Consider the following 60,161-nt stretch of genomic DNA (forward strand, 5'->3'; position numbering starts at 1 on the left):
AGACAGAGAAGAAATAAAGGAGAGGTTGCCAATGTGATCTGGTGATAAAGCTTTCACTTATTGGTACTAAAAGATCCATCAGGGGTGCCTGGATGGCTCAGTTGGTTAAGTGACAGACTCTTGATTTCGGCTCAGGTCATGATGTCACAGTTCGTGGGTTCGAGCCCTTCCTCGGGCTGTGAGCTGATAGTGCGGAGCCTGCTTGGGTTTCTCTCTCCCTGTCTCTCTGCCCCTCCTCTGCTCACTGTCTCTCTCAAAATAAACTTAAGAAAAATAAAATTAAAAAATCAATCATTTGTCTTGCCTTGCCTTGAGACCATTTAAGTTTTCATATGGAGTTGGTTAGGAACCCTTGGCTTATTTCTGTGGCACCTTTAGAGTATAAGATATCAATAAGTGACAGAAAGAGTATAATCCTGAAGAGGTGACCTGATGTTAAGCAATCTTTTGTAGGCGGCCACAATCCATCAGTCTACATAAAAGGTTGGAGGAAAGATCCCAGGGATTAGCTTATTTCTAAGAGTCAATTCATTCTTTTTTTTTTTTTTTTAAGTTTTTCGATTTATCTTGAGAGAGAGCATGAGTGCACAAGTCGGGGAGGAACAGAGAGAGAAGGGTGAGAAAGAGAATCCAAAGCAGACTCCACACTGTCAGTGCAGAGCCTGATGTGGGGCTTGAACCCACGAAGATCAGATATGTGCGAGATCATGACCTGAGCTAAAATCAAGAGTCGGACACTTAACCAACTGAGCCACCCAGGTGCCCCATGAGTTATTTCGTTTTTAATTCATCTAACTCAGATCCCACAGGGCTGTATTCATGTCAATTCAATAGGACAAACAGTTATTAAACTGCCCACTACACAAAATACTGTTTTAAGTATCGGAGACAGAAGATAATTCTTGCTTTTAAGGAGATGTAATTCTGTAAGGCATATATTTAAATAATCTCCTTAGGATAGGGTAATATCTCATCAAAAGGCTGTATTTTATCAGATCATAAGTAAAATGATTTCTGGATACAGGCTATTAATCTCCAAACTAAACAGGATAGTAGCGAGTTCTGCTTTGGAAATAAATAACCAAACTTCCCAAGGATAGATGACCCACTAATGAAGGCTATCTGTAAAATATGCTGTGAGGGTTTATATGTTCACATTCTCTGATGCACACACCCCATACCACTGTGGTGCAGAAATTTGGAGTGCTGGATCAATAATATAATGTAGGATAAACTTCTGGTTCTTCCCATATAATAGTTTTGGAAGGTGAAGTTACTTAACCTTTTGGAGGTAATTTACTCATCTTTAAAATGAAGGGATTGGAGGGATGCCTGGCTGGCTCAGTCAGAAGAGCATGGGACTCTTGACGTCAGGGTCGTGAGTCTGAGCTCCACATTTGGTATAGAGATCACTTAAAATAAATAGAATTAAAAAATAAAATAAAATGAGGGGATTGGAGAAGATGATTTTTCTAAGTTCCCTGGGGGCTCTGACATCCAAATTATGCTGTTCCATATCTGAAGGATGATATACACACACACACACACACACACACACACACACACACACACACACACAAACAGAGGGACTTTTATTTTGACAGTAAAAGAGAATAAAATAAAATCTTAATTCAAGGGAAAATACATGCTTGAAATGTACTAGGCCTTACATTTTGTAAGTTTCTTAATCAGATACCTTCCTTCGTGATTATAGATCACAGTCATTTCTGGTTTTGGTTTTTATTTTAGAGAGAGAGCAAGCGCGAGCAGGGGAGAGGAGGAGAGGGAGGGGGAGGGAAAGGGACAGAGAGAGAGAAAGAGAGAAAGAATCTTAAGCAGGCTCCACAATTAGCACAGAGCCGGACAAGAGGCTTGATCCCATGACTCTGGGATCATAACCTGAGCAGAAATCAAGAGTCAGACACTTAAGCAACCAAGCCAGCCAGGTGCCCTGTCATTTGTTTTCGTTAAAAGAAGATGTGAGAGTGCCTGGCTGGCTCAGTGGGTACATCATGCAACTCTTGATCTAGTGGTGGTGAGTTCAAGCCCCATGTCGGGTGTAGAGCTTACTTGAAAAAAAAAAAAATAATAAGAGAGGATCTGCTTCTAGATCATCGACTGTATCATCAGATTCTGTTTGATAATCTACCAGTGAAGGGGAAAATGTTAAGTACTCATATAAGACACAGAACTATATGGGCGTCAAAGAACATGTGATCACAACAGTAATCCTGTTGCAGGATGGAACCTGAGTTTGCTTACCTTGCTCTAGGTGCTGTGCTGGACCCTCCTCCTGTCCCAGAGGACAAAGGTGAAAGCCAGCTCTGGCTTCAGACACCAGACCAGGACCCCTTCCTTACTCCCTTCATTCCCTACCCCCTCCTCTGACCATTTAAAAAAAATTTTTTTTTTGTTTTTGTTTTTACATTTATTTATTTTTGAGAGACAGAGCATGAGCAGGGGAGGGGCAGAGAGAGACACACACACAAAATCAGAATCAGCCTCCAGGCTCCGAACTGTCAGCACAGAGACCAACGCGGGGCTCGAACCCACAAACCATGGGATCGTGACCTGAGCCAAAGTCAGACACTTAACCGACTGAGCCACCCAGGCGCCCCACGACCCTTTTAAACTCCAGTCAGGCAGGGCTGAATAGAAAATGCAGAGTTTTACGGGGCACCTGGGTGGCTCAGTCGGTTGAGCATCCGACTTTGGCTCAGGTCATGATCTCGTGTCTGTGAGTTCGAGCCCTGTGTTGGGCTCTGTGCTGACAGCTCAGAGCCTGGAACCTGCTTCACATTCTGCGTCTCCCTCTCTCTCTGCCCCTCCCTCTCTCTCTCTCTCTCAAAAATAAATAAACATTAAAAAAAATAAAGAAAATGCAGAGCTTTATGTGGTAGTGTATTTAAGGTGTTTTAAAATCTCACATCAATACCTGACTATAAAACAAAAACAAAACCCAAAACCTGACTAAAATATGCTGCAGAAACTGACCCAAACCAAAGAAATATAAAGTCCATTGACCTTTTTAGTTTTCTAGGAAAAGGAGAAACTCAGTCATTTAATCATTCTTTTCTGTTTGTTCTGAAGGATTTTAATTCTACAAGCAAATTAAGGTTCATTGAAAATAAAAGCTATTTTTGTTACTTTTTTTTAAAGCTAAACATTCTCCACCTTTCTCTAGAAAACTTTTCTGAACTTAAATGCCTACGAAGCATAAAATTGGAATTACAGAAATGTTCATGGTTTTTAATCTCTCACCTTCAAATCGCTTTCATTTTCTCTGTTTTTTCTCAAATGACCATGTTAAATAATGCCTTAAGAGCTTTGTTTTTTTCTCCATAGTTGAGGGAGGCCCCACACTACTAACAGAAAAAAAGTATCTGTAATGAAGCATTAGCTTGAGAAAACTTACCTCTACCTTGGCTCCAGACCAACTTGGATTTCCGATTCTTTGAGCAGGTCAGTGATTTGGGGAACCAGTAAAAGAGCCGGGCTATTCTTCTGAAGGTCTTGTTGAAGTCACTTCTTATGGCCATAGCTAGAACTATGCATGTTCCAGAATGACTCCCTACAGAGAGCATGGATGAGGAAAACACAGTAACACCCACATATGACACTTTGGCTGTGAACTCTATTCCAGCCAATATGTCTGGGGACCACCTGTTAGCCCTAAATCCCCTTCCCCTGTCATTCCTTTGGTTTGTCCTTTAGACCTTAGCCCTCATAACTAGAAACTGTATTAATAGATGTTCTTTCTAAAGAAAGAGTTTTAAGCTTCAGAAACTCTAACCTATTGTAACACTTGGTAATTTTTAAGCACAGACTCCCCACACCCTCCTGCCCCTCCCCCTTCACAAGAAGTTACATTCACAGAGGAACAAAGTAACCGGTATCCACTAAACTCAGCATCCGGGGAATCTCAGTGGCAATCTGTGGGACTTGGTGGTGATTAACAAGCTGCTTCCCAAAGCAATGGCCTAGGTCACGTTTGCTTGTACGAATTAAAAAATGTTTTATTTTGTACAAACTGAAATTTTTTCCAGTGAAAAATGGTGTGTTTTAAACTGGGGCAGGAATGGATCCCAGAAAAAAAAGTTTGACAGATCCTTACAAGCCAAGAAATGTGTAAAAGAACAAGATTTTTTTCCAGGGTCCTATTTTAGAACTTAGCCCTTTGTTGAATCTCTCTCTAGACCTTTGCCCTTATTGCATATTAGCTCAGCAGACACCAGTGTCTACCAAACAACTGGCACTGACGTTCCCGTCACCACACCTGAAGACACCAGGTCATGATCTCGTGTCTGTGAGTTCGAGCCCTGTGACGGTAACAGCATTTGGGTTACTTACAGTATAAGTCAGCACCAGAAATGTAGTGTGATGTATAATTCATTTTTGAGAGAGAGAGAGGGACAGAGAGAGCGTGAGCAGGGGACGGGCAGGGAGGGAGGGGGAGGCACAGAACTTGAAGCAGGCTCCCGGCTCTGCACTGTCAGCACAGAGCCCGATGCAGGGCTGAACTCCCAAACCATGAGATCATGACCTGAGCCAAAGTCAGACGCTCAACCGACTGAGCCACACCAAGGCGCCCCTGGGGTATGCTTTTATACATCACACTACATTTCTGGTGCTGACTTACACTCTAGGTAACCCAAATGCTATTACCAACTTTTATTTCCAGGTCGGTGTCTTTGTTTTCTATCCCATTTTCAGTATTCCTTAGGAATTTGGATTTTGAGTGCTTCTCTAGGTGACAAGTGGGGAGGAAGTCCAACTAAAAACAACAGTGTAAGACTTTTGCAGGTTCTTCAGTTTTTTTGTTTTTGAAGTCATCTCTACTCCCAACATAGGGCTTGAACTCACGACCCCAAGGTCAAGATTTGCACGCTCTTCCAACTGAGCCAGCCAGGCGCCCCAACTTTGGTCTTCTTAAAAGTGGGATGTAGGGTGGTGGATCCAGCTAAAACAAGAGTTTTACAACTTCTTTATATTTTCAACACTTCTCAGTTTTAAACATTTGAGTAAATTTCCCTCAGCACCTCCTGAAAGACAAAGCATAATGCGTAATAGGCACTTCTGAGTGGAGTGAAATCAGAAATAAAAGGTTAGTCCTGATTGTGACTGTGATTCTGAAAGGAGAACAGACCTTTTTTTTTTTTTTTAACATTTATTAATTTTTGTGAGACAGAAAGAGAGAGAGAAAGAGAGAGAGACAAAGTGCCAGCAGGGGAGGGGCAGAGAAAGAGGGAGATACAGAATCCAAGTCTGAAGCAGGCTCCAGGCACTGAGCTGTCAGCACAGAGCCTGATAAGGGGCTCGAATTCATGAACTGTGAGATCATGATCTGAGCCCAAGTCGGACACTTAACCCACTGAGCCACCCAGGCGCCCCAGGAGAATAGATTTTTGATATTTCAATGGAGATTGTTTATTCCTAATGATAGTGCCTTTAATTCCAAACAACTTACTTATTTTTAGCATAGAACACGAAAGTGAACCTATTCACTCAGAAACCTCTCTCTCAAAAACAAATAAACAAAAACAGGAAAACAAGAAAAATCCAAGACTATTATAATTTCTTTCTGGTTAATTTACTGACAAATATATTTTAAAGAAGAATTTTGAGGAAAAGATCTTTTGTATCTAAGAAGAGGCACCCTGCTTGACAAAGTGTAAGGAGGTCTATAAGCCACTAATACAGTACTTGGTAGTTTCCAAAATAATTGAACCTGGAACTCCAGAAGATGTTATGGGATTATTTTTCACATCTCTTCCCTAACCTCTAATTCCTTTTTGATTTACTCAAAAATATCTTTTTTCCCATATGCTTTACGTTCACTTACTTCATTTTTATTTCTTGTGGTGTTAGAACTGTAACCTGAGGTGCCTGGGTGGCTCAGTCAGTTAAACGTCCAACTCTTGATTTAGGCTCAAGTCACAGGTCACGATTTGTGAGATCAAGCCCCACCTTGGGATCTGCACTAACAGCACAGAGCTGCTTGGGATTCTCTCTCTCCCTCTCTCTCTCTGTTCCTTCCCAGCCTTTTTTCTCTCTCAAAATAAATAAATAGACATTAAAATAATAATAAAAAAAAAAGAACTATAACTTATGTGAAAAACTAAATCCACTAGCTATATACTGTTTTTATATCATTAATCCCTACCGTTAAAAAATATATCCTAATATGGAAAAAAGGCTACTAGACTGGAGATGCAACTTATTAGGTTATTATTAGGTTAGCAGAGTAGCATCACCATGTATTTATTAACTTAAATGTTCTGAAAGAGGGTTATATTTTTGAAGGTAAAATATTAAAAAGCAAGAATGCTTGGTTTTCATGTTGCTGTAATGGGGAATAAAACCTTAACTCTTAACCAATATTAAAACGGAATGGATTTGCTCTTAACAATACAGCTCCTAAAACTTCAGTCCCCGCAGCAAGAGTTTGTTTATTGGAGACCTTTTCCAGAGGTGCTGAAAACTAAATCTGCAAACGTATTAAGTAATCACATAACCTGGTGTTCAGTGATACGCAGATTTAAAAATGATACAATTAAATACACGTGTGTCAGATAGTCGAATGGAAAATTAAAATCAAGAGGGATTCAACAGATAGCCCCTCCCCCCCCACAAACTCTAAGCCCGAACAGGTGTTTGACAGAGACCATTTACCTACTCGTGCATGTATGTCTAGAATGCGTACAGATGATGCTTAAAATTCTCCACTATGATAATGCATTGCGATTTCAAATTAAGTCCTAATCCATTTTCAGTTTTCCAATGCTCATGGGAGTCGAATTTATTTAGTCTTTGGGACGTGGTATCTTTGTGATACGCAGGTTGTATACACGCACACTTCAATAATCTGGTAAATCAGAAACCACAACCAAAACCATACCCTTGTTGGAGAAATAATTCCTTGCTGAACATACCCTTTAGCAAAGGACTCTGGGTAGATTTTTCAAAGAGAATGTTCCGTTTAGATTTGTATACATTTATGGGAGAACTTATACTAAACTTGGAATCAGACTTAGAAGAGAAACAAAACCGTCCATATATCCAACAGTCTGAGAATAACTTACCATCACCATCGATATTCTTTCTTTCAAAAGACACCTTTTGTTTCTCAAACTGTTGTACACAGAAAAATACAAATTCTTTACATTAAAATTGAGAAATTTATTGATATTTTTTCATGATGGAGTAAGCAGAATTAAATTAAACAAGAAATATACAGCTTGAAACAGTGGAAATAACCCTAAAATTTTTTATGACAATCATACACTTATGGCCAAAATAAAATGAATAGTTTTTAATAATTAAATCACTTTAAAAATTTTGCTCAATAATTTATCTGAAATTAAAGAGACGTGAGGATAACTGGGATCTGGGCACCTTGTAAAATGAAATAATGTCACTTTATCCTTCCCCCAAAATTGTGATCCTAGTAAAACAGTGGTTTGGTTCTGCTCTTCACCCAAAGAAGCCACTTCTCCATCCTATCACTTACAAACCTGTCAACTATCAGTCTTTTCTGATTTGTAAGGATGACAATTTTGGTTCCATTTAAAAAATGTTTCCAGTAGGCAGGCGGAGAAACAACCCAGTTAGCCTTACTCCAGTATTTCAACATATCGGTCATGGCTTTCTTCTAGTGCTCACTGAGGTCAAATGTCCTCATATAATTATAAATGTTAAAAGGTAAAATTACATCTTAACAGCAGCCAAAAATTTATATATTTTCTTGTGTATTTACAATATTGTACATATTTACATGACCACATCAAATACTGAATTGTAGAAATAAGAGACCACTTATAGAGGCACTCATTTAATGAATGTCTCAGCATTATTTTCTTGTGCAAACTAAAACTGTTCTCGAACTTCCCAGAAAGCTAAAGACAGTCAACATTGCGAAGGCCGCCATCCATGGTTAAAGAGCCAAACCTAAAACACAAAAGAAAACAGGAAATCTCAGAAGATTCATTTATTTGGCCTGTAACATTTTAAAGAGTATATAGGGTACTTTTCAGATGAATAAACTGTTATTTAAGAGTTTAAGCAACTGGGGCGCCTGGGTGGCTCAGTCGGTTAAGCAGCCGACTTCAGGTCAGGTCATGATCTCGCGGTCCGGGAGTTCGAGCCCCGCGTCGGGCTCTGTGCTGATAGCTCAGAGCCTGGATGGAGCCTGTTTCAGATTCTGTGTCTCCCTCTCTCTGACCCTCCCCTGTTCATGCTCTGTCTCTCCCTGTCTCAAAAATAAGTAAAACGTTAAAAAAAAAAAATTAAAAAAAAAAAAAGTTTAAGCAACTATGATGTCCCCAATTTTTACTGAGACATGGTGGTATTATTATAAATATGTGAAAAAATACCAATCAGTGGCTTGGGAGACTTCTTAGGAGAAAAGGCTGAGTGATGTGATCTAGAAAGTATTAGAAACAATTGGACAACTTCCTTTTGGTGGGGTGGGATTTAGAAAAGCGAAGATAAGGAGTTGGGAGTAGGTGTGACATACTTAACGGAGAGTAAATTATGTAAAGTTAAGTAAAGCGACCTTGCTACAATGGAATGTTATTTTGGGGACTAGTGGGAAATGAAGGTGAGTGAATAGGCTGGCCAGAGGATTATATCCTGTGATTTCAAGTATGAATTTAGATTTGACCTTTTAGGTAAGAGGAGTTTAGAAATTGTTGAGCCAAAGGAGTGGCATGGCATGACTAGACCTTTGGCTGTACTAGCCCATGACAGATGGGAAAGGCCTGGGCTTAGGAAGATAGATAATAGGTTATCACCACAGCTCACATGTGAGCAGGAAAGGGGGTCTGATGAGGCTGAGAGGGGGAAAATGGAAACATTTTGAAGGAAGATCACCAAACTAATGAAAGGCAATAAAAAACAGTGTCTAAAATGACGTATGTTCACGGAAGCAGAAGGAAAGGTGGTTCCTTTGAATAGAATGAGGAAATAGGAGGGGAAACTGAGCTGGGAAGGGTGATATTATGTGATTTTTAGATATGAAAGAAATAAAGTGATAATGAGATACCCATGTGGAGACAGTGCTCAAGACCCGGATTCCATTATGTCCTTTAACATTTAAGTTACGATTACACCATGTCATATCACCCATTTATTGTTACATAAACTTGCAAGTAAAATGGGAAAGTGACTTATGGGACGTGCTTTGGGCAGTGGGGATTCTATGTCATACGACATAAGAAAGTGAGTATAAAAGCTTGTTAAAAGCATTACTTAATAGTCTCTTCTCCTTGCTGATATTTAGCTAAGGTTGTAAAGAAACTAAATTGGGCACTAAAAAAAGAAAAATTACTATGTAATTGCTATAAACTAATACAAAAAAGATTTTATAACCAACAGGCAATTCACACACACATATAAATTTGAATAAACAGGGGCGCCTGGGTGGCTCAGTTGGTTAAGCGTCCAACTCTTGTTTGGGCTCAGGTCATGATCTCACAGTTCATGAGTTTGAGCCCTGAGTCAGGCTCAGTGCTGCTGGCGTGGAGCCTGCTTGGGATTCTATCTGCCCCTGCCCCACATGCTCTCTCTCTCTCTCTAATATATAACCTTAAAAAAAAAAAAAAAAAGAAAAGAAAAAATTGGGGTGCCTGGGTGGCTCGGTTGGTTGAACGTCTAACTCTTGATTTCAGTTCAAGTCATGATCTCAGTTTCCCGAGTTCGAGCCCCATGTCAGGCTCAGCGCTGACAGTGCGGAGCATGCCTGGGTTCCTCTCTCTCCCTCTCTCCCACATGCATTCTATCTCTCTCAAAATAATAAAAAAATAAAGAAAAAAGAAAAAATTAATACTTATCAAAATTTAAATGTGATGCCCTCTGACCCAGCAATTCCACATCTAGAAACATCTAGAAATTGATCCCTCAAATATTCTTTTTTTTTTTTACTTAAACTAAAAATAAAATTTTTTAAATTTTTTTATTTATTTGAGAGAGAGACAGACAGAGTGCAAGCTGGAGAGGGGCAGAGAAAGAGGGAGACACAGAATCTGAAGCAGGCTCCAGGCTCTGAGCTGTCAGCAGAGCCCGATGTGGGACTCAAACTTGTGAACTGCGAGATCATGGCCTGAGCCGAAGTCTGATGCTCAACTGACTGAGCCACCTAGGCACCCCTATTTAAGCAATTTTTATTTATTTATTTTTTAAACCTTATTTATTTATTTTGGGAGAGACAGAGTATGAATGGGGAAGGGGCAGAGAGAGAGAGACAGAGAATCCCAAGCAGGTTCCGCACCATCAGTGCAGAACCCACGAACCGTGAGATCGTGATCTGAGCTGAAACCAAGAGTTGGAAACTTCACTAATTGGGCCACCCAGGTACCCCAATTTTTTTTTTAATATTTGTTTTTGAGAGAGAGAATGTGAGCAGAGGAGAGGCAGAGAGAGAGGGAGACAGCTGTGAAGCAGGCTCCACACTGTCAGCACAGAGCCTCAGGAGGGGCTTGAATCCACAAACTGCGAGATCATGAGTTGAGCCAATGTCAGATGCTCAACAGACTGAGCCACCCAGGTGCCCCTAAACAATTTTTTACCAAAACTTATCTATTTTGAGAGAGTGAGCAAGCAGGGGAGGGTCAGAGAGAGGGAGAAAGAGAATCCCAAGCAGGCTCCTCACTGTCAGCACAGAGTCTGATGTGGGGCTTGAACCCACAAACTGCAAGATCATGACCCAAGCTGAAACCAAGAGTCAGACGTTCAAGTGACTGAGGCACTCCAATCTCTCAAATATTCTTACACAGGTACGTGAAGGTATACATACAAATAAGTTCACTGAAGCATGGTTTATAATTGTGAAAAATTAACACGACTTAAATGCCCAACAAATAGGACAGCCAAATAGATACGGTAGAGCCATACACTAGTCTATTAGGCAGCTGCTGAAAAGGAGAAAAAAGAAGCACCTGACTAGCTCAGAGCATGCAACTCTTGATCTTGGGGTTTTGAGTTTGAGTCCTACATTGGGTGTAGAGATTACTTAAAAATAAAATCTTTAAATGGGGTGCCTGGGTGGCTCAGTTGGTTCAGCATCTGACTCCTGATTTTGGCTCAGGTCATGATCTCAGGGTTGTGGGACTGAGCCCCACATCAGGCCCTGTGCTGAGCATGGAGCCTGCTTAAGATTCTCTCTCCCTCTCCCTCTGTCCCCCCTCTGCTTGCTCTCCCTCGCTCTCTAAAAAAGAAAGAAAGAAAGAAAGAAAGAAAGAAAGAAAGAAAGAAAGAAAGAAAGAAAGAAAGAAAGAAAGAAAGAAAGAAAAGAAAGAGAGAAAAAAATAGAGCTATCTATATGGAAATGAAAAGGTACCGGTGATATACAGTCTTAGATGAAAAAAGACTAAACCAGTATGAATAGAATGATCCCATTCACATAAAACGTACATGCACAACAAACTCTTAATAGTAATTACTTCTGCGGGGCGGAAGGGGATCATGAGAAAAGGCAGGTAGAGCCTTTCATTTCCAAATTTTTACAATCATATATTGTAGGAAATCTTTATAGAATGTATTCTAAAAACTAATTCATTGAGAAAAAATTGATAGCTAAGTGAAATTAGTCAGTCAGAGAAAGACAAAAATCATATGACTTCACTCATATGAGGACTTTAAGACACAAAACAGATGAACACAAGGGAAGGGAAACAAAAATAATATAATAAAACGGAGGGGGACAAAATGAAGAGACTCATAAATATGGAGAACAAACTGAGGGCTGCTGGAAGGGTTGTGGGAGGGAGGATGGGCTAAATGGGTAAGGGGCATTAAGAAATTTACTCCTGAAATCATTGCTTCATTATATACTAATTTGGATGTAAATTAAAAAAAATAAAAAATAAAGTTAAATTATAAAAAATAAAATAAATATATATATATATATGTATAAAAAAAAAAAAAAAAAAGAAAAAATTGATAATACTACAGAAGTGAATAAGTCACCTGGCTGGCTCAGTGGGTACAGCGTGCAACTTGACCCCAGGGTTTTGGGTTTAAACCCCACATAGGGTGTAGAGATTACTCAAAAGAAAAAAAAAAAAAAAACAACAAACAAACAAACAAAAAAAAAACCTTAAAAAAAACACACCAAAAAACAAGTGTCAGGGCATCTGGGTGACTCAGTCAAAGTTGAGCGTCCAGATCCTGATTTCGGCTCAGGCTGTGATCCCAGGGTCATGGGATCAAGCCCTGCATTGGGCTCTGGGCTGAGTGTGGAGCTGCTTAAGATTTTCTCTCTCTTTCTCTCTCTTCTCTCCCCCGACTTGTGCTCTCTCTAAAATAAAATATTTTAAAAAAAAAAGAAGAAAAGAAATGTCAAATAACTTTCTGCACATAGCTCAAAAATCATGTGACTTTCTGACAATCTTTCCAAACTACAGGAAACTTTCTTTGGTCCTTTTATTTGCGAGAATAGTTCCAGTGGGGATAAGACTGTATGAGGAAGTAGGAGGCTAGATTCCAGCTCCAGCTCACCTCTTAGGGTGTGAACTTCAGTACCTGTGAAACATGGATAGAGACTGTCTGCGCAGCTACTGTACGAGGCTGGAATGCATGCTGAGCAAGCTTACGCAGTGTGAAAGTGCCCTGCAAGCATATAAAACGTCGCACAAGTGTGAAGTACTTTTATTAGTATGCTGGGAATTAGAGAACATATCGATAAGCACGTAAGGGCTTCAAAGAGAAGGGTTCTTACTAGAAAGCCAAATATTCCTTAACTTCCCTGAGGAACTGGGACGAGGAAATAGCATTCAAAAGTGGATTTACTGGCTCTGGGTGTTTTCCAACTCTCTCTCTCCCTGATCTATGAGGATTTTTTTTTTTTTTTGAAGTATTTATTTAAGTAATCTCTACACCCAATGTGGGACTCAAACTTATGACCCCAAGATCAAGAGTCACATGCTCTTCTGCCTGAGCCAGCCAGGTGCCCTTCCCTGATCTATGAGGATATATAGGAAAAGCTGATACCCAGCTCTCAAGGAACTGCATTTACAGAGGGCGCTCACCCGCACAGAGGTCTGCAGAGGGCTTGTAAGTTACAGAGCACCAGAGCACCAGCATCTTACGAGCCACTCTTTCTTCCTTTTGAAAGATGTTGTTTTTTTAAATTTTTTTTTCAACGTTTTTAAATTTTTTTTTTATTTTTGGGACAGAGAGAGACAGAGCATGAACGGGGGAGGGGCAGAGAGAGAGGGAGACACAGAATCGGAAACAGGCTCCAGGCTCCGAGCCATCAGCCCAGAGCCTGACGCGGGGCTCGAACTCACAGACCGCGAGATCGTGACCTGGCTGAAGTCGGACGCTTAACCGACTGCGCCACCTAGGCGCCCCGAAAGATGTTGTTTTTAAGTAATCTCTTCACCTGGTGTCAGGCTCAAACTTACAACCCTGAGATCAAGAGCCACATGCTCTAAGCCAGCCAGGCAGCTGCCTCTTATAAGCCATTCTGATTCCAAAATTTAAACTTATGATTCTAATGAGAAAATGTATGAAAAATAATGTGCAAAAGATTTTCATTTTCACAAACTGACTCAAATAAGCAAATATAATTCTATTAACCAGTGCTTCTATAAAATGGAATCAATCACAGTTGACTTGTCTTTATCCAACCAACCTCAAGCACATTACAGGGCACCACGGAAATTGCAAAACATAAGGGTTCTTGACTTGATGTCTATCCTTTTCCCACTACTTAACCTACTACTACAGACAGACAGGTACAAGTTTAGATCTATATGTGCTCTAGTGCACAGAAAACCACAGGGCAGAGGAGCACCTGGGTGGCTCAGGCGGTTGAGTGTCTGACCTCGGTTCAGGTCATAATCTCGGTTTATGAGTTCGAGCCCCATGCCCGGCTGTGTGCTGACAGCTAGGAGCCTGGAGCCTGCTTCTGATTCTGTGTTCCCTCTCTCTCTGCCCCTCCCCTGCTCATGTTCTCTCTCTCTCTCTCAAAAATAAACAAACATAAAAACATTAAAAAAAAAAAAAAAAAGAAAGAAAATCACAGAGCAGAATGGCATTTCCATTACTCACCTTTCTAAAATATGATTATTTTCAGCAAGTTCTTTAACCACTCCTTCCATCTCTTCCTTTAATTTCTTCATACTATACAAACAAAATAAGAATGTCTCTGCTCAAAAAAGTATGCAAATGTTTTAGAATTACACCATGTTTTAGTTCTCTTGATTGAAGTAAGCCATTAAATACATTAGCAAATATAGTCACCACAAACACCAAAAATTTCAAAATAAAAGAGCAAGATCACAAACTGAAATAAAAATGAACAGAAACATAATAGTTACCAAATAATAAATTTCTTACCCAAGAGTCATTTCCACTAATGTATTAGAACAAGGATAAATTGGGGTCATGGTATGTTTGATTCCACTGGAGGCTGCAAACATTTTTTGAGGCAAAGTTTCTTGTAACTAAAACATCGAAAAAAATTCACATCAATCACTGAACGAAGTACAAACTACAGATCTTACATCAAATGTTCCAGGTTTATTAAGCCCTTTATAGCTTTTAAATTTTAATTTCAAAACCATGAATGATACAATAGTTAAATGAATACTCTAAGAAAATCTCCTCTTTTCTTTTGAAAAAAATTTTTTAAAATGTTTTATTTATTTTTGAGAGAGAGGGAGACAGAGTGCAAGTGGGGGAGGGGCAGAGAGAGAGGGAGACACAGAATCTGAAGCAGGCTCCAGGCTCCGAGCTGTCAGCACAGAGCCTGACATGGGGCTCGAACTCACCAACTGTGAGACCATGACCTGAGCCTAAGTCTGACACTTAACCGGCTGAGCCACCCAGGAGCCCCTAAAGAAAACTTTTCTTAAAGATAAAAGAATGTTCTAACATATGCTTTAAAATTTTTTTTAAAATATTTTATCATAGGCTTTTAGGGGCGCCTGGGTGGCTCAGTCAGTTAAGTGTCTGACTTCGGCTCAGGTCATGATCTCACGGTTTGTGAGTTGAGCCCCGCGTCCGGCTCTGTGCTGACAGCTTCGGATTCTGTATCTCCCTCTCTCTCTATCCCTCCCTGACTAGTGCTCTGTTTCTCTCTGTCTCTCAAAAATAAATAAATGTAAAAAAAAATTTTTTTTAATATTTTATCATATGCTTTTAATCGTAAGACGTCTAAGTTCTGAAAACTTGGCTCAAAACACGTATTACAAATGGGTAAACAGAACTGAATATAAGGCAATTTATGTCCTATTTCTCCCTTTTCAGTCATTTCAAACTGAGAAGAAATACATTTTTTTTCCTAATAGGAAAAAGAGAGATGTTTTCTAGATACTTTTCATAGTCATACCTCATTTGTATAATCTTGATACTTCGACACTTCTTCTTCAATATCAAAGCACTGATTAGTTAGTGATAATAACTGTTTCCTAAGATGAAGCATCTTTCTGAAAACCAAAAAGAATCAATAAGCAGTCTAATATCAGTGTTACTTAAAAAATACAACATTCACTGAATTGTACATTGTGCAGTCAACTACAAAGCTTACTTACCTCATCCATTCTTCTGACTTATCCAAAAATGCCTCATATTTTTTAACACATTCGTCTGTAAAATGGGTCATAGCTTTTGTTGCATGGTAATACAATTTTTGCCTATAATTTAGAAATAATCGTAGGTTTAAACCAATGTCACGATTTCTACTTCAAATATTAAAAACTTTTCAAACATATAAAACTTGTATTTCTTAATAATGACTGTTACAGCTTTAGAATATTTATAGTAGAAAGCCAAAGGTTTCTAAAATTGACATTATAGCAGCAGGAAGCAAAAGAGAAGGTTCATAAAGGAGAATGGTCACAAATACTTATTCAATGAAGTTAAGGTAAGAAAGTGGTTAAGCCTGGCCTTGTCTATGTTCTTCCTTATTTGTCCTTCTGCAATCAGAGCACGTGAAGCAGAAGACCACCTCCTTATTCTCCCTTCTCTTCAACCTCTCAATCAGGGACCAGACACATGGACCTCAAATATGTACATACACAGTAACAATTCTGTAAAGCTAAGATGAAAATGTATTTTTCATTGTAATTAATTTCAATTTTAAGAGGAATTATATTAATAACATAACGCTGAAAACAATTGTTAAACATAATATGGACACTTACTTATCAAATTTGTGGATCTGTTCTTCATTATAAGCTAGTCCTACAAATAAGAAATATTGCTTCTGTAAATGTAGAATCACAGAGTCATGCAAAAATTTTTATCTTTTGAAATTATGACTTCAAAAAGGGTAAGAGGGTTTTCTTTTTAAGATTTTATCTTTAAGTAATCTCTACACCCAATGTGGGACTCACAACTGCAAGATCAAGAGTTGTATATTCCACCGACTAAGCCAGCCAGGCACCCCAAAAAGGCAGAGTTTAGAGCAGATGTCACAAACTCATGACTCATGGCTTAGATATATAGCCCAATGCTTTCATTTGATCTATACAGTGTTAACATAAAAAAAAAAAAAAAAAAAAAAAAAAAAATTAACTGCCAACATTTAAAATCAGGACATTTTTTTCCTTTAAAAAAAAAAAATTTATTTACTTATGTGACCTCTATACCCGATGTGGGGCTTAAACCCATGACCCCAAGATCAAGAGTCACACACTCCACCAACTGAGCCAGCCAGGTGTCCCCAGGGTTTTTAATAAAATCTGTACTTCCAGCTTCCCTTGAGAACAGGAAGACTGGGCAATGAATCTGGTGAATCTGAGTAGTGACTCTCCTCTTTAGACGGGGTACTTCCTCTCCTGTCCTCCTGTCTCCAGTGGCCAATCATTTTCTTTTCTATGACTGGCCTCTAGAGATTTTGGAGTTCAGGACCCCTGATTTAAAATTTTCAAAAGATTGTTTTTAGGAATAATTTTTAGTATATTCAACCTCTTTCCCAACGGAATCAAGTCTCTGAAATAAATAACTTAAGGAACCAGAAATATACCTCAGAAATATTCCTCAGAAATATACCAAATGAATTCAATTGAATTACAACTAGTAGAATTGATTCATTAGATTAACAAATGGCAAATTTTACTCACTACGTTCTGCTTTGTCTTTTTTGAACTGATAGTAAATCTCTGTGATGCAATTTAGCAGGACTTGTAGCTTTTCTATACTATATAAGAAAAAAAATCCAAGTAAATTATATAAGTCAATGTGAAAAAGGACATTTAATAATAAGAGCAGAAACTACCAGTAAAGTTCTATAACCTACTGTCTATCTTTTGGATGAGTGCCTTCTTGATGGGCCCACATGTCTGCCAACAATCCACCTGGAGATAATCTGCTTTCGATATCCTGAAGACTGGTTTCTATTGTTCCCTGAGAACTGGAAAGCTAAATAAAACCAGTGGGTTCAGATGCAGATCAGCAAAATACAGAAACAATAATCAGAATACCATGAGATCATGACCTGAGGCAAGGCGGGCTGCTCAACTGACTGAGCCACCAGGTGCCCTGCCCCCCCTTTTTAAGAATAATGTTTATTTATTTGAGACAGAGAGAACAAGCGATCGAGTGAGCTGGGGAAGGGAAGAGAGAGAGAGAGAGGGAGAGAGAATCCCAAGCAGGCTCCACACTGTCAGGGTGAACTCATGAACAAGATCATGAGCTGAGCTGAAATCAAGAGCTAGACGCTTAACGACTTAAGCCACCCAGGCGCCCTGAGCATTATGGATTTTAAAGGGAGACTTGAGAGAGACTTTACAGAGAAAAGGACTTAAAGCAAAGCAGGCACTTGGAAACATCATGAAGAACTTCATGTTAGCAAGGGAATTTAAATATTGTAAATAGTTCCTAAAGATGGGAAAAGGCTACTCCTTCTCTGGAAATCCTTTAGGTATATCATCTTTCTAGGAAAACTGAGATCTAATCTGACTAGCAAAGGAATAGGTTATGAGCCAATGACTGTCATAATTCTGTAAATACTCACTCTCAACAATTTGGTGTGTATGTCTGAAATTTCACCTAACTCTGCTGCTTCTAGGTTGATCTTCATCAACTTTTCGTATCTGTATGAAAACAAGCATGGAAAAATTCAATGAGCATAATGAATATACAGATTTTTGAATATAAAGATTTTAAAAGATGTTTTATAAATTATACCTGAGTTTTTATTATCGTAACTATTTAAGAATAAAATATTGAATGCAAAGCCTACAAGCAACAGATTCCAAGAAAACTTGATGTCTGTAAAGAAGGAATTTTATATACTCCTACTTATAAATTTTTATACAAAATATAAAAGACAACTTAATTTCCAACAGTCTTACGCCATGATAATGGTCAAACTACTAGATTACAGATTGGAGGTCATACTGAATTCAATTATTATATTTTCTCTGCAGTACAAATAATACAGCCTAGAAAGAGAGAAGTCGAAAATATTGTTTCAAAACAGTCTCAGGGATAAGATTAATAAGTAAGAGTAAACTAAAAGTAATCCCCAAATTCTACAACTACTAAAATACAGTTCTAGAACACCTCTTCCCGCTTCCTTTGTTGACTGTAGGTTCTATATCTTCCTATTCAGAGTGTCTGCTTTGCAAAATTAAAAACTGAGACGTTTCTGTCAGATTACCTCTTCCTTTGTAAGGGGAAGGAGAAATGCCGCCAAATGTTCACTTCGTACTGGGACAACTAAATAATTTTGGCTTTGTGAGGAAGTAACTCAATCGAAAGTGGGGGCTCGACTCAAACACTTGCACAGCATGTTCTACTACGCCAAGGATAACGACGTAAGTGAATGTTTAACATTTTCACCACTATTAGTAAGGAAGTAATCTACTTACACTTTCACAGTTTTTTCAATGTTTCTGATGCAGAAATCCAGTGTGATCACAACTTCTGTCTTTTTGTGAACAGTTTCATTATAATCATCTTTAACTAATTCTCTAAAAAATAATAATACCCTCATTAGTTTACCTAAGGAATGATTTGTTTCCTCTTGTCCATCACTAATTACACTGCTGTTACTACTCTTCAGACAAGTTTATTAACAGTCTTATATTATGAAAGCCAATTCATTTTTGTCCCCCTTGGCCTGAGTCTCACCAATTCACTTTTTATTACTGAAAGCATCTCTGTGACCCTTATACATATCTAGGGCACGGGCCATTAGTTACTACTTATTGGGTTAACAGTTTAGAAATCTAAGGCATTAAAATTATATTAAACAGTGTAAATAAACTACAATCATACAAATAAGCCATATGTGTTATGCTTTATACCACCAGAATTAATTTTTACTGCTCATAAATTATGATCTCTGAAGAAGGAGGATGACATAATTAATAATAAAACTGGAGGGCTTTTTTTTTTTTTTTTTAATTTTTTTTTTCAACGTTTTTTATTTATTTTTGGGACAGAGAGAGACAGAGCATGAACGGGGGAGGGGCAGAGAGAGAGGGAGACACAGAATCAGAAACAGGCTCCAGGCTCCGAGCCATCGGCCCAGAGCCTGACGCGGGGCTCGAACTCACGGACCGCGAGATCGTGACCTGGCTGAAGTCGGACGCTTAACCGACTGCGCCACCCAGGCGCCCCAAAACTGGAGGGCTTTTGGTCTACACTAAGGGTCAACAAACTAAGGCCTGATGTTTGCTTTTGCTAAGAATGATACTTATATTTTTAAAGGCTGTAAAAATAAATAAATAAATAAATAAATAAATAAATAAATAAATAAATAAATAAGAGACCTTATATGGCCCACAAAGTCTAAAATATTTACTAACTGGCAATCCCTATCAAAATACCACCAAGCATTCTTCACAGACCTGGAACAATCCTAAAATTTGTATGGAACCAGAAAAGACCCTGTATAGCCAAAGCAATCTTGAGAAAGAAAATCAAAGCTGGAGGCATCACAATTCTGGACTTCAAGCTGTAACCATCAAGACAGTATGGTACTGGCACAAAAACAGACACACAGATCAATGCAACAGAATAGAGAACCCAGAAATAGACCCACAAACGTATGGCCGGCTAATCTCTGACAAAGCAGGAAAGAATATCCAGTGGAAAGAAGTCTCTTCAGCAAATGGTGCTGGGAAAACTGGGCAGCGACATGCAGAAGAATGAACCTGGACCACTCTCTTACACCATACACAAAAATAAACTCAAAATGGATGAAAGACCTCAATGTAAGGCAGGAAACCATCAAAATCCGAGAGGACAAAACAGGCAACAACCTCTTTGACCTCAACCACAGCAACTTCTTACTTTACATGTCACCCAGAGGCAAGGGAAACAAAAGTGAAAATGAACTATTGGGACCTCATCAAGATAAGACGCTTCTGCACAGAGAAACAATCAGCAAAACTAAAAGGCAACTGACGGAACGGAGAAGATATTTGCAAACGACATATCAGATAAAGGGTTAGTATCCAAAATCTATAAAGAACTTATCAAACTCAACACCCAAAAAACAAATAATCCAGTGAAGAAATGGGCCAAAGACATGAATAGACACTTTTCCAAAGAAGACATCCAGATGTCCAACCGACACATGAAAAAATGCTCAACATCACTCATCATCAGGGAAATACAAATCAAAACCACAATGAGATACCACCTCACACCTGTCAGAATGGCTAAAATTAACGACTCAGGCAACACGACTATTGGTGAGGATGCATAGAAAGATGATCTCTTTTGCATTGTTGGTGGGACCACAAACTGGTGCAGCCACTCTGGAAAACAGTATGGAGGTTCCTCAAACAATTAAAAATAGAACTACCCTCTTACCCAGCAATTGCACTACAGTACAGAAAGAGCCCAAATGTCCATCAATAGATGAACGGATAAAAGAGATATGGTATATATATATATATAACGGAGTACTACTCGGCAATCAAAAGAATGAAATCTTGTCATTTGCAACAATGTGGATGGAACTAGAGTGTATTATGCTAAGCAAAATAAGTCAGAGAAAGATAAATATCTTATGATTTCACTCATATGAGGACTTTAAGATACAAAACAGATGAACATAAGGGAAGGGAAGCAAAAATAACGTAAAAACAGAGAGAAAGATAAACCATAAGAGACTCCTAAATACAGAGAACAAGTTGAAGGTTGGTGGTGGGGTGTTGGGTGGGAGGAAGTGCTGAGGGGGTACTGGGCATTAAGGAGGACTCTGGGATGAGCACTAGGTGTTACTAAGTGATTAATCACTAAATTCTATTCCTAAAAAAATATATTTTGATTAAAAAAAATTAACAACAAAGGAGTATGAGAGACAGGAGCTCAAGTTCATAGACCACCAGAGGCTTTCTTTGGTCACTCTCTGTCTCTTTGGATCCTTTTAATTTTGGTTAATTAGCAGGGCAAATATCCCCCATAGTTAGTGGCAGAGAGCTGTATTTCTAATACAAAACTGTTGTGTTTGAAACATGGAACAGATACAGATTTCAAATAAAGTCCTTAATATTGGTGAAAAAAAAAAAAAAGGAAAAAAAATTACTAACTGAAAAAGCTTGCCAGCAGTGGTCTACATTAAAAACCATTTTCAGGGTGCCTGGGTGCCTCAGTCAGTTAAGCATCCGGCTTCGGCTCAGGTCATGCATGATCTCACAGCTTGTGGGTTTGAGCCCCACATTGGGCTCTGTGCTGACAGTTCAGAGCCTGGAACCTGCTTCGGATTCTGTGTCTCCCTCTCTCTGTCTGCCCTGCCCCTGCTCTCTCTCTCTCTCTCTCAAAAAATAAACATTAAAGAAATTTAAAAAAATATATTTTTTTTAACGTTTATTTATTTTTGAGACAGAGGGAGACAGAACATGAACGGGGGAGGGGCAGAGAGAGAGGGAGACACAGAATCGGAAGCAGGCTCCAGGCTCTGAGCCATCAGCCCAGAGCCCGACGTGGGGCTCGAACTCACGGACCGTGAGATCATGACCTGAGCTGAAGTCGGACGCTCAACCGACTGAGCCACCCAGGCACCCCAAAAAAATGTTTTTAAATAAAAAAATTAAAAAAAAAAAAACCATTTTCAAAAAAAACCCCAAACCAAAAACCAACGCAAAACAAAAAACTATTTTCTCATGACTTATTAAACTAAAAGTTAATAGGTAAAAGGAATAAAAGCTTCACGGAGCAGTGACTGTGGTACATAACAAGAACAAGAGAACACGAGAGCTGTTAGTTACAATACCACAAAAGTAAATGGAGTCAACACTCAGATTTTTCCAGAAATTATTTAGTAAAAACAAAAAGCCTTCTTAATGGAAAGAGAAAAGCATAGGCTTGTAAGCTGGATATGTGAACACCTAAAAAAAAAAAAACCCATAAATTTATGAGTTTAACAAAAAAAGTGTCATTCTTTTTTCTTCTTAAAGCACCAGCAGAATGAGAATGATGACATGCTTTCGTAAGAAGGGAAGGATAGGCGTGAGGGAGGTACACATAAACTGTCACAAGCACTAGGCCAAAGAGCATTATGATCCCAGGGAACACGAGGCCATTGCTGTGTGTGTATAAAATTCAAAAGCCTTAAATGATGGTGTACAGAAACTAGAGGCATGATGTTCAAGAGAGACCATTTATTCTCCACTTCTATCAGATGGAAAGAACATCTACAAATCATGAAAAGTAAAAAAAAAAAGGGTGGGGGGCAAATCATATTCATCCACAAAATATTTCTTAGGGTCACTTTCAGGAAAGATAATAGTTAATTAATCAATATTCTGACCCAGAGTAACTATATTAACATGATTTACTTAAAAACAAAAACAAAAAAAACAACAGCTCTTATTGCTTGTCAAGGTGAGTGTGTACTCCACTGTATAATTAATTATACATTTATATGAAGTGTCTCGAACAGGCAAATCTATATAGACAGAAAGCATATGAGAGGTTGCCTGGGGCTAGAATTCTAGAACAAGTCCAGACTATCGTGGATTACAACAATGCCAAAGGCCACCCACCAAGAGAGTGAAATGACAGCTGAGTCAAGTCCTTGGAAAAAGAATTCATTTACCATCACCCTGTACTACAGTGTGGCATAAGTTTTAAAATTCAGATACTATTTGTCCTATGTATCTCACAAGCTGCTGCAGGAATCAAATAAAAAAATAGTTGCTAAATGTTTTATATACCAAATGTGAAACAAATGTATTATAATATTACAGAAGGGGTGCCTGGCTGGCTCAGTAGGTGGAGCATGTGACTTTGGATCTTGCGGTAGTGAGTTCGAGCCCTACACTGGGTGTAGAGATGACTTAATAAAATCTTTAGGAATGAGCCTGGGTGGCTCAGTCAGTTGAGCATGTGACTCTTGATTGCACCTCAGGTCATGGTCTCACAGTTAGTGGGATCGAGCCCTGTGCTGGGCTCTGCACAGAGCATGGAGCCAGGTTGGGATTCTCTCTCTCCCTTTCTCTCTCTCCCTCTGCCCCCTCTCCTGCTCCCATTCTGTCTCTCTCTCTCTCAAAAAAATAAAATTAAAAAAGGAAAGATAAAATCTTTAAAAACCAAACCAAACCAAACAATAAAAAACCCCAAGCACTTGATGCTTCTTAGTCTGAAGAGGTAAAGTATCAATGATGGAGTGGTTACCACTCATTTTCAAATTTCAGTCTATTACTTACATCAACCATCGTATCCCCTTTCGCATTAATTCCTGATAAAGCAGCAAGGTATTGGCAATTTTACAAGCATAACATACAACTCCTGTTATTGCCTAATGAAGAAACACAAATGTCAGTATTTGGTGCAAATTGTGGCACAGGATAAGAAAAACTTTTACAGAAAAATTTTCAAGCTTATATATTTTTATCAGGTTAATTTAAAAACACAAACTACCAATTTCTAAAAGCTAAGGACAGATACAATAAATATTTCAGCCTTAACATGATAATGTTAAACATGTTCTGTCTCAATAGAGAAAATTTTCTTAGGAATTTAACAAAAGATATAAAGAAGAAAAGAGGGGTGCCCAGGTGGCTCAGTCAGTTAAGCGTCTGACTTCGGCTTGGGACATGGTCTCTCATGGTCTGTGGGTTTGAGCCCTGCATTGAGCTCTGTGCTAACAGCTCTGAGCCTGGAGCCTGCTTTGGATTCTGGGTCCCCGCCTCTCTCTCTTTGCTCCTCCCCTACTCATGCTGTGTCTCACTCTGTCTCTAAAAATTAAATAAATGTTAAAAAAAAAATTAACAAAAAAGAACAAAATAATCTGCATTGGGTAACAATTTTTTTTTTTTTTGAACATTGTATTTTTGAGAGACAGACAGGGATAGAGCACAAGCCAAGGAGGAGCAGAGAGAATGGGAAACACAGAATCGAAGCAGGCTCAGGCTCTGAGCTGTCAGCACAGAGCCCGACGCAGGGCTCAAATTCACAAACTATGAGATCATGACCTGAGCCTAAGTCGGACATTTAACCGACTGAGCCACCCAGGTGCCCCTGCAATGGATAACAACTTAAATGAATAATTTCCTAAATCGTATAGGCGTATGTAAAGATAATACATTTTATTGCTTCCATTGTTGATAAGATAATTTTAATTCAGATGTTTACATAGTAACTTAATTAAACACTAACCTTAGCCATGCTAGCATCCCCATCTAAATCGTAACGTGGATGTACTTTAGGAAGGGAAACTGAAATATGAAGTAAAAAAATTAAAATCAGAAATAAAGTATTTTGAATAAATTACTATAGCTTTTATATAGCAATCTCTAAATTAAACATTAACATCTACATTACCCCCAAATTAAACATTGGTAACAAAACTCTTTTATGTTCTTTTCCTGGTTAAAAAAAAAAAAATCACTTGAAGCAAAAATGCTCATTCCTTAACAACTAAGGAATTACCCAAAATATTTCTAAGGAGTTTAGTTCTTTTCTTAGATATATTCCAATACAACACAAGCTCAATGCTTCTCTTTAAATCTAAATCAAATCCCAAAGATCCAAACAGAAAAGTGAAAATCTGGGTAATTTTTTTTTTCACCAGTACAACTAATAATTTAAGATTCCAAAATGTAGATCTAATTTTTCATAGACTCCAAAGCCTGACAAAGTGTCCTATTCACAGTGGACACAATAAATATTGGCTCAAACTTGTGATACAAAAGGTTATTTTGAATGTTAGTAAAATACTAAAAGCAGAGAGCTACAGTAAAGTATACATGACAAACTACCATTTTATGACACAAAATATTTAAGGTCAAATTATGTTCCTATAAGGCTTTTCAATTTTATTACTAGCCTCATTCAACTTATTTACAAAATTTTTAAGTTTTTGAAAATTCTACATTACTGTCCTCATCAATCAACTTTATGAAGATGCCAACATTTTTACAGGTCATTTTTTTTTTTTAATGGCTATGAAGAACACTAGAAAAATTCCAACTTACTTTTCTCGTATATCAATCCTATGGTACTCAGAGGTTCCCGACTCACTACAAAGATGGGATTTTCCTCGGTAGTTTTAGGAAAATGCTGTGCCAGTCTTCCAGGTTCTATAACTAAACGTCGTCCTTCATATACAAGTTCTTGATTTGAAGAAATAATTTTGGTTTGTTTATATACCAGTTCATGAAATACAGTAGCACTGTGTGAGAAAAATGCAAAGGGACAACATTACTGGGATGGAGTAAGAAGTAAATCTGTGTGTGTGGGGGGGGAGGGGAGGTACAACATTTCTTTCTAAGAGATACTTCAGATCACAGCAGGTCTATAGAAACACTGTTTTGTTGATGTGGATACTATAATGTCTATTAAACTGAAAATTGCACAGACCTGTCTATGCAGTAATCCATTCTAGAATACTTTTATGTCTGAACACCTATACTGAATATGTATAAGATACAGGATTCTTCATGTTGAATAATGGGGAGCCAACATAACACAGCACTTTAGAGCAAGGACTCTGGATCAGACTACGTGGGTTCAAATTCCAGTTATACTGACTTGCTGAAACACCTTAAGTTACTTAACACCTCTATGCTGTTTCCTCATCTATAAAACACAAGTGATAGTACCCACCTCACAGAGCTGCTGTGAGGATTAAATGACAAAGAACTCACAGTGGTATCTGTGACGTGACTATAAATATTTGTTGAATGAATTAATACAACCAGGTATTTTCAAAATGATGTTTTAGGGGAAAAAGTAGATTCTCCCTAAACAGATCTATGCAATCAAAGAGACATTTCAGTGGAAAGGCTGTGATCTGGCTCAGGCTTGGGTGGACTTTTTAATGTTCACATATGTTCTTAAAATGAAATAGTTGCCAACACCTAACTCTGACACAGATTTATTCACGCTATTACATAACAAAATAAAGATGAATAATACACATTTAGTCTAATTTTGTATTAATATTATTTTATTCATTATATTGTATTCTTTTATGCTTATATTAACAGTATATTATACATATTACATATTAGTACCTAAAATATTACTTTATCTAATTAATTTTATTCCTGAATACATTAATTGCCAGTAAAGGTTTTATAAGATATCAGAACTGCTATCTGACTCTTGTCAAAGCAGACATTAAGGCACGCAGAATGGGTGTAATGTTTTTTCCCCTTCATTTTATTTTTATTTTATTTTTTTAGTACAAAAGGTGTTTTTATTATAGCACAGGGACAGGACGTGAGGGCAGAAAGAGCTGCCCCCTTCATTTTAATTTTTTTTTTTAACGTTTATTTATTTTTGAGACAGAGAGAGGCAGAGCATGAACAGGGGAGGGGCAGACAGAGAGGGAGACACAGAATCTGAAACAGGCTCCAGGCAGGCTCCGAGCTGTCAGCACAGAGCCCGACGCGGGGCTCGAACTCACGGACCGTGAGATCATGACCTGAGCCGAAGTTGGACGCTTAACCGACCGAGCCACCCAGGCGCTCCGTGCCCCCTTCATTTTAAAAAACATTTGAGGTCACTGTAGACTGACATGCAGTTGTAAGAAATAATACACAGTGATACCATATACCCTTCACCCAGTGTCCCCCAATGGTAACATCCTGCATATGATATATTATTATACTATATGAATAGTGTATGTATCCTATCCAGGATATGGATACTGATATAATCCACCTATGATATTCAGATTTCCTTAGCTTTACATGTAAGTGTGAATGTATTTAGTTAAATGCAGTTCTATCACATAGGTAGATTTTTTTTTTTATAATATAGGTACAATGTGTTTTTGTTTAGGTAAAACAAATGATTACTTCTCCAGCACCTAATAAGGGGTTTATGCCACATATGCAAATAACTACACTAGCTATATTTAAGACTTACGCTTTAATGTTTTTTAAATGATAGGATAGTACTCGTAAATTTTTTTCCTTTTTTTTTTTTTTTTTTTTTGTAAGTCGGCTCTATGCCCAACATGGGGCTTGAACTCAGGGTCACATGGTCTACTGACTCAGCCAGGTGACCCTGACCATAATACTCTTAATAAAACCCAGCCCATTTATGGATTTGTGGATGTTATTTGTGGTTATGTGATTATGTAAGAGAGAAGGCATAGAAACAAAAATAGTCTTATAAAAGTTGCAGTTTAAGAACAAGCTAATTTACCTGTATATTTTATAAAAGTAGAAAATTGATCTTTTTACTCCAAAAATAAGCAAAAAAGAATTTAGTAAACACTCAAACATAATTTCCCATCCAAGTACTAACCAGGCTCAAACATAATTTCCTAAGTGAGAAGTGGGTAGGTACTTTTAGAGAAGCTGAGACATCTTTTCCATTTCCTCTTCTAATTTAGGAAGATAATTACAAAACAAAACACAACATTATGATACAGGATGAAAATATAAAGAGGTACTTACGTATTGTAGCTATGAATATAAATCTTATGAGCTGTCATTTGTTGCAGTGAAAAAACATGAATTATCATCCGATGAAGTATATCACTAGTTTCTGCAAAAAACTGGTCAAAACCCCAACACTTTTCCTGATCTGCCTCAAGGATGTTTGCAAGAACAGGGGTAAGTAGAACTTGAAGGCCCCTAAAATAGTATTGAGAAAGTTACTTGAAGAGTGAATGTTACATTCTGTCCAGATACAAAATCATAATATTTACCAACAAATCAAAGGAATTGCTATTACTTAGATTAATTTAAGATTTAAAAAAATCTGCCAACTTTTCAGAATGTCAGGTAACCTTGGTTTAAAATTACTTGTCAATGCATCAGGAGTTATGGTATTTTTTAAAAAGTTTGTTTGTTTGTTTGTTTATTTAGAGAGAGAGAGAGAGAGAGAGATTGAAAGAGAGAGAGAGAGAATATTCCAAGCAGGTGGCACAGAGCCTGATGTGGGACTCAAATTCATGAACTGCGAGATCATAACCGGAGCCGAAACCAAGAGTCTGACGTTTAACCAACTGAGCCACCCAGGTGCCCCTGGGGTTATGGTATTTTTATGTTAACTTATCTTTTATTGATTATTCTCTTTGATTCGTCTGTTCCCAAGTTTTCTCATTTTTCCAAACACAATCTATATATGTATATATACATGGCTATCCAGGTGAGATCAGTTGATTAGAACCAGGCAGTTATGAGGATAAGATAATGGTTTAATTTCAGGGTTTTTAGTGTCCTTTGGTTTTTTTTTTAAAGTTTATTTATTTTTGACAGAGAGTGTGTGTGAGAGTGAGGGAGGGGCAGAGAGTGAGAGAGAGAGAGAGAGAGAGAGAGAGAGAGAGAGAGAGAGAGAGAAAATCCCAAGCAGGCTCTATGCTAACAGCACAGAGCCCGATGTGAGGCTCGAACTCCCGAACCATGAGATCATGACCTAAGCTGAAATCAAGAGTCAGATGCTTAACTGACTGAGCCATCCAGGGCCCCCCCCCCCCAACCTTTTTTAAAAAGAGTTTATTTATTTTGAGGGAAAGAGAGAGAGAATGGGGAGGAGCAGAGAGAGAGGGGAGGGGAGAGAGAATTTTAAGCAAGCTCTGTGCTCTGTGCATTTAGCAGGGCTTGAACGCAATGAACCATGAGCATGACCTGAGCCGAAATCAAGAGTCAGATGCTTACCTGCTTGAGCCACCTAGGCGCCCAAGGTCAGGCATCCCTTTAATGTCTATTTGTCCATCTACTTATCTAATCAATCTATCAATCTATTTATTTATTTATTTTTGAGAGAAAGTGCACGGGCCTGAGCTGGGAAGGGGCAGAGGGAGAAGGGGACAGAGGATCCAAAGTGGGGACTGTTTCCACAGCAGAGAGCCTGATGTGAGGCTCAAACTCAAGAACTACGAAATTCAGACGCTTAACTGACTGAGCCACCCAGGCACCTCTAATGTCCTTTTAATATGCCTCTCCAATATATAATTTTTTTAAGTTTACTTATTTTTGAGAGACAGAGAGCAAGCCGGGGGGGGGGGGTGGACACGCAGAGAAACAAGGAGAAAATCCCAAGCAAGTTCCTTGCTGTTAGTGCAGAGCCCGATTTGGGGCTCGATTTCCCAAACCATGGGATCACGACCTGAACCAAAATCAAGAATTGGAAGCTTAATCAACTGAGCCACCCAGGGTGTCCCTCAAATATATAATTTTTAATGCTGAATTTATATGCCTTTTGTAGTATACTGCTATTTTTTTTGAAGTATACTTCTTCAGTAAGTAAAATTAATGTAATCATCTGACAATCAATTAGTGCCAATTCAACTAGAGATAATCTTTGACTAGTAGACTTAGGTTTTTTTTTAAAGTTTTAAAAATGTTTTTATTTATTTTTGAGACAGAGAGAGACACAGCATGAGCAGGGGAGGGGCAGAGAGAGAGGGAGACACAGAATCTGAAGCAGGCTCCAGGCTCTGAGCTGTCAGCAGAGCCCGACATGGGGCTTGAACTCACATACTGTGAGATCATGACCTGAGCTGAAGTCAGATGCTTAACCAACTGAGCCTCCCAGGCGCCCCTTGTAGACTTAGATTAAAAAAAAAAAAAAAAAAAAAAAAAAAAAGGAAGGACCTTTTTTCTTTCTCATGCTTTCAATGAATTACACAATATATTCAAATAGACTCTCAATTATGGAATTTCAAATAGTTTTAAAAATATATTCTTGGGACCTGGGTGGCTCAGTCGGTTAAACATCAAACTTCAGCTCAGGTCATGATCTGATGGTTCATGGGTTCGAGCCCCGCATAGGGCTCTGTGCTGACAGCCTGGAGCCTGCTTCAGATTCTGTCTCCCTTTCTCTCTCGGCCTCTCCCCTACTTATGCTCTCTCTCAAAAATAAAAAATAAACATTAAAAAAAAAGTAAAAAAAAATACATTCTTGACTATATAGCAGACACTGGAAAAAATCTTTGTTAAGAGTTTTTAAAGTAGGTAGTGGAGATCTTTTTTTTTTTTTTATTTTGGACAGAGAGAAAGAGAGTGCACATACAAGCGGGAGAAGGGGGCAGATGGCAGGGAGAGGAGTGGAGGGAGAGAGAATCTTAAGCAGGCTTCATGTTCAGCGTGGAGACTAACACACATGGCCTAGAGCCATGACCTGAGCCGAAATCAAGAGTCGAATGTTCAACCGACTGAGTTGCTCAGGTGCCCTAGTAGTGGATATTTTAAGTTTTGACTAACAGGTATCTATTCTCCCTCCTTTTGTAAGAGAATCCATACCTCTCCTCTACTATCTCCCTGTGCAGAGATGGGCATGACAGCCAGGTATGGTTATTATGATTAGTTGGAGGTGAGCAGGTGATAGCATGCAGGTTAGTGAAGTGAGAATCAACCTAGAAGTCTTTGCTCAAACTATCAGGCAAGAAAGTCTGTCTTCCCACTGGGCTTTCAAAGCTTTGAGAGTGTGAGTCTGGGAATGGTAGCAGCCACCTTGTGGCTGACCTAAAGTAAAAACAAATCAGACAGAAGCAGACCTGAACAATTTGAAGAGACCAAGTCTTGATGACAGTCTGAGTCCAAGGATTCAGCTGGGCTTTGAGTCACATACATATGTATACTTTTAATTATAAGGCCAATCTATATCCTTCTTTACTTAAACCAGCTGACTTAGGTTTTTCTCCCTTGTTATCAGTCTTGGCTAATACATATAAGAAGTGATGGTTATCTTTTTTTATAGTTGCTTTATTTTTGATAGTCGTTTTCACTGCTGATTTGTAGTACTTGAAGTCCTTACTATTAAAAAAACCCCGTAAGATTATATAATATGTTTTCTGTTACCTAAGCAATTTATATCAAAGAATTTATAACTCGGTATGCTCAAGACTAATTAGGCAGGTTAAGACCTGCGGGGCGCCTGGGTGGCGCAGTCGGTTAAGCGTCTGACTTCAGCCAGGTCACGATCTCGCGGTCTGTGAGTTCGAGCCCCGCGTCAGGCTCTGGGCTGATGGCTCGGAGCCTGGAGCCTGTTTCCGATTCTGTGTCTCCCTCTCTCTCTGCCCCTCCCCCGTTCATGCTCTGTCTCTCTCTGTCCCAAAAATAAAAAAATGTTGAAAAAAAAAAGACCTGCTACCCTCCTGAAATATGTAATCTGTAGTTCAGATTGTCAAATTACTGATTCTAAGTTTCAGCAATTATTAAAAAGCCAGTGTTCACTTCCTGACCCCTTTACATTTTATGTTTTGCCTGAGATTCCAAAAATGAGTATTTTCTAAATCAAAAGTTAACACAAATCACTATGACAATATGCAATTTCTGTTCCCGAATGAAATGAATGTCTCTTCATAAAGCTGGCTGCATGACCCAATTTTGTTTTGGAGACTTCTTTAAACAACACACAAAAATGAAACTGTCAGAATAGTTTTCAAAAATGATTTTTGAATTAGAACTCTTAGTTTAAATGAATTTCGCAGACATTGAAATATAAAATGATAGGTGATATTTTATTAGCTTATATAGATGATTTAAATAATAATATTCAATATTTAAAATATTAAATATTTAAATTCTTTCTTTTTTTATATGTAGAAAATCATACAAAAAGCACCCACAAATTATAATAGGTAGTTAAGCCAGTAAATCATAACCTGTATTACTTGTGGATTATATAACTGCCATACTCAGGAAAAATGGAAGTTAATTCAATAATCAGAAATTCTATTCTTTCTTCTTTCTTTCTCACTCTCTCTTCTTCTTTCTGAGAGAAAGAGTGTGCATGCACGCATGAGCAACAGAAGGGCAGAGAGGGAGGGAGAGACAGAATCCCAAGTAGGCCCCACACTGTCAGTGTGGAGCTTGATACAAGGCTCGATCTTATGAACTATGAGATCATGACCTGAGCCAAAATCAAGAGATGGATGCTTAATTGACTGAGCCACCCAGGAACCCCAGGAATCAGAAATTCTGAATATTGATGAGTGTTTTGGCTTTATTTCCAGAGTAAAATCTAAAATAATTTACTCTCTACTTCTAATTTCTTTCTCCTTAAATTTTTCTTTGTGATAACAGAATTCATGTCTGACAATAATAACGTTTCTGAGTTCTGGCTACTAAGTTAAAAAAGACCCATCTGAACATTTGGAATGCTGAAAAATGTAGTAGAAAACTATTAATTCTTATCTTTTCTTTTTTTTTTTTTTTTTTATTTTATTTATTTTTGGGACAGAGAGACACAGAGCATGAACGGGGGAGGGGCAGAGAGAGAGGGAGACACAGAATTGGAAACAGGCTCCAGGCTCCGAGCTGTCAGCACAGAGCCCGACGCGGGGCTCGAACTCACAGACGCGAGATCGTGACCTGGCTGAAGTCGGCTGCTTAACCGACTGCGCCACCCAGGCGCCCCAATTCTTACCTTTTCAATAATATGAGTACTTTTTATTTTTTTTTTTCAACTTTTTTTTTTTTTTTTTAATTTATTTTTGGGACAGAGAGAGACAGAGCATGAACGGGGGAGGGGCAGAGAGAGAGGGAGACACAGAATCGGAAACAGGCTCCAGGCTCTGAGCCATCAGCCCAGAGCCTGACGCGGGGCTCGAACTCACGGACCGCGAGATCGTGACCTGGCTGAAGTCGGACGCTTAACCGACTGCGCCACCCAGGCGCCCCATGAGTACTTTTTAAAAATGAAGATAATACTAAATTTCTCGAGTGTTTGGGGCACCTGGGTGGCTCAGTAGGTTAAGTGTCCACTCTTGCTTCCAGCTCAGTCATGATCTCAGGGTCATGAGATCGAGCCTCACATCAGGCTCTGTATTGAGCACAGAGCCTGCTTAAGATTGATTCTCTCTCTCTCTCTCTCTGCCTCTGCCCCTCTCCGCCACTCACTCTCTCTCTCCAAAATAAAAAAATTAAACAAAACTAAATAAACTTCTTGAAGGTTTGTTTTTTAGAACTCTAGTTATTCCTATCTGTATCACCATTTGTGGTCCATCAATATGGATGATCAATATAAAAGATACAAAGGTCCCTAAGCTGGATTCCTACACTGGACAGAATTCTAAGACTAATGATTAGCAATCCTGAAAATGTATGCCTTCTGCCCTAACAGACCTCTGGCAAAATTATGCATATAGATCAGAATCCATCTTTACATTGCCACAAAGACTAAAATCACCTATCAAAGCACATCTAAAACATAGCAAAATCTTAAAAACAACAACATACAAACAAAAAAACCCCAAACCAAACTACACTTAAGTAGCTGTGACTTTACTCATTGAAGATCCCAAACACCAAAGTGCAAAAAAAGAAGAGCTGCATACACCACACTGACCGAGAAAGACTGCAAGAAATAGGCATGTCTCCACTCCAGTCGATTGGTCCATTTTCTGCTTTCTGTACTCCAGATATTGCACCAGAAGGCTTTCCAGTAATTATTTTATACCTTGGGAGGAATAGATGGAGAATAAATTAAGCAGTTCCTCATTGCAGAGCCTATCAATGGGCTTTGCAAAAATATTTCCTCAGTTGCACCTACAATTATCTACTAGACGAAACTTTGTGATTGATGTTCAGAGGATCCATAAAACAATCAAAATACTTTGAATCTGACTGACTGAAGTAGAATAGTGGTTGTATGATTATTTTATATATGCCATAATTAATTTTCATTGGGATCTCAGAGTGCCATATAACAGCAGCTTGATGTTCACAACAAAAATATTAATTTTTTCCATCTGGAAAAATCGAGCAAACACAAAAAAAGTTATGTTACAGAATATCTCTAGGCCATTAAAATCCCTTTTACCCAAATTATCCACAGGCAGTCAACTGGACTGTGAAATCACTGCAGAATGAACAACAGCCTGATTTTTTTTTAAAGAAGACAAAACTATACACAGCATAGTATCAGAAAGATTCTTTGCATACTGAAAAAATATATACACATACAGGAATAGGTGTGTGTACCAAAATTAAAAGCCAAATTGAATTTGATCCTTGAGGTAGGTGATAAAAATAAAGATGACCGGAAGAAAGAGATGGATGGGGAAGCAAAAGAATACTATAAAAGATGCAAGTCAATAAAAGCAGCCTCTTAGGTTTCAGCACTTTCCTAAACAAAACCTGAGAGTGAGGGAGAAATAAAAGTTCATGCCTTCTGGAATACTTTCATCCAGGTGAAAATGTGAAACCTAATATAGCTGTCTTCGATGAATTTATAGATATTATTTTGGGCATAATTTTTTGTTTGTTTAATGTCTACATAAATGTGCTCTGAGAAAAATCATTTTTTCTCTAAAAAGTACAACAAACCAGTAGTACCACTGATTTGGATCACTTGCCTCTTTCCTAAAGAGGCAGCTGGGGTTTCTGCCTTAACAGAGTTTTCACAGAAGAAGGAAATTAATGTGAAAAATAAGGTACATTCACATGAGAAAGGTCTGACTGTGGAGGAGTAAGTAGAGATATGTGAGTTTCATGCAAGAAAAAAGAAATGAATAGAATGAAAACAGAATCCTTAAAGGAGTGCTTAACATTCTTAGAAAAGCTTTACTAATGTTGATAAGATCCATATAAAAGTACATTGACAACATGTAAATGAGACACTGAGGGGGCAACACAGCTATAATGTGAGGCAGATGCATCCTTTGATAGTAAAACAGGTGTTATTACTACTTCAAGCACCTCTCAACGTTCATTATCAGTGTTCCCCAAAACCAGAGTTTCTGTGCATATAAAGAAAGAAAACTCTTCTAATGGTGTATCTGTGCACATGATGACAAAGTTATCAGGTATTTCTAGCTGCTGATGGGTCACATGTTTCCTTTATTAGGGAGCATCATGCTTTTATTTAATCCATTTTTAGGACAGCAAGAAATGCCTCAAAAGCTTTAAAATGTATGTACGACAATAAAACCATGGTAAACTGTTAGGCGCAACTTATGTTCAATGAGAAAAACACAAATTTACTCTCAGCCTTCATTAATGAAGAGATTTTACAAAATGGACGCTGCTGCAAAAGCAGGCTCAAAATGATGTTACACCAAAATCATCACTATAGTAATGGATGTCTTCTTCCCATGAAGAGGTGCTCTGTCCTTGCTGAAAACAGATAGATATCCAGGTTTTAGCAAAAGTCATTATATCAGCTGGTTTTACCTCCTGAAATCAACAAACAGAAAAATATGCTTCTCCCTCAATTTCCTGAGATGAGATTAAAGACTGTATTTTTACAGTTGTGATTATTTAAGTCGTGTTTGCTTACAAAAGGCCTGGTCAAATATAAAGGTCTGAGGGAAAAGGTAAGATTTAAAGAATGATTGGATACACTGGGCTGTCAGTGAGTTACTGTCCCCAAACATTCTCTAAACAACATTCATAACCTCGTAAGTTTATGTGTGCGTGGATTGGCTGTTTCTCAGGAAGCAAGGTCATTCGCTAATTTCTCTCACAATAAAAAGGTGTGTGGTCAGTGTACAGATGTTATATAATAAATTTCACATCTAGAATTCCATCTCTTTTCCTCCATTATTTGGTTTACAACAGTGATTTTACACACAGCAACTATTTTCTAATAATTATGGCAAAACATAAAGGTATAATGTACTAGTAAAATGCATTCAGTCTTTGGACTGAAACCACAACATTAGAAAAAAATTTAATAGTATATTAAATGTTATTTTTGAAATGGTAAAAGAAATCAGATCAGTTCAGGGTAAAAATTTTATTTCTTTTACATCTGGTAATGGTTCTGGTACTCCACAGAAGTACAATTTTTTTCAGTTACATAAAAGAAAATCCCTGATAAGTAGTACACAAAAAGAAATAAACATATATAACATTTCTGAAATATAATCCAGAAAGCAGTGTATTTTTAATGATGGGCCAAAGACTGGATGCCATTTACACTTTGTACGTAAGATATTTTAACACAATAAGAAAAATTATGCCTATGCACTTTATAAGGCTGCACTCTTATTCAAAACCAAATAGCTTAAAATATCAGAAATGATGGCTAAATCAATTTTCATTAGCATATACCTCTAACATATGACAAAACAAAATAAAGCAAAAGTACACTTTAAAAATTATTTCTAATTTTAGATGGAGAAATCACTTACATCACTTCCTTATTCCTACGTGGCCCTTCAAATGGTCTGAACGGCAGTGATCCAGTAGCTGCATGGTAAAACGTTACCCCAATGCTCCAAAGATCAACTGTTGCTCCGTATTTCTTCTGATGATCTTTTCTTAGCACTGCTCTCTCATACATATCAGGATGCTTAAAAAAAAGGATGAAGGAACTAACTTGTGTTCTATGGTATTACACACAAATGGGTATTTAATAATGCCTACAAAGTCCTTCATATTTCCCTAATGATTTCACTTTCCCAACCTGAAAAGACTACTTCATGTCGTCTTTTCCCTCCTCAAACCTCCAACACCACCCTCTTTTGACTCTCAATTTCAATGACCTCACTTTGTCTTTCAATGAGGAAATGTAAGCAAAAGAAATCAATTCTCCCTTATGCTTTTTACCAAACACCAACCTTCTTGAATGTGTCTAGACTCTAGGCCTACTTTCCAGTTATGATGGAGCTAGTCCTATCAAGGGCTAACTTTTCCATCTGTGCTATGGAACCCATACTACTAATGTCTCACCAATTCCAGAAATCAATTCCTGCAATTACCCTTTTTATTTTATGCATCAATTTCCTCCTACTGGATCAGTCCTTTTAGCTTACATACATGCTTTAAGATCTCCTATTTTTTAAAAACCTAAATTGACCTCACGACCCTTTCTAGCTATGACCCAATTCTCTTTCCCACGATAGCAAAACTTCTCAAAGTAGCTGTCCACACTTATAACTACCTTATTTCCTCATCTCCCAAGGAGGCCTATGGTATTAATTACCCATATACTTTAACTCCCAAAACTATTTCCTGCCCTGAGCTCCAGATTCACATATTCTACTGTTTTCCTGAATGTCTAAAAAGTAGCTCAAAATCGGGGTGCCTGGGTGGCTCAGTGTGTTGAGTGTCTGATGTCAGCTCAGGTCATGATCTTTCAGATTGTGAGTTCGAGCCCTTCCATCGGGCTCGCTGCTATCAGTACAGAGCCTGCTTTCCATCCTCTGTCTCCCTCTCTCTCTCTCCCCCTCCCCCACTCACGCTCTGTGTCTCAAAAGTAAATGAACGTTAAAAAAAAAGTAGCTCAAACTTCACATGTCCAAAATAGACTCTTCTCGGTCTTGCTCTCAAACCGGTTTCTTACTAATCTTTATCCCCTAAGTAAGCTGTACCACCATGTATCCAGTTACATATTCCCCAAACCTATCAGGTGGCCTTGACTCCTTTTTTCTCATCTCTTAAATGCAATCCATCAGAGCAAGTCATAAGGACTCCAAGATAAAAATTAAATTTTTTAGAATTATTTCAGAGGACTAGTCTGACTGGGTTGATTGGAGATCTAGTAGGCCAGACAAGTAACTAATATGATGTTAAACACATGACTTTAAGTCCAGAAGATGCTACACTACAGATGTATGGCGTACAGATAAATTCTTTTTAATTAAAAAAAAATTTTCTTTAATGTTTATTTTTGAGAGACAGAGAAAGACAGCGTGAGTGGGGGAGGGGCAGAGAGACAGGGAGACAGAAAAACGGAAGCAGACTCCAGGTTCTGAGCTGTCAGCACAGAGCCCATTGTGGGGCTCAAACCCACAAGCCCTGAGATCATGACCTGAGTCGGATGCTCAACTGACTGAGCCACCCAGGCGTCACCCACCCCCCCACCCCCCAGCAATTTTTTTTAATGTTTGTTTATTTATGTTAATTTTTTAAATGTTTATTTTTGAGAGTGAGAAAGAGACACAGTGCAAGTGGAGGAGGGGCAGAGAGAGAGGGAGACAGAATCCAAAGCAGGCTCCAGGCTCCAAACCATCAGCACAGAGCTTGAACCCATGAACCGGGAGATCATGACCTGAGCCGAAGTCAGACACCAAACCAACTGAGCCACCCAGGCTCCCCTATGTTTACTTGTTTTTGAGAAAGAGAGAGAGAGAGAGTGTGTGAGCAGGGGAGGGGCAGAGAGAGAGGGAGACACAGAGTCCAAAGCAGGCTCCAGGCTGTGAGCTGTCAGCACAGAGCCCAACGCAGGGCTCAAAGCCACAAACCTCAAGATCATGACCTCAGCTGAAGTTAGACGCTTAAATGACTGAGCCACCCAGGCACCCCTGGAGTACAATAAATCTTATATGACATGGCTTAGCAGCTTACAGGTCTAGACAGAGATTCTGACGGACATTTAGTTCTGCAGAATACCACCAGAAGTCATACTTGCTTAGCCTCCTGACATCTGCCTTCACAGAAGTTACGCACCGAAACTTTAAAATTCTTGGAAGATAAAGCTACAAGAGTGTACTCAGGACCAAAGTAGAGTCATCATCCAAATAAAAACAAATGCTTTACGACATTGTGGCATGTGGCTGTGGCCTAAGAGACTGGGAATGAATGCAGGTAACAAACACTATGGGGAGGGTGCTTCTAAATGATGTGGTCTGTGAATATGACTCCAAAGGGTCACCATCCCTGGATTTTCTGTGTGTATAGCAGGGTGGGAGGTGGGGATGGGGGAATCACTCTTTTGGGAAATACATTTTAACGAGAAATCAAGAGGTGATTAGCATGAGGGGTTTGAAGTGAGTGTCTAAACAGATGTCTACCAGATATATGGGGTCTCAGTGGTTTTGCTGGTTCTGTGGCACAGCATATAAACTACTATCCAAAGAAGCACCAGCCAGACCTTTGACACAGTAGCTGGTACTCAGTGTTTAAATGGTGATGTGAACAGACCAAGAGCACCTGTGTATGCCTGATATCCCCTACCACACAAGGGTGCCAAGCTGGGAAGACAAGATACAGTGATTCTAGAAGGAGACAGGGAAATTTCCACAAAAGGTGCAATAAATAATTCTCCCACAGAGTGACTAATACTGGCTTAATATACGCTGGTTACACATGATCTCTGCTCATTGGCTCTCTCCTGAATGTGCTACTTGTGTTTGTGTAGGGCTTCATATTGTTGGGCCTGGGCCTCCACATCTGGAATAGGAACATGAGAAGAAAGCTACTGTAAAGCTCTCAGGTTACATTATTAAGATATCCGTAACAGGGGCGTCTGGGTGGCTCAGTCGGTTAAGCATCCGACTCTTGATTTTGGCTCAGGCCATGATCTCACGGTTTGTGGGATCATGCCCCACGTCGAGCTCTGTGCTGACAGCATGGAGCCTGCTTGGGATTCTCTCTCTGCCCCTCCCCAGCTTGTGTGCATGTACTCTCTCTCAAAATAAATAAATAAATATTTTTTTAAAAAAGAAAAAAAAAGATATCCATCATATTGAAAATGGTGGAAGAAAGAATGTTGAAATTTTCTTTGGACTTTTACAAACAAAGGGGAGAAGATTTAACATCTGGTCTAGGAATTCCGAAATGAGAAAAATTTTCATTTAAATATAAATACTTCTAGATTGCTGAGCTTCAGGCTATTATTTATCTCTTTTCATAACTTCTGATATGCTGTATACGAAAATAGGGCTGGGCATAATCTGAAATAGGAAATAGATTAGAGTAAAATTTCAGCCTAGAGTACAGCATGAACTTGGGAGTTAATTTAATGTTTTGTTTTTTTCCATTTTAAAAGTCTGTTAAGAGGCAAAAGTTAAACAATGATCCTAGGATATGTGAAACATTAATAGTTGATAGTGGACGATCAGCTTCATGAAGGCTGGTGTGTAATGGCTGTTTGTTTTGCTCATCACAGTTACCGGGAAGGGCTACTGGTATTTAGTGGGCAGAGACTAGACGGGAAAGACATCCTGCTGACTAGGGAACAGTTCTGAAAACTAAGCTTCTGATATCCAGCATGACTTCTGAATATTCTGCCAGACATTTGTGGAGGTGGTAAGTCTATTACTCCATCTTATAAATAAATGTAAAATATTTTTGTACACAAAGTATTTTTGTAGCTACAAGAATGTACCTTTATGTAAATCTATTTTTTTTAGTTACAAAATACTAAGAATTATTCACTGGTTTGGAAAATCCTGTCAGTGACACCACCACTTGTGATGTGGGACTCAACAGAACATACAAGTCATCACTGCACTTGCGCTGGAAATGGTAATACGTGCAAGTGTAAGCATTGGATTATTTAATTTGTCAGTAAAGTTATTCCTAGACTTTTATATATTAAATATCTCTGATATTTATTATAAATATTTTCTTTTATATTATTATTGAGGTGATATGCCATTCTCTTAATTAGGCATACGAGTTGATTATATCTAAGAATTTCATTTCAAGACACTGAAGGGAACACTGTAAAACATTTACTACAAAAAGGAAGTGACTGGGGTGCCTGGATGGCTCGGGTGGTTGAGTGTGTCTGACTCTTGATTCTGGCTCAGGTCATGATCCCAGTGTTGTGGGATTGAGCTCTGCGTTGGGCTCCAGGCTAAACATGGAGCCTGCTTAACATTCATTCTTCTCTCTCTCTTTCTCTCTCCCCCTCTCCTTTCTTCCCTGTCTCTGCCTCTCTCCCCTGCTGGTGTGTGTGCTCGCTCTCTTAAGAGAGAGAGAGAGAGAGAGAGAGAGAGAGAGCGAGAGAGAGAGAGAGAGAGAGAGAGAGAGAGAGAGAGGTGTCATACAGAGTTGAAACCACTAGGGTTGTATGTTGTGATGTTATGGCTGGCCTCTGCTTATATCTCCAGCTTCAACTCCTACCCAACCCCCCCCCCCCCCCCACCCCGCTTCACTCATTAAATTCTGCCAAACTGCCATCCTTTCTGTTTCTCAAACTTCCAAGGTCATTCTTGTTTCTAAGCCTTTGCAGTTCCTGGTTCCCTCTGCTTGTCATGCTCTTCCCCCAAATCTTTGCATGGCTTGCTTCTTTTTAATCATCTAAGTGTCACTTAAGATTGAAAGGAGGCTTTCCCTAGCTATCTTTCTCCTGCTAGTTTTTGTTAATCTTATTACTTTATTGTCTTCCCAACACTTTAATTACCTGAATTTATCTTATTTACTTATTATTAACTATTTCCCCACTAGAATGTGGGTTCCCTAGGAGCAGGAATTGTGTGCATGCAGTTCACGGCTGAAGTTCCAGGGCCTACAACACTGCCTGGCACACAGTAGGCACCCCATAGATATTTTTTGGATGAATCTAATCCATTTGTAAGTTTTTGTATTAAAAGATTATCAAAATATAACTAAAAATTAATTTGGGGTTATATACTGTTATATATAACAGTATATACCAAACAACTTAAGACACTAAATTCAGGGCAGACTTAGAATAATATGAATAAACCTATAGGGGCAGTTAGATTTTATTCTCCATATTATAAACTACAATGGCAGAATCTAATTGGAAAAAAGTCACAGAAACCAAGACTTTTTTTTAAAGTAATCTGTATATCCAACAGGGGGCTCAAACTCATGACCTCAAGATCAAGAGTCAGACGCTCTACTGACTGAGCCAGTGAAATGTTCCCATAATCTAAGACTTTTAAGATAAAGTCCAGAGCTATGAGCAATTAGTGATAGCTATATACTATAAACTTCCTGATTACATGTCAAACGTACTGACTTTTTGTTTTAAATTTTTATTAGTGAAATATAATTGACATACATTGTTATATTAGTTTCAGGTGTATAACATAGTGATTCAACAATTCTATACATTACACAAAACTCACCACAGTAAGTGTAGTTACCACAAAGGAAATGAAAGCAAAAATAAACACTAAAATAAAAAGCTTTGCACAACAAAGGAAACCACCAACAAATCGTAAAGGCAACCTACTGAATGGGAGAAGGTAATTGCAAATGATATCTCTGGTAAAGGGTTAATATCGAAGACATATGAAGAACTCATATGGGGGTGCCCAGCTGGCTCAGTTGGTGGAGCATACGACTCTTGATCTCAGGGTTGTGAGTTTGAGCCCCAGGTTGAATGTAGAGAGGTTACTTAAAATCCTAAAAACAAAAATCAAAAAAACAAAAAAACTCCTACAGCTCAACACCAAAAACCCAAAAATAATCCAATTAATAAATGGGCAAGGGACCTGAAAAAAAATTTTCCTGAAGAAGACATACATATGGCCAATGGTCACATGAAAAGATGCTCAACATCACAAATCGTCAGGGAAATGCAAATCAAAACCAGGAGATTATCACCTCATACCAGTCAGAATGGCTAGTATAAAAACAGAAGAAATAACAAAGGGCCTGGGTGGCTCCCTTGGTTAAATGTCCAGCTGCTTAGGTCATTATCTCACAGTCTGTGAGTGCAGAACCTGCTTCAGATTCTGTCTCTCCCCCCTCAACCTCTTGCATGCATGTGCACATGCTCTCTGTCTCCCCAAAATAAATAAACATTAAAAAAAGAGGAAATAATAAATGTTGGCAAAGATGTGGAGAAAAGGGAACTCTCAGGTACTGTTGGTGGGATAGTAAATTGGTACACTGTGGAAAATAGTATGGCGGTTGCTCAAAAAAGTAAATGTACTTACTTTAAAGTATATTTTCTTAACTTTTCCAAACGTTATACTAACTTCACACAAACACACCAACACAAACAGTTTCAACACAGGGCTTTTCTAGCTTTCTAGCAGTTTAAGTTAGATCTTTTAAAAAACATTTCATTTTTGTGTGCTTCTATTAATGGTCCTGTCTTTCAATAACCAATCTCCCTGAATAGAATCTTCTGCTTCAGAATTATAATGAATTTTGCTCTACAGGGGATATTATAACAAGTTTGTAATATATTAACTGCTCTGATCAAAAAAAGGAGCATTTACTAGCTAGATGCTTCTTAAGTGTACATACAGCTTTTTTCTTTTAATATAGATCCACAGCATTAGTAAATTAAAGAACCTAAGAGTGTTAAAAACTTATAAGAATTTTTTTTAAGTTTATTTCTTTATTTTGAGAGAGAGAGAGAGAATGCGCAAGTGAGGAAGGGGCAGAGAGAGAGGGAGAGAGAAAGAATCCCAAGTCGACTCTGCTGTCAGCGCAGAGACTGACGTGGGGCTCGAGCCCATGAACCATGAGATCATGACCTGAGCCAAAGTCAGACACTTAATCAACTGAGCCACCCAGGTGCCCCTAAAACTCATGTAAGAATTTTCAACAGAAAAATAACAGCATCCTTAGAAGCCAATATCTAATTCCCTCATTACACACCAAATTCATTAGAATAAAAAGTTTAAGTTTTGTCCTAAAAGTTACTAAGACATTTTATAGTAAACTGGTTAACCAGTTACCTGTATTTATAACCTATTCATCTTTAAATAAATTACTGATGCATGACTTACCAAATATTCTTCTGTGCCATACAAAGAAACAAACTGTTCATCATCTTCTAATTCTCTAGCTGCACCAAAATCTGTGAGTTTGTACACAGACTGTCCATCTTCCCCTATAACACGCATGATGTTTCCTGGCTTGATATCACGGTGCACTATGCCATTCTCTCGTAGATGGTTCATTCCACCCACTTAATAAAACAAAGGAAATCATAATGTAGGCATCTATGTGTGTGTGCATCAAATTCACAGACATCATTCACTCATATTCACTCAATATGTTTTTCCATAAGTTGGTCCAAAGTCATTTTTACCAAAGAAGAAATAGATAGTATTTATGTTTATGTTATCTCATATTTGAGTAATAAAAAGTTTTAGAATAAGGATCAATATGGTCTAAGGAAGAGTGCAATCTCTCTTAATTAAATATTATCAGGAAAATGGAACAAAATGATCTTAAGCATATGACTTCCTGAATTACTTTTGATTATATACATGTGGGCAATCTGCCTAAACTTAAGAATAATGATTCCTGAGAAAGATACCAATCTTTCGTCATAGTTTCATATTTCTTTACCTTGGGGAAAGAATTCCATAAAAAAGTAAACTGCACTCAATACATAAAACAGTAAAAAAGTAACAGAGGCAAAGTGTCAGACTAGCTTCCAAGAATATTATTTCTCATATGCTTAAAGCTATTCTAAAAAGGCCATTTTCCTTTTTTTTTAAGGGTAGAGGTGGCTACAATGCTGAAATTAACCTGTTTTGGGCGGTAGGCAGTGCCCCTAAATGCTAGTTTGAAACGTCTGACAGCTGACAGATGAATGCCCAAATATAACCTATGAAAATAAGTTTAGAGGTATCATATTCAATTATGAAAACTCAGGGCTACCAGTATACTTGGGAAGTCATTGATTATCTATAACTTCTACTAGGTTAAACAGGCTGCAGCATAGATTTTCTCTCATTTTTTTTTAAGTTTTTTTTTTTTTTTTTTAACGTTTATTTATTTTTGAGACAGAGAGAGACAGAGCATGAACGGGGGAGGGTCAGAGAGAGGGAGACACAGCATCTGAAACAGGCTCCAGGCTCTGAGCTGTCAGCACAGAGCCGGATGCGGGGCTCGATCTCATGGACCGTGTGATCATGACCTGAGCCGAAGTCGGCCGCTTAACTGACTGAGCCACCCAGGCGCCCCGATTTTCTCTTATTTTATCCTCACTGAAAGAATCTCTACACTGCTTCCAATGCCAAGTTCAAGAACTCCCACTAACCTTATGCCTTCTTTTATCACTGGGCTTTACTCATTCCTCAAATACTGATTCATTTCTCTCCAAGAAGATATTATTCTCTTCAGTTGCTATATATATATTTATTTATTTGTATTTTTAAAATAGCTTTCTTGAGGTAAAATTCACATATAAAATTCAGCCTTTTAAAATATACAACTGAGTAGTTTTCAGAAGAGTCAAAGTCAAACAACCATCACTAGTTTCAGAACATTTTCATCATGTCAAAAAGAAACCCCACGCCATTAGCAGTTAGTCCTCAACTCTGTCGTCCCCTCAAACCTCTGGCAATGACTAATCTGCTGTCTCTATGGATATGTCTATTCTGGACATTTCATATAAATGAAATCATATAAATACTGTGACCTTTTGTTGTCTGCCTTCCTTCACTTAGCAAAATGTATCCATGTTACAGCATGTATCACTACTATATTTCTCTGTTTTTTTTAATGTAAGCTCTAGGCCCAACGTGGGGCTTGAACTCATAACCCCAAGATCAAGAGTCACATGATCTATCACCTGAGCCAGCCAGGCACCCCTATGTCTTTTTTATGAACAGATAATATGCCATTGTATGGATATACCACATTTTGTTTATTCATCAGTTGATGGATACTTGGGCTCTTTCCATTTTGCGACTATTATGAACACTCGTGTCCAAGTTTTTGTGTGGATGTTTTTAATTCTTCTAAGTAAATATCTAGCAATGGAATTGCTAAGTCATATGTTTAATCTTTGGAGGAACTGCTAGACTGTTTTCCAAAGTGGCTGCACATTTTTACAATCCCACCAGCTATATAAAGTGCTCCAACTTCTTCACACCCTTGGCAACACTTTTGTTTTGTCTTTTTGATTTTGGCTATGCTATTGGGGATGAAGTGGCATCACTTTGTGGTTTTGATTTGCATTTCCCTACTTACTTACTTTTCTCCATTGCTCATTTTTAAATTGGGTTATTTGTCTTTTTATTAAGTTGTCAGAATAAAAGTTCCTTATTGGGACCTCATCAAAATAAAAAGCTTCTGCACAGCGAAGGAAACAATCAGCAAAACTAAAAGGCAACCGACAGAATGGGAGAAGATATTTGCAAACGACATTATCAAATAAAGGGTTAGTATCCAAAATCTATAAAGAATTTATCAAACTCAACACCCAAAAAACAAATAATCCAGTGAAGAAATAGGCAAAAGACATGAATAGACACTTCTCCAAAGAAGACATCCAGATGGCTAACAGAAACATGAAAAAATGCCCAGTATCACTTATCACCAGGGAAATGCAAATCAAAACCACAATGAGATATCACCTCACACCTGTCAGAATGGCTAACATTAACAACTCAGGCACAACAGATGTTGGCGAGGATGTGGAGAGAGAGGATCTCTTTTGCATTGTTGGTGGGAATGCAAGCTGGTGCAGCCATTCTGGAAAACAGTATGGAGGTTCCTCAAAAAACTAAAAACAGAACTACCCTACGACCCAGCAATGCACTACTAGATATTTATCCAAAGGATACAGGTGTGCTGTTTTGAAGGGACACATGCACCCCCATGTTTACAGCAGCACTATCAACAATAGCCAAAGTATGGAAAGAGCCAAAATGTCCATCAATGGATGAATGGATAAAGAAGATGTGGTATATATATGTATACATACAATAGAATAATATTCGGCAATCAAAAAGAATGAAATCTTGCCGTTCGCAACTACATGGATGGAACCAGAGGGTATTATGCTAAGTGAAATTAGTCAGAGAAAGATAAATATCCTATGACTTCACTCGTATGAGGACTTTAAGAGACAAAACAGATGACCATAAGGGAAGGGAAACTAAAATAATATAAAAACAGGGAGGGGGACAAAGCATAAGAGACTAATAAATATGGAGAACAAACAGAGGGTTACTGGAGAAGGTGTGGGGGGGGGGATGGGCTAAACGAGTAAGATGCATTAAGGAATCTACTCCTGAAATCATTGTTGCACTATATGCTAATTTGGATGTAAATTAAAACAAATAAAATTAAGTATTATGTTGGAAAAAAAAAAGTTCCTTATCAGATAAATGATTTGCAAATATTTCCTCTCATTCTATGGGTTGTTTTTTCACTTACTTGATGTTGTCCTTTGAAACACAAAGTTTTTAATGTTGATGAAGTTCCAATTTATCTATTTTTTCTTTTTGTACTTGTGCTCTTAGGGTCAGATCTAAGAGAGCACTGCATAAAGGTCTTTGGTTTTGAATAGATTACTTTTTAAAAATTCTTGTATTGGGTGGGAGGGAGGGCAGGGTGGGTGATGGATATTGAGGAGGGCACCTTTTGGGATGAGCACTGGGTGTTGTATGGAAACCAATTTGACAGTAAATTTCATATATTAAAAAATTAAAAAAAAAAAATAAATAAAAAAAAAAAAAAAAAAAAAAAAAATTCTTGTATGATTAAATTGTATTTACACAGATCTATAAAATCATGTAAACAAACGTACCCACATCTCGCAAAACAATTAAAAATTCAGACTCTGGTAGTCCATAGGCATTAGATGGCTCTTCTAAAACAGTGTATAAACTTCCGCATGGACAAAATTCCATAATAAGTACTTTATGTCTTGTTGTTGTCTGAAAAAAAAAAAAATCACTGATTGGGACTCAATATAAAAATAAGTTTTTATTATATGCCAATAGTTATCTAATTTCACTTAAATGTGGAATTTATTACAATGATGAAGGCACTGTGAACTGCTTTACCTGGAATTTGTTAAATATTTACTGACCATATGCACATAACAATCAACATCTTGTAAATTCCTACTGGATTTATTTTTGAAGACAATGAAAGCTGGCTAAATCTGAATTAGAAAAATCACTGCTACACCGTTATAATGGTTCTTTGAAAACTATCTTTAATTCCTAATACATAATAGTACATTTAGGACACTAATCTTCTAACAAATCTCTTAACACCTGAAATTCTTCTCAGGACAAGTACTTTTACTTCAAGGAATAGAGTTCTAGCCTTAAAAACAAAAAGATGGCAGAATGGCTGAGTGGTCCCTCTTGTAGCAAAGTTCTAGTCTGCTCATTTGTTTTAAATGTTGATTTTCATGTACCACCGATTGTAAGATATACCATCAATTTCATAACAGCTTCAGAGGGAAAAACAATTCATAACAATTCATAACCAATTTCATAACAGCTTCAGGAACTTGAAAATGTGATTATAAGTCTTAAAATCCAGTATTTATCTCTAATTTTGTATCCTTTTTTTTTAAAATTTTTTAAAATGCATTATTTTAAAATTATTTTTAACTTTGTTTTTTTTTTTTTTTTAATGTTTATTTTGAGAGTGCGCAAGTGGTGAAAGGGCAGAAAGAGAGGGAGGGAGAGAATTCCAAGCAAGCTCTGCACTGACAGCTTAATCTCACAAACTGTGAGATCATGATCTGAGCCAAAATCAAGAGCTGACACTTAACCGACTAAGCACCCCAAGACTGTTGTTTTTAGCCAATGAAATAATATATGTTGATTGTTGAAAATCTGGGAAATATCCATAATTCCATCACCAGAGATAATTACGCTAATATTTTGGTGCACTTCCTTTTAGCCTTTTTCCTATATATCGAACCACACTATAGATACATAACACTATTTGTACATGATACCTACCGTACATTCAGGATCATACTGCATGTATGTTTTAATCCTATTTTTCTCACGTAATATTATACACAAACATGTTCCCAGGTGATTCAAATTTTGGTAAACATCTCTTCATTACTGCTTAACTACTGTGTAGCGAAGAATAAATTCTACCACAAGAAAGGTCAGGCCTTTGTCTGCCCTTGGCAACTGGGAGGTGATCACTAGACCTCTGGAGTATCTTGTGTGCCAGAAGTGTCTTTCTTTGGGAGCTCTGGCCACATAACAGTCTAATAATGTAATTTATAATGGGGGTTTTAGGATGCACACATCCACTTCAACTTCCAGAGGAAATGGAGACTGAAGGGGTTGGCCTGAAACTCTGGAAAGGGCAGCCACGTAGGCAGTATGTGATGGAGTCCCAATAAAAAGTGTAGACATCAAAAGCTCTAGTGAGTTTCCAAGGCTAGCGACGCTCTGTGCATACTGTCATACATCAAGGCCAGGAGGGTAATGTATCCACGAGGACAAGGAAGACTCATGTTTGGAATCCGCCTACGAATTTCTTCCTGTGACTAGTTCTAAGTCGTATCCTTTCGCTACAATAAAACGAACTGTAAGGATAGAGCTTTCCCGAGTTCTGTGAGTCCTTCAACCTTCTAGCAAATTACCAAACCTGGGGACAGTCACGGGGAGCTCCAGACTTGACCCGGTCAAGTGATGACCAAACAGCCTCAGGGACCCCTGAGTTCACAGCCAGCGTCTGAATGAGCACAGTCTTGTGGGGACTGTTCTCTCCAACTGTGCAGTATGCCAAACTCTTCTGCAGCAGCTGGGGTCAAAAAGTCTTGAACAGAGGAGGCAGTCTGAAGGACTATGCTCTTAGCATGGAGTATAGCAAACTGAGTATCTATCATATATTCTAACTTATTTAACCATTCTTTATTATAAACAGGGCAGTATGAACATCTTTGTGCATAAAACTGTAATTTACATTTCTGATTAGTTCCTAAAAGGAAGTACTCATTAAAAATGAAATCACTATTATAAGGAGTATAAACTGCCAAACTATTATTCAAAAGGTGTGATTTTATTGATTACCCATGTCTAAGGGGATTAAACTAGATTTCTATTTCCATTACTTCTAATTTTCCTAACGACATTCTTATTTTCATTGTTTCTCCCTAAAGTCAGTCCTATCCTTAACATACAGTATTAATATATATAGTATATACGCTCTATGTTATATAAATTTCTGGATTCCTAGGATTTTTATCCTTTTACAAAGCTTCTTTGTATTGACTCGTTACTTTCAGAATTATGATGATTTCATGGGGCACGTGGGTGGCTCAGTTGGTTAAGTGTCCAACTTCAGCTGAGGTCATGATCTCAGGGTTCATGGGTTCGAGCCCTGCATCAGGTTCTGTGCTGACAGCTCGGACCCTGGAGCCTGCTTCGGATTCTGTGTCTCCCCTTCTCTCTGTCCCTCCCAACACTGCACACTCTCTCTCTCTCTCTCTCTCAAAAATACATAAACATTATAAAAAAAAAAAAAAGAATTATGTCAATTTAACTTCACTTAGTTTTTAGTAAAATGCTGGTAACCATATTCTATACTCTTATTTCTTATGCTACCTTTTCTGATTCCATGATACTTCCATCGTTATATCTCCTCAAGAATCTTTGAGGACACAGTATTTGGTTATATGAACTGTAATTTTCACCATTAACAAAAAACTCATTGTTTATAAAACAATTTTTTGCATTGGGTCATTTCTAAATTGCAATAACTACAACAAACATGAGAAGATTAACTAAAGTGTTACTACTTACCTCCTCTTCAATAGCAAATAATTTGACAATATTTTTGTGATTGAGTTTTTTTAACACTTCAAATTCTCTCATTTGAACATCCACTGGACGAAGGAAGCTTATGTTATTAAATACTTTGATAGCAAATAAGTCACCAGTTTTCTAAAAAAAGAGAGAGAGAGAAAGGTTTTATTTAAAATATAAACATTTAAAATATAAAATATAAATATTTTATTTAAAATATAAATATTAAAATAGAAATAAAATATAAATAAAAAAGGCTGCCATCAGAACTAGATAGCAATTTACCTTTCTTACAGAACACCTAAATATATATATATATTTTTTTTTTTTTTTGAGAGAAGGGGAGGGGAAGGGGCAGAGAGAGAGGGACAGAGAATCCCAAGCTGCCAGCACAGAGCCCAAGGCAGGGCTCAATCTCACGAACTGTGAGATCATGCCCTGAACCGAAATCAAGAGTCAGATGCTCACCAGTGGAGCCACCCAGGTGCCCCATAGGACAGTTAAATATTTTTAAGCATAGGTAATTCTATTAGGGCTCTTCACTTGTTTTTATTTTTATTTATTTTTTTGAGAGACAGCAAGTGAGTGAGGGACAGAGAGAGACAGAGAGGGAGGGAAGGAGAGAGGGGGAGAGAAAGAGAGAGATTGAGAAGCAAGGCTCACCAAAGTGGAGCCTGAGCTCACCTGATGTGGGACTCAAACTCAGGAACTGTGAGATGGTGACCTGAGCCAAAGCCAGGTGCTTAATGACTGAGCCACCCAGGCGCCCACCTCACTTGTTTTTAAAGCTAAAATCAGTCAATCAACTGCTCCAAATCTCTTTCAAATGGTATGCTTTGGAATGAAGAAATGGCTATTTTCTTTCATATTAAAACACTTCCAGAGGTGCCTGGCTGGCCTAGTTGGTATAGCAGGCAACTCTTGATCTTGGGGTCATGAGTTCAAGCCCCATATTGGGCCTAGAGCCCACTTAAAAATGAATGAATAAATGAATGAATATTGGGGGGGAAAAAGCTTCTGTTATGATACATGAGGCAAAGATAGTCCTTCACATGTAAGAAAAAAAGAGCTTTAATAATACCAAATGTGAAAGTATATTTTAGATAAGAAAGTGGGGGCAGGGGGCACCTGGGTGGCTCAGTCAGTTGAGCATCCAACTTTGGCTCATCTCATGGCTTGTGAGTTCGAGCCCCACGTCAGGCTCTGTGCTGACAGCTCAGAGCCTAGAGCCTGGAGCCTGTTTCAGATTCTGTGTCTCCCTCTGTCTCTGCCCCTCCTCCACTCACACTGTGTGTGTGTATCTCTTTCTCTCTGGCAAAAATGAATAAACATTAAAAAAAAAAATCAAAAAGAAAAAAAAGGGGAACTCACAAGGGTTTCTCCTGGGCCTCATAATTTAAAAACTAAACAAAACAGAAAAAGAGAGATTGAAAACCACATTCCACATAGGAAATTTCATTAGGATCTCAAAGTAATGAAATTAATTGTTAAGAAACACCCCCTCTATGCAACACTGTGTGTGTGGATATGCGAGTGGAAGTAGGAGTTGGAGTCGGTCGGGTTCAAGTAGAGTATCGTCATTGGATTGCACCACTGCTGCCTTGGAGAACTTCTGCGACTTCACCTAGATGACGAGGGCAGATTGTTTCTTCACAAAGCCTTCTCTTAGAGGATCAAAGGTATTTCCTCTTCTCTGTGGATGTACCTGCAGCACCCACTCTCACAGCACACTGAAGTAGATTACACAGAAAATGACAATGCACGCTTCTGGCTGGGAGGGACTTTTCGAGGTACAAACATAAGCTTCATTTCAGATACACATTACCTATGTTCTTCATATTAACCTGACTTTAAGCTCTCTTCCAGACCCTCCCATCTCCTTCCAATCACTCTAATCTAAGCAATCTCCTTGGTGGTCAATCCAGATTCTCGGAGTTAAATCTTACTTTTCCCATAATGCAAGGTTGAACTTCCCTGGAGCAAGTGGAAAGATCATTTCCTCTTTGAATTTGGGGTTCGAGCACCACCTGCCTAAAGATATTTCATGGCTTCCCATCTGTCAGGATCTCTGTGCTCTCTCTACAGCTTTCCCACTGCTGACAGCCATGATCACCTCAGAACCTCATGATCTTTTTTTTTTTTTTTAAGTTTTATTTATTTTGAGAGAGAGAGAGAGCACGAGCAGGAGAAGGGCAGAGAGAGAGACAGAGAGAATCCCAAGCAGGCTCTGCACTGCCAGCACGGAGCCCGTTCTCACCTACCAGGAGATCATGGCCTGAGCCAAAACCAAGAGTCGGATGCCTAACTGACTGAGCCACACAGGCACCCTAGAACTTCTTGACCTTTTTCTCACTCAGAACCTCATGATCTGTTTCTCACCTCAGAACCTCATGATCTTTTTTTCTTAAAACCATTTAACTGCTTCACAATCTCTCTTCAAGATCACTATTTGGAGACCACCATCTATGTGCCGTGATCACAACTCCCTCACCCTTGTCCTCCCCTCACACCAAAGACACATATATTTTTTTCCAGAGAAAACGTCCACTGACCATTTTCAGACAATATGAAAAGAGAATAACAACTGAACCACAATCAAATTACAGTTTTTCCATTTGTTCAACCAGAATAAGAACACTGTCAAATCTATACGACCCAACGTGTACCACCAAGATTTTGCTTGAGGATTCCTGTCTTCAACGTAGTCTAAAATTAGGATAATCCTATCAGAGGAGCAATCAGGGAAAATAATATAATGTTGCAAAGTGCCCACTGAGTTCAAGGCTAGCATTTTCCAAACTTCTGTAGTCTATATCATAACTGTTAGATTATTGGCACAACAGTTGGGAATCTATTGTTTTCCATTTATTCAACTGCACAGTCATCTATCATTCACTGTCCCTAAGTCAAAGGGAATATGAATAATACTTAGAGATCTACGTGTATATATAAAGTTGACCTCAGAAAGACATGAGGGTTAGAGGCGTCAACCCTCCATGTGGTCGAAATTCCACGTATAACTTTGACTCTCCAAAAACTTAACTACTAACAGCCTACTGCTGACTGGAAGCCTTAACAAAAATATATATTTTGTATGCTATGTTTCTATAACATACGTTATATGTTACATTCTTACAATAAAGTAAGCTAGATTAAAGAAAATGTTACTAAGAAGTCATAAGGAACAGAAAACATATTTCCAGTACTATACTGTACTTATTGAAAAAAAATCCACACGTCAGTAGACCCACACAGTTCAAACCTATGGTGTTCACGGGTCACTTGTACACACATATGCAGATCACCACATCCTTCCTACAGCTCTCTTCCCTTTAGCTCCCCCATGGGTATCACACACACACACACACACACACACACACACACACACACCCGTCACACACATTAGTAACTATAAGCAACTCCATGAAAAAGACAAAGTAGGTAACACCCTCTGAAGGACAAATAGTAAATTTGGAAACCTGGTCATTCTAGGCAATAACATGAAAGGGCTTACCTAATATCATGGTTAAAAAATCCTTAAGCAGTTATTAAAAGCAAGTAGGATTTTCGGGTATAGCCCTAATTCTTTGAAATTAATGTCACTGAGAACAAACACGGTTTCTTAAAATATATCCCTGGGAAGAGTATTATGGACTGAATACTAAACTGAGTCTTCACAATCTTTTAAGTAAATTCCTATGCCTCTCAAATCCTTATTTTAGGCTTTCTGACTATATTGGATAAAGTACATTTTTGTTTCCTTTGAGGAAGAATTTGGGTTGTTTTAGGGTAGTCTAATCCGTCCTCATTCATTCATTCAACATTTACAGAATGCCTACTATATATAGGAACTTAAAAGGAGGGCACTGAGTATCTAAGTAGGGAAAGAGGACCAGAATCAATGAAATATTTACGAGCACCAGGCTCTTTAAATATGCCTCACCCAATCTCTATCACTATTGACTACCTATCATTCTATCAGTCTCCAACTGACAACCTTGCTACTAAACCCAAAACTCTCTGTGGGAAGGAACTGTGCATCATTTGCAGTTATGTTCACCGGGTTCATCACAGTGCCTGTCACATACCAAGTGACTATTAAAATCTGTTAATGTGGGTCACAGGAAGACAGACAATCAGATGTAGTCTCAACGCTAAACCTTGTGTCGCCACCCACCTCTTCTTCTTCTTGGCACAGGGCACAAAGCAAAAACAATTTCTAGGATAGGAATACCCAAAGTTGATCACAATGGACACAAAGACAACAAATTTGATCAAGGACTCAGTACCAGTGGATAATTCTGGAAGAGAGAAAAAGGCTAAAAGCTCTCTGTAGGACACTTCTGATTCATTCTCTATGAACCACAGAGACTGTTTACAGTCATAATCTCTCCCCAGAGGAAACAGTCCCTTCCCTCTGAATGCTTATCTCACTGTTACTGACAGAACTGATTGGTAATCACCAAGGCTACAGGAAAATATGAAGAAACTCCTCCTTACTAAAATACTTAAAGCTCTGGTTTCTCAAAATAAGAATTTAAAAGGCTCTGAAAATCAAGCTCAAAACAAATTCAAAGTGTTGAAAAATTAGTGGATTATTTGCATTATAAAGGAATTTTCTACTCCAGCTTCCCTCCCAGAACAGCTCTAATGATCTTAAATTTCTTCAACTTCTTTATTTTCTAATTTTTAAAAATTAGCATTTATTTATTTTTGAGATAGCGTGTGTGCGAGCAGGGGAGGGGCAGAGAGAGGGAGATACAGAATCAGAAGCAGGCGCCAGGCTCTGAGCTGTCAGGGCAGAGGCTGACTAAGGGCTCGAACCCATAAACCGTGAGACCATGACCTGAGCCCAAGTCCGATGCTTAACTGACTGAGCCACCCAGGTGCCCCTTACATTTCTTCACTTTAAATTATATTAATTATCTTTAATTTCATCCTCCAATATCGAATCTGACAGAAAATCTTTTCGGTTCTTGAAGTGCCTCCAAGATTAGCCCTCTCATTCTATTTTCACTTCCACTAACAAGTTCTGGCTACCTCATACCTTTTAAACGTGGACTCCTTGCTGATAATCTCATTTGATTCTAAGCTACCTTGCAGGGTGCTGTTTACTGGGGCATGAAGCTATAGGACAGCATATCAGCATCATCTGTGGATTCCCCTCAAACCATACATCTGCCTCCCAGTATTTCTCCCTCATCTGTAGTCCAGTCCGGTACACCGACATACCCAACTTGTTAGGGAGATCACTCACTACCACCGGAGGCCTAGGTTGGGAAAAGAATCAGAAGGTAGAACATGAATCTTCCTAGTCTCTTTATTTTCCCCACTCTCAACATATAACCTCTGCCACCACTGGGCAGACATCACTGACTCTGACACAAGCTATACTTGAAATAACCACACGAACAGGTACTCTCTTTAGACAGTATGACCAAAAACATCAAGTCTCACATCTTAGTACAAGAGTGCTTCTCAGAAGAGTACATACACAGTGCTAAAAAGTCTTCAGGGTTTTCTTTGAACCAACCTTATGCCTTCCACGAAAGACATTTGCAGTAGCTCCTTGGCCTAAAATATCAGATAAAAGCCACAGATGATTAGAGGTGCTCTGCATCTCGGCTTGGTCAGGAGATCTTCTTATTAAACTAAGAGAAAAAAAAATTGCATGTTTGTTTTAAGGGAATAATACATTTGAGGAACAAATGTTAGATCCTTTTGGTCTCAAGTAAGATCACCCCTTAGTTGTTGCTAACTTGAAGCACACAGTCTAATGTAACAATCTAAGTTTCTAACAACATTAAAGGCTAAAATGCTGGCTGGGCTCTGAAAAAAACATTAACTGATGACATATATTCACTTTAATTCATTTATCACAGGGCTACAGAAACATCTATTTCCCTTCTAATTTTACCTCTGTCAGAGTGATACTGGCCACTTCTCTCCTTCAAATGTTTTGAAAGATTGATCAATGATGAATTATAAAGTGTTTTAAAATAAAGTAACAATGTACAATATAACAGACAGTAAAAGAATTACTTTGTTTCCTTAAGGGCAGGGTTACACAATGAAAACAACTGTTGCCATGGCATAACATTTCCATAGCTTAAAATTTCATCTGCATAGCACCTGACAATCATAATGGAAAGGTGCAAGGTTTTTTATACCTGAAAAGTTACTAACTCTCCTGAAATTAATTTAAGGATAGTTTCTCCAATCTCCAAGTATAAAAACAGACACATACTAAGTGTATATTATCAAGTCTTAAAAAATGAGCAAGTGGAAGCTATCTATGCATGCAAGTGCAGGCTATTATATATTAAGTAAAATCTCTGTAACTTCTGCTTAATTTTGCCATAAACCTAAAACTGCTCTAAAAAGTTGACTTAAGAAAAAAGCAACACCCCTAGCCTTGTCCTTTAATACTGGAAGGCTATATAACTATAAGGATATTAAAATATTTGAGCTCCCCGTTGGAATAAAAATCAGGTATGCTAAGTAACATAAACCCTAGTCTCACCATGCCACCTTAAATGTGCGGTAATATCAGATCAAAAGGGATCTTAATACCCCTCTGAACTCCGTTAGAATTCGGTGATGAACTAATGACTGCCAATATTCCAAGAAAGATTAGGAACATGAAGAATGGCCAATTTTCAACAATCTTTGATATACTAAGATATATAATTTTACCACCCATCTAATTTAGATAAGGAATGTTATATACAGCACTTTACTGCAAATAAGCAATAAAAATAAGATTCATTTTTTACAAGTAAGGGATACACCTTTGTCAGCTGAGGTAATAACAATAAACTCCTCAACTATCTTTTCAATATTTACAAATACTTGTCAATAATGAAAACCCTTCCCTAATTGCTGTAACTGTGCTGAGATAACTGTAATGGAAAACAGTGTCGTTAGGTACCTATATGTACCTAGTGAATAAATATAAACACATTGATCAGCTCAGATATCTGCTTCTCTACATGAAGATAGCAGACTAGTTTCACAGTCATCAGGGGGAAATGTCTTTTGGTGACTACCTTCCAATAAACCCACAATAACAGCATGCTAAAACATGACTCAGCACATCCACAAGGTGTATGCTTTATAAATCTTGATACACTACAGGCAAGCACTCAACAAGTATGTTACTAGTGACTCCGCCTTAAGCCTACTTCCTTACACCGTCCAAAAACGAAAGTTATTATTCGTCCATAGATGAGAACAGGTTTGGTGACAGGCACGCGGACAAAGTTCAAGGATTTTCAAACTCTACCACTATGTTAAATAATTCAGGGTTCTAGAGTGGAAAAAACAAAAAAAACAAAAAAAACAACAACACTCGGTTTTTGGTTATGTACTGGACAGTTAACGGGTAGACCTTGTTTTGAGGCCACCTACTGAAAAACACCTGGGAAACCGACTGGAAAACAACCCCGTAAGGCATTTCCCAAAGGGAATGTTTGGGAATTTACATTATAGGTGTATATATTAATAAACGTCTGCTTCCAGCTTCCGGTTAGTCAATCCCCGCCGTCATCATCACTAAAACCCAAACGAAACGTCTCTTTTGAATCATCTGAAAAACCAATCCATTCAAACAGTGACGATCGTGTCAACGCTCATAAAGAGGGGTAGAAGCGGTCCAACTCCAAGGAAAAGAGGAATCCATCTCTGCAGCGCGGCCAGGGCCCAGACCCGGTAACGGGCACGGCCTCTTTCTTCCTGCCCAACGTCGCTATACGCTGACCCGGGAGGGCCCCGGTCAGAGGGCCGGCCAGGGGGCGAGGAGTAGAGATGGAAGGGACCGGGCCCGCGCGACCATTCCACCGGGTTTCGGACGCCCCAGACACCCGGGGTGGGGGGGGCGTCCACCTAGTCGAGGTCCGGGGAGGGCTCGGCCTCGGGTCGTGCAGGGCTTCTCGGGTCGCCCGCCCCGCCCCCGCTCTGACTCAGCATCCCCGCTGCCCACAGGGGGCGGAAGCGCTCGGCGCGAGCCCGTGCCCACCTCGCTACCCGTGCCCCGCGCGGCTCGGCCCCTCCGCCCGCGCCACCCCACTTACCGCGCCCGGTCTCCGTCGCGCCACCGCCAGCGGGCTCCCGCGGCCTCCTTGCGCCTCGGGACACTTCCGGCTTCGCGAGCCCTGGCCGCGGGCCACGTGACCGACGGCCGGCGCGCGCCGGTGCGCGTGCGCACGCCCGCCGGACCGTTCCTGGCCTCGGCAGCCTGATGCTGGTGCTGTGCTGTGTGTCTGGTGCGGCGGCTGACTTCCCGAGCCTTTCTAGGGAGGGGTGGGGAGGCCGGTGGCTGTCTGGAGTCCGAGCCGGTCCACACCCTCTGCCTGTCCCCCCCTTGCTCTCCGGGTGAAGCTTGGGGGGGCGGGGGGGGCCTGCGCAGTAAGCAGTTTCAGATTCCTACAACTGCAAATCCCGCCCAGTTCTCGAGAGCCAACGGCAGAGTGCGGCGTGCGGTGGTAGTAGGGAAGACAAACAGCGAACTCCTGATCGCAAACACTCAGAGTCACAGGTGTGCAGACTGCTAGACACGAGAGAGGCTGTCACTGGGGAATATCATCGTCTGGAGGGATCGATCTGGAGCCGCTTTAAAGACCGTAGGCAGCCGTGGAGCCCCATGATCGCCTCAGAATAATCCGGATGTAATTCTTAGTGTAAATGAGCTCACTTCTTATATATTTGCCGTTGTGGGGTGAGGGAGTCCGCAATGTCTTCATTCTCTCTTTAAGCGGTATTTTGGAAAATGGCGATGTATTTTGAAATTAGCAGTATTGGAGAACTCGGCTAAAATCGGGTCCTGAATATTTGTGCCTCCAAGATCTGAAGCAGCTGTTCCCTAAAGAGTGATCCCCTCTGCCAGCTGACTGCATCGCAGCCTTTCTCAACAGATGGAGAGGCCACAGAGACTCCTGATGATCCAGGGCTAAACTTCTGAGAGAGGGAAGAAAAAGGACTCTTCCCGGATGAGAACTACGGCAACCGGGAATGAACTAGGAAACCAAGGCAGAGTGGTTAAGAGCAGGGTCTTTTGAATGGAACAGATCTGGGGTCGCAGTCTCAACGCTCCCCACCAAATACTGACTCTAAGCATGTTTTTCCAAGTCAGTTGTGTCCTTTGCACAATGGAGATAACAAAAGCCCACAGTAATGCGTTATTACAAAGGAAGTTACTTTATTAGACTTTTAAACAATGCTTAAGTCATGGAACCATTCCAACAAATGTTTACTGCTTACAGTTGCAACCAATTTCAGTTCTCTTGTATCTAATGACAAGAAGGGGACCTGTTCAGGTTCCTTACAACAGTAAAACCCACAGCTCAAAAGTTTTATGGGAGAAAATGTGATTAGCTGAGCCAAAGGCCTTGATTCACATATTTACCACATAAGTGATGCATATTGATATACAACAGTATTAAGTGAGCCAGCTTATGGTAACTAAATTTAAGACTTTAAATAAACTGTTAGGCACAGAACTAGACCAGGTGTCTTAAAATCCTTGTGGTTCTGTAGTCAAGTCACACAAATCTGTCTTTTGGCTCAATGACCCCATCTGTTAAGAGGTGAGATTCACTCTTGTGACAATTATTTGGGTGCTTGTTTTTGGAAACTACAAATAAGGTAATTCATGATGAAGCAGAGGTGCCTAATTGCTGTGGTACTCCCTAAAGTGCTCTGGATA

General features: G+C 38.8%; 1 protein-coding gene and 1 long non-coding RNA gene across 4 annotated transcripts; both read right to left on the bottom strand.

Annotated features, from left to right (window-relative positions):
• Nucleotides 1–4,778: 4,778 nt before the first annotated feature.
• Nucleotides 4,779–58,668, bottom strand: TBK1 (TANK binding kinase 1). 3 transcript variants are annotated; one of them, XM_058742139.1, is made up of 21 exons: nt 58,531–58,668; nt 55,992–56,109; nt 50,456–50,596; nt 47,473–47,602; nt 43,709–43,890; nt 36,452–36,612; nt 33,664–33,774; nt 27,822–28,001; nt 25,386–25,582; nt 24,568–24,626; nt 23,616–23,707; nt 18,822–18,923; nt 17,963–18,041; nt 17,246–17,367; nt 17,070–17,146; nt 16,149–16,188; nt 15,537–15,638; nt 15,335–15,431; nt 14,341–14,447; nt 14,053–14,124; nt 4,779–5,042 (listed from the first exon to the last, which is right to left on the bottom strand). In XM_058742139.1, exons 2-21 carry the CDS (start codon nt 56,076–56,078, stop codon nt 5,033–5,035), a joined length of 2,148 nt encoding a protein of 715 aa, XP_058598122.1. In that variant the 5' UTR covers nt 56,079–56,109; nt 58,531–58,668; the 3' UTR covers nt 4,779–5,032. The 3 variants fall into 3 exon arrangements, with proteins under 3 accessions (XP_058598122.1, XP_058598120.1, XP_058598121.1); XM_058742137.1 differs by lacking the exon at nt 4,779–5,042 and adding an exon at nt 7,165–7,947; XM_058742138.1 differs by lacking the exons at nt 4,779–5,042; nt 58,531–58,668 and adding exons at nt 7,165–7,947; nt 57,943–58,379.
• On the bottom strand, nt 28,299–32,768 carry LOC131519286 (uncharacterized). Its single transcript, XR_009265577.1, has 3 exons — nt 32,743–32,768; nt 31,458–32,510; nt 28,299–31,237 (listed from the first exon to the last, which is right to left on the bottom strand). It is a non-coding gene; the product is annotated as an uncharacterized LOC131519286 (long non-coding RNA).
• Nucleotides 58,669–60,161: the final 1,493 nt, after the last annotated feature.

The sequence above is a fragment of the Neofelis nebulosa genome, chromosome 8 (genome assembly GCF_028018385.1).
Source record: "Neofelis nebulosa isolate mNeoNeb1 chromosome 8, mNeoNeb1.pri, whole genome shotgun sequence".
In the NCBI taxonomy this organism is placed as follows: domain Eukaryota; kingdom Metazoa; phylum Chordata; class Mammalia; order Carnivora; family Felidae; genus Neofelis; species Neofelis nebulosa.

Coding starts and splice junctions, on each gene's coding strand:
- TBK1 (XM_058742137.1), bottom strand. CDS start 56,078: ATGCAGAGCACCTCTAATCATCTGTGGCTTTTATCTGATATTTTAGGC. Junction 36,613..43,708: donor ATGGCACAGAAGAATATTTG/GTAAGTCATGCA, acceptor CTTTTTTTTAAG/CATCCTGATATGTATGAGAG. Junction 18,042..18,821: donor ATTGAAAAAACTGTGAAAGT/GTAAGTAGATTA, acceptor GTTTTCATACAG/ATACGAAAAGTTGATGAAGA.